Raw genomic sequence first — 72089 nt, 5'->3', positions numbered from 1 at the left:
ATCGTCCTATATCCCCTGACTAGCCCAAGGAGATGAAAACAAATTATTGGATGTCTGTAGCTAACGTTGCAGCTAACACTTTGCCTCCTCCACTTCTGGGGCCTTCCCTGTTCCCACATCTCCAACACAGCTGTCCAGAATTGGACACCTGAAATACTGTGGATTTAATAAAAATAGAAGTTAGCACAACTAAAAAACAACTAAAAAAGCTACCAAAGCAAATTACTTTTAAATATATATTTTGGATCTCATAATAAACTTCCCTTTATGTCAAATGCACACTTGACATTGTTTCATAATTTTGGTATTTACGATTAGCTTAAAAAAAATTAAAATATATATTTTTTTTTTTAATTATTATGATTCTAGATGACAGTACCGTATTTGCTCGATTATAAGACAAGGTTTTTTCCAGAGCAAATGCTCTGAAAAATACCCCTCGTCTTATAATCGGGGTTGTCTTATAATCAGACCTCCACTAGGTCTGACTATGAGACTAAGATCCAGAACCCCCGCAGCGATGCAGGGGACCTGGGTGCTCCTGTACCCCCCCCCACACAACGCAACGCAATTCACGTACACAACTTCCACTGTAGCCGGGAGGAGGTGCGTTCAGCAGCGGTGGTTGTCTGCGTCCATTGTAGACAACCCTTGCCGCTAACCGCACCTCCTCCTGGCTGCAGCGTAAGTTGTCTACGCGAATCGCATAGAGCTCTACGCGCTGCCCGGACTACGCACCAGGGACTCAGAAGCTCCGGTAAGTTTGGAGGAGGGAGGGGGAAGGAGTGTTAAATGGGGGGGCATAAGGCATTTCTGGAGGCAGAGTGCTCTGTGAAATGCCTTTTAACCCCCTTAATGCCAATCTGCCTCCAGAAATGCCTTTTAACCCTCTATACGCCAGTCTGCCTCCTGAAATGCCTTATACCTCCCTATATGCCACTCTGCCCCATAATATGCCTTTTAACCCCCTAAATGCCAGAGTGGCATATAGGGGTATAAGGCAATTCTGGAGGCAGAATGGCACATAGGGAGTCAAAAGGCATATCATGGGGCACAGTGGCATTTAGGGGGTTAAAAGGCATATCATGGGGCACAGTGGCATATAGGGGGTATAAGGCATTTCTGGGGCAGAGTGGCAAGCCAGGGGGCAGATGTGCATAACTGGGGGGGACAGGTGGAAAAAAAGGAAATAAAAATAAAATATTTTTCTCAATCATAGCTTTTATTAAAAAAAAAATTTTCACATAGTTTACATGAATTAACATTTACTGGTAAAACTTAGGTTCGTCTTATATTCAGGCTTTTTCTTTTTTTCATAAATTAATATTCAGGTTTTGGGGGGTTGTCTGATAATAGAGCAAATACAGTATTTGATTAGTTTCTGTGATTTATAATATTTCTGTAACAAACAAATTTTGCAGACAGTGAAAACTGCATACAATGTCCAGAAGATCAATGGCCAAACGAGAAGAAAGACAGATGCACTCCCAAGATGATCGAGTTTCTATCCTACAAGGAGGACCTGTTGACTTTCATCTCTGCATCAGCTTCACTTCTGTTATGTTTTGTGGCTGGTCTAATACTATTAGTGTTTACTTTATTTTGGGATACACCAATAGTCAGAGCTAATAACAGGAGCCTCAGCTTCATCCTCCTGTTCTTTATCATGTTGAGCTTCCTTTGTGTGTTTTTATTTCTTGGTCGTCCGGTGGATATAACATGCATGCTCCGTCAAACTTCTTTTGGAATCATCTTCTCGGTGGCTGTATCATGTGTGCTGGCCAAGACATTAATGGTCTGTATTGCTTTTAAAGCCACCAAGCCTGGCAGTGCATGGCACAAATGGGTTGGAGTCAAGCTGCCCAATTCCACCGTCATGTTTTGCTCATCTATTCAAGTTATAATTAATATCTGTTGGTTAGCTATTTCACCCCCATTTCAGGAGCAGGATCTGTACTCTCAAAAAGGAAAAATCATCATACAGTGTAATGAAGGTTCAGTCATTGCCTTTTACTCTGTCCTGGGTTATATGGGATTTCTGGCTGCTGTTTGTTTTATTATAGCTTTTTTAGCCAGGTCATTACCGGACAGTTTTAATGAGGCCAAGTACATCACCTTCAGCATGCTGGTGTTCTGCAGTGTTTGGATTGCAATGATCCCGGCATATCTGAGCACCAAAGGGAAATACATGGTGGCTGTAGAGATTTTTGCTATATTGATGTCAAGTTTTGGACTTTTAAGCTGTATTTTTTTTCCCAAATGCTACATAATTCTATTTAGACCTGAAACGAACACAAAGACATATGTGCTCAAGAATATGAATAAATAATTAGCGGCCACCTATCTACTTTTAAGTGTTCAACTTTAACTTTCAATGTATTAATCTGTTTTATAAAACCCTTTAATTACTGCTTGTATCTAGTTAGTTTTTCTTACATTGTCTTTCATTTTGATCTTTACTTCAGTTTTTATGAAATAAAAATATGAATAAAAATATTCTGTAACTTAACTAAGTGCAGATAAAATGATATCACACTATTCGGTGTACAAATTACTTGGGCTAACCAGAAGTACAGACTACATACAAAAAAAGAAAGAGGGAGCATTACTGTGTTTTAGGTGAATTGAGTGGACTTTTCTCCCCCTTTAACTTCCTCTATGTACATCAATTGTCCTCTTGTTGTAGGATGTTATATTCATGTTTATTATACCCCTTTGATAGAAGTAGCAGAGGTGGAGCTACTAGGTAAACAGGTAGGACAGCAGCATAGGCATACCTGGGAACCCTCCGGGTTTGACACGGAGAACTCTGGGATCTGCTCATCTTTGGTTCCCTTGCCTTGCTTCAGTTTCCTTGCCCTGCCTCTGTTCACATGTTCTTTAATCAGTTCCTGTATTTCTGTATGCTCTGTCCTGAACCTCTGATTCCTGGATTCCAGTCCTGCTCTTGGCTTCAGCTTATGTTTCCTTTATAAGTTGCTCCCCACCCATTATGTTTATCTCAGTCTGCAGTCTCAGGTATGGTTTGATCTCTGTTCTGTGTTTAGATTTCATGTTTAGTAATTCTGTAGGCAGGATTTAGTGCTAGGACCCACCGAATATTGGAGTACTTTGGCAGAGTGGTGGGCTGAGCATACTATGGCCATATGATGTGACGGAATCTCCAATTGTTATCTTATAGTCCTAGGCTAGGCCTGTGTTCATGTGTATTTTGTGTACCTTTGCCCTCCTACCCTGTATCATCTGAGGATTCTGGTTCCTCTCTCCTTTCCCCATGTCCCAGTTAAGATATCCTATCCTTGCTTAAGGAGAAGTGTCGGGGGATTCTGGCTCCTCACTCCATCCCCTGTATTCCTTGCCTTGTTCCCTGTCCTTTGTTGTGCCCTGTACCAGGTGTCTTCCTATTTTCCTTGCTCGGTTTCCCTGTTTCTTGCTATGTCCTCCTTGCTTGCTATGTTTCTGCTATATACTCTGCTCAGCTTTCATACTCTTAGCCTGCAGTATCCTGCACATGATTCTGGTGCTATGTCTCATGCCTGCTCCAGGGTGCTTGCAGTATATCTCCAAGTTCTGCTTTGTTCTGGACAACATCCGCTGCTATGTCATGGCACTGGTATGTGGCTGCACAACCCTAGATGCCATCCCGGGAGAGTGCAGTCGCCCACCACCAGGCCTTGTCCAACTCCGCTACTGCACTGTGACTCCTGCACACAATCTTTGGGCGCGCTGGGTTAGTGCAGTCATCTCTATGGACGTGGTCCGTGACACTTCTGTCAGTTGTTGTGTCCCAACACAGGGGAGAGGTTCTGCTTTAAATAGCGCCCACTACTGCGCAATAACTCCTGAACACCATCATTGGGCGCTCTGGGTCATTACAGTCGTCTGTATGGACCCAGATCATGACACAACCGCTCTCAAAACCTGGAGAGTTTGGGCTATCACCCAGAGAAGTGACACTTCACTCATAGTCTCTGGGCAAAACCTGGAGAATCCCCAGGTATGCCAATTGGTAGCTAGGCTTAATTTTTTTTACTTTTGTTTTGTAACAAGATTATTTTAGTTGGGAGACATAAATGTCACTTTTAAGAATCTTAAGCATGGTCCTCTATGGCCACAAGGCACAGGTACAGTTTTTTAAGATTTATATCACATAGAAAACACCATAATGAGTTTGTACTGAGGATGATGGGAGTTGGTTACTTGGTAATAAAGGTTGAACATATCTAAATTGGGAATTAACAAAATACCTTCTTCATGGTTAGTAGAGGGTATTTCCATTAAAAGCACCTCCTACATGAACAGTTATCTGATTGTTTTAGACAAATATAACCCGTGAGTCTATTGAAAGTCCAGAATCAGCCAGGGCTAATGAGACTTCAGGATGGATCATTTAACAGGAATGACAAAAAAGATCCAAAGCTCTCACTCAGGCCCAAAGCCAAGATGGCTACAGAGTATCCTGGTGCATTTCTGGTAATGGTTTGTTTGCTAATTAGCCATAATTGCAGTAGCAGAGGAGATATCAATAATCCCACAGGCTTCACTGCCATGGAAGATCTGAATTTTTCCAAAACAAAACAAAAAAATAATAACAATAATAAAGCACTGACTTAACACTGAAGTGGCTGCAGAGGTACTTCTCCTTCATGGCCTGGTTAATGTTGATGCAGCCAATCAGTGATTCCTTGAAAACAATATAGCAGTTTACTATACACACTAACCGGTAACATTTCCAGAGCCGGCAGTGGACCTAAATGAAGGTCAATATGTGATATGCCTTTAGCTGGGGGATGGATTTGGGAGTGTTCTCCAGAATGCATTTGGGAAACGGACAACACAAAAATGTAAGGAGACCATGCAGCTATCATAAGCATTAAAGTGCAGTGGAATACTCGAATGCTGGCTCCTCTATTACATTCAGAATTGCTAGCCACCAACACCCTGTGCTTCTGCTCAGTCTCAGTCTCTGCCAGAAAAATAACCATCGTCTTATATTTGAGGTCGTCGTTGCAGGGAACCTGGATCCTCCTCTCCTCTCTTCTGGCGGGGCTTCTGTGACGGAGCCCTGGCGTCACATGACCTTCCAGTGCTCATTCATAGAAGCCCCGGCGGAACTGCGGGCAGTAGCAGCGGACGTTGTCTGCACGCATTGCGCAGACCTCCACAGCTGCCACCACTACACATCAAGGAATCTGAAGCCCGGGGGGAAGTCTAGGTAAGCACTGGTAAGTCAGTGGAGGGGGAAGAGTGGCATTAGTCTAGCGCATACAGATCCTCTCTCTTCAGTGCAACACACACTTTCTGTGCATAACTGCAGAGCTACTACTATGGTTCCTGACCATAGGGCCCAGGGGAACCTTCAAGTTGAAAAAATGTAAAAAATAAAAATAAAATAAAATAAAATGTAAAAAAAGCCAAAAAAAAAATAAAATATATATATATATAAAAAATATATTTTTGTGAGCAAGTCCTAAAATTAGCACATTAGCTCGCATGGAAAGAGTTAAAATCAATTCTCGCATGGAAAGAGTTAAATAATACTAGCATTTAAAATACCCTGGGGTGTCTAGTTTTCAAAAATATATGAAATACTGAAATGGCCCGGCTCAAAGATGTACCAAATAGGGCGTGGGCAGTGGATCCCCAAATTCCAAAGATCAACATTGAAAATGTGCATGCCCCAAATGTGGCCCTTTTGCCCCCAAACAGCCAGCCACAATCATTCATGTGAGGTATCGCTGTTTTATGATAGTGACATATACCAGAACCTGTTTATTCATACCTGAAGTAAAATGTGTGTGAAAAAACGAATGCAAAAAAATGACTACCACAAAGTTTGACAAAGACTGTAGGTAGATATGGTGCATGGAAAGAGTTAAAATACTAGCAATTGAAATACCCTGGGGTGTCTAGTTTTCAAAAATATATGGCTTTATTGGGCATACTGAAATGGCCCGGCTAAAAGATGTACCAAATAGGGCATGGACAGTTGATCGCCAAACGCCAAAGTTAAACATTGAAAATGCGCATGCCCCAAATGTGGCCCTTTTGCCCCCAAACAGCCAGCCAAAATCATTCATGTGAGGTATCGCTATACTCAGGAGATGTTGCTGAACAAATATTGGGGTGTTTTATGACAGTGACATATACCAGAACCTGTTTATTCATACCTGAAGCAAAATGTGTGTGAAAAAAACAAATGCAAAAAAATGACTACCACAAAGTTTGACAAGAATGAATTGAAGTAGGGCTGCAACAACTAATCGATAAAATCTATAATAATCGATAATGAAATTCGTTGCCAACGAATTTCATTATCGATTAGTTGAATCGATTATTATCGATTATAAAATGAGGGTTTTTTCAGAGCAAACGCTCTGAAAAATACCCCTCATTATATAATCCGTTTAGTCTGACTCACAGCAGCAGCTCCTACTTACCAGTCCCTCCCTGTAATCACTGTGACAACTGGCCCCGCCCCCTTCCTTCTCCCAGAAGGCCAGAACCACATGGCTGTGACACTCATCTAACTGTAAGTCTAAAATTAATATTTGGGCTGCTGAAAGTTAGGGGAGGTGGGGGTTAATTTAGGGGCAGTTATGGTTAATGGGGTGTTTAGGGTTAATGGGGTGTTTAGGGGCAGCTATGGTTAATGGGGTGTTTAGGGTTAATTTAGGGGCAGCTATGGTTAATGGGGTGTTTAGGGGCAGTTATAGTTAATAGGGTGTTTTGGGTTAATTTAGGGGCAGCTATGGTTAATGGGGTGTTTAGGGTTAATTTAGGAGCAGCTGCGGTTAATGGGGTGTTTAGGGTTAATTTAGGAGCAGCTGCGGTTAATGGGGTGTTTGGGGTTAATTTGAGCCAGTTGTGGTTAATGGTGTGTTTAGGGTTAATTTAGGGGCTGTTGTGGTTGACAGGGTCTTAGGGTTAATTTAGGGGATGCTGTGGTTAATGGGGTGTTTAGGGTTAATTTAGGGGCAGTTATGGTTAATGGGGTGTTTAGGGTTAATTTAGGGGATGCTGTGGTTGATGGGGTGTTTAGGGTTAATTTAGGGGTAGTTATGGTTAATGGGGTGTTTAGGGTTAATTTTATAATGAGGACTGAGGGTTAATTTGATTAATTTAATAAAGTTAACTTAAGGTGCAGTTAGATATAAAGGGGGGCAAACTAAGGGGAATCTAAATCCTGGGGGCAGTGAAGATTAACCCAGTACTTATTTATTAAAGTATGGGGTCAGTGTGATGCGAACGGGTCTGTGACTCTATGAGGGGACTATGAGATATCTGGGGGGGTATAAGGCATATCTGGGGAGGATGGAGTGACATATCTGGGGGTATAAGGCATATACATTATATAAGGCATATGTGGGGAGGGCAGTGTGGCATGTCTGAGGAGGACGGAGTGGTGTATCAGGGTGTATAAGGCATATCTTGGGTAGAGTGGAGTGGCATATGTGGGGAGGGCAGCGTAGCATGTCTGGGGAGGATGGAGTGGTGTATCAGGGGGTATAAGGCGTATCAGGCACAGTGGCATATGTGGGGGTGGAGTGGCATATGTGGGAGGCAGCGTGGCGTGGCATATGTGGGGGTACAGTGGAGTGGCATATGTGGGAGGCAGCGTGGGGTGGCATATGTGGGAGGCAGCGTGGCATATGTGGGAGGCAGCGTGGAGTGGCAGTGTAGCATGTCTGGGGAGGACGGAGTGGTGTATCAGGGGGTATAAGGCGTATCAGGCACAGTGGCATATGTGGGGGTGGAGTGGCATATGTGGGAGGCAGCGTGGAGTGGCATATGTGGGAGGCAGCGTGGAGTGGCATATGTGGGAGGCAGCGTGGAGTGGCATATGTGGGAGGCAGCGTGGAGTGGTTTATGTGGGAGGCAGCGTGGAGTGGTTTATGTGGGAGGCAGTGTGGAGTGGTATATGTGGGAGGCAGCGTGGAGTGGTAAATGTGGGAGGCAGTGTGGAGTGGTATATGTGGGAGGCAGCGTGGTATATGTGGGAGGCAGCCAGCGTGGAGTGGTAAATGTGGGAGGCAGCGTGGAATGGTATATGTGGGAGGCAGCGTGGTTTATGTGGGAGGCAGCCAGCGTGGAGTGGTATATGTGGGAGGCAGCGTGGAGTGGTATATGTGGGAGGCAGCGTGGAGTGGTATATGTGGGAGGCAGCGTGGAGTGGTATATGTGGGAGGCAGCGTGGAGTGGTATATGTGGGAGGCAGCGTGGAGTGGTATATGTGGGAGGCAGAGTGGAGTGGTATATGTGGGAGGCAGAGTGGAGTGGTATATGTGGGAGGCAGCGTGGAGTGGTTTATGTGGGAGGCAGCCAGCGTGGAGTGGTATATGTGGGAGGCAGCGTGGAATGGTATATGTGGGAGGCAGCGTGGAATGGTATATGTGGGAGGCAGCCAGCGTGGAGTGGTATATGTGGGAGGCAGCCTGGAGTGGTATATGTGGGAGGCAGCGTGGAATGGTATATGTGGGAGGCAGCGTGGAGTGGTATATGTGGGAGGCAGCGTGGAGTGGCATATGTGGGAGGCAGCGTGGAGTGGTATATGTGGGAGGCAGCGTGGAGTGGTATATGTGGGAGGCAGCGTGGAGTGGCATATGTGGGAGGCAGCGTGGTACTGGCATATGTGGGAGGCAGCGTGGAGTGGCATATGTGGGAGGCAGCGTGGAGTGGCATATGTGGGAGGCAGCGTGGAGTGGCATATGTGGGGGCTGGTTGGGAAATAAAGACAAGAAATGCATTTTATCAGTTTTTTTTTTTCTGCTGTTTTGTATTTAACATCATTTGTTTATTAACTTATTTTAAATAAATGAAAAATTTACATTCATTTTTTTTATCCGACTAGTCGATTAATCGAAAAAATAATCGGCCAACTAATCGATTATGAAAATAATCGTTAGTTGCAGCCCTAAATTGAAGCCTGTTCCATTTTTGCCCCGAACAGGCTGCCTGTGCCATCTTTACCACCAAAAAAGATAAGGGTCATCTGGGTAGGGGGTGCAAAATTTCTGATAGTGGCCCTGCTCTCACACTCTCACTCACATTCTCTTATACTCTCACATTATCTCTATGTCTTTCTAACCTATCTTGTTTCTCTTTTCTTCTGTCTTCTGCTTCTCCATGAAAAAGAGGCGCAGAAAGAACATTCCTTGGGGTGACAAATTTTGCTCTTGTCATAGTGCCGCCTGGGTCCCATGAACCCACTAGAACCCACATAAGAGCTGGCTGTGCCTCACTATAATGTATTTGTAACACTTTTTACTTTGGGCCTGACATCCTTCATGGTGTGTACATCCTGGCTGGCGCCTACAGGAGATCCTGGCCTCTGCATAGTGGAGAGCTAGGGGTTAATATGATAGTTTGGCAGTGCCTCCACCTAGTAATTACGTCAGGGAATTAGAGTGTAGTGTACTAGGACACATATATAACTCAAACAAAGAAACAGCCACTATAATGTAAAGTTGTCCAACAAATGTTCTCGTGTATTAGTTAAGCTAAGGAACCAAGAGCTTTTCAATAATATCAACAGGTATATAGCAAACAAAACATAGCTAAATCAAGCCCAGTCCAAATCACCTGCCTCCCCAAATAATTAGGAACCCAAACTTGTGTATTTGTCAGTCCCCTGGGGTAACGTTGGTGCACATAGAGGTTGGAGCCCTTGATGGAGGTAATACTTCCCTTGAAATGGGTAGTGATGGTATCAGTACCTGTAACTAATTCTGGGTACCTTCCTCTGATATCTGCCTCTGGTGCCGTCCGGCAGCTTTAGCTTCTTATTCCATGGATGTAGGCCTTCTGCTGTATACTGGATTCAGTAATCCAACTGGAACCACATGGCAAGCTCACCCCTCCTTTCACACAGCTGCAGCCACCTTCAGTCTTTCTCCCCACACTCCCTAAGCAGCCTGGGGGAAGGGCTTCACTTCACTTCACTTCCTATTGGCCCCAAGTCATGCCCAGTGCTCCAGTGATCACTCTCTGCCCAGGGAGTCTGTATCTATGGTATTTGGAGGTATCTATAGATACCAGGGTTACATATAAATGAATGTAAGAGTTTAGAAAGTTCTGATGCGGATAACTGCACAGTGTATATTCTGCATTATATTTGTGTATGCTACATTATCAAAAGAAAGAATGTCTGGCTCTAGAGCTTTATCTAATATGTACAAAACCTTTCTGTAAAACATCTGTATATTAGAGAATTATTTGAGGACTATGAGTATTATCAAGATGGGGATGTTATAATCAGAGACATATTCACTGTACATTTGGCTGTATTTGGTTATTCGCCTTCCAAAAAGGTCTTTATCAAAAAAAGTATGGGATAAGTAAAATATTCTAAAAACTGCAGTCAATTAATAGGAAAATTCAAATAACAAGGTTCCAAAAATGCATTGTAAATAACCTTATTATTTTCATGACTGCATGTTTTCTTGTATACGTAGTAAATATTTTTATTTTTATAATATATATATATATATATTAGTAAATATTTTGGGGGCATTCTCTCTTTTTGGCCAAATGCTGGTATTTTCCTTTTCAAATGTACTTTGTCCTGATCCCCTCCCCCTCTGGCCTCCTACAGCCATAACTACTCCCCTCTAACTTTCTTTCTCTTATTCATCTCTCCCTTTCCCCTCCCACTCTATTGGTTGCCTGCAGGGACCTCACTTGCACGGCCATTTTAACTCCTGACAGCGAACCTACGGATTTCTGCTCCCATTAACCCCTGCGATGCTGCGTAGATAACGGCAGCGGAAATCCGTAGGTTCACCGTCAGGAGTTAAACTTGGAGTGGGGAGACAGGCCAAGTTCCCCGTCAGTACTTAAAGGGCCGTGCAAGTGATTCTATTGGTCACCTGCAGGGGCCTCCTCTGCCGTCAACCAATGAAGTACATCTGTACTTCATTGGTTGATGGCAGACGAGCCCCCTGCTGGTGACCAAAGAGTCGCTAGTACAGACTTTTAAAATCCTGCTACCCCAACTTGGCCGGCAAAAACCACTGGTCTCCAAGAGATAAAAGTCCATCCGAACGACCAATAAAGTCGCTTGTACAGACCTTTAACTGTTAGAGAAGGGAGACCAGTGATCTCTGCCGGCCAAGTTGGGGTAGCAGGATTTTACAAGTCTGTACAAGCTCATTCGCACGGCCCTTTAACTCCTGACGGGCAACTTGGCCGGCAGAGACCACTGGTCACCCCGCTGCAAGAGTTAAAAGTCCATATGAACGACCAATAAAGTCGGACATTTAAAATCCTGCCGCCAAAGCTGCTGCGTAGTCCGTACCGCATTAACACCGTATTAACCCCTTCTACCAAAAAAAGGCAAAAAAATAAGAAAAAAAACGAACACGAAAAATGTACACAAATATTCACCCGAACACAGGAACAAAGATTTTTTCCCCTCACGAAGACGAACACGAAGAGTTGGCTGGCGCCCAAGTCTAGTTAACCCCTTCAATCCCCTATGGACGTACCGGTACGTCCAAAAAACGCCTCTCAAGAATCCCCTATGGACGTACCGGTACGTCCAGCCCTTCTTGCAGCGTCAGGGACACATCCCTGCTGCTGCACGGGAGATCAGCTGCCTCGATTTGTTCATGAACTAGACATCACTACAGTTCACTACTACTGCTGCATTTGATTCTCCTTTTTCACATCCTTACTCTGGGGGAACCTTTTTGTTTTTTAAAAAAAAATGTATGATATTGGGGAAATTCAGTCCTGCTCCATGGGGCTGCATGTGCATTGTCTGCCAGCCTAGGTCCAAAGCTCGACTGCTGCTGCTGCTGAACCTTTTTGACTACCGTATTTGCTCGATTATAAGACGACCCTGATTATAAGACGACCCCCCAAACTCTGAATATTAACTTAGGAAAAAAAGAAAAAGCCTGAATATAAGACGACCCTAAAGGAAAAAAGTTTTACCAGTAAATGTTAATTCATGTAAACTATTTTTTTTAATAAAAGCTATGATTGAGAAAAATATTTTTTTTGTTTTTATTTCCTTGTATTTTCCAACCTGTCCCCCAGTTACGCACATCTGCCCCCAGGCTTGCCACACCAATATGGCACTGTGGCCCATGATATGCCTTTTAACCCTCTATATGCCACTGTGCCCCATGGTATGCCTTTTGACCCCCTATGTGCCACTCTGCCTCCAGAAATGCCTTATACCCCTATATCCTATTCTGGCATTTAGGGGGTTAAAATGCATATTATGGGGCAGAGTGGCATATAGGGAGGTATAAGGCATTCCAGGAGGCAGAGTGGCATTAAGGGAGTTAAAAGGCATTGTATAGAGCACTCTGCCTCCAGAAATGCCTTATACCCCTATATGCCACTCTGGCATTTAGGGGGTTAAAAGGCATATTATGGGGCAGAGAGGCATATAGGGAGGTATAAGGAATTTCAGGAGGCAGAGTGCTCTATTAAATGCCCCCTTAACGCCACTCTGCCTCCTGAAATGCCTTATACCTCCCTATATGCCACTCTGCCCCATAATATGCCTTTTAACCCCCTAAGTGCCAGAGTGGCATAAAGGGGTATAAGGCATTCCAGAAATGCCCTATGCCCCCATTTAACTCACACACACACACTTACCGGTGCTTCCAATTTCCTACTGTATTGCCGGGGCAGCCGGTTGACGTCTGCTTCCGCTGCAGCCGGAAGGAGGTGGAGTTGGCAGCGGGGGTTTGTCTGCGTCCGTCGTGCATACCTTCCCCGGCTGTCAGAGATCAGAGTTCCCCGCACCCTGATCTCTGACAGTCGGGGAAGGTATGCGCGAGGGACGCAGACAACCCCCGCTGCTAGCCACACCTCCTTCCGGCTGCAGCGGACGTTGTCTACGCGGATCGCGTAGACGTCAACCCGCTGCCCCTGCAATACAGCAGGAAGCACCGGTAAGTGTGTGTGGAGGGGGGGTGTTAAATGGGGGGGGGAGACAGGAGGATCCAGGTCCCCTGCAGCGGTGCGGGGGATCTGGATCTTAGTCTCATAATCAGACCTCTATTTGAGGTCTGATTAGAAGACGACCCTGATTAGAAGACGAGGGGTATTTTTCAGAGCATTTGCTCTGAAAAAAACCTCGTCTTATAATCGAGCAAATACGGTAATTACTCTGGGGTAAGGTTTTCTTTAAAAAAAAAATCTATAACGAAAGGTGATTCCAGGAGGTGCCAGGTCCCTGCTCAAATGAGCTTACAATCTAGAGTTATGCTGTACCACCGGTCGGGTTCTATGTGGGCAGTGTGGATGCCAGGGCTGGCTTTGGGGTTTGCAATCTGTGATTTATGCCTGTTATTTAGAGTTTTATCTATATCTTTTAATGCTAAGTTTTTAATGTGAATTACAATTGATCTATACCTGCAAAGCTGGGTTTGTGTGTTATTCTGTTGATCCATATCTGCTATGCTCTGTTTCCATATATTATTTATGTATACCTGCAAATACATGATTTGTATGTCTTATTCAGTTGATCAATACCTGCAATGCTGTTTCGTGTGTTGCTTATTTGATCTATACCTGAACTACAGGGAGTAAGTAAAAGAGAGGTATGGTTTAGTGAATGAGGGGACACTGGATGATTATGGGGAAGAGGACCTCTCAATGTCACGGTAGGGTCAGAAGACTGACTCTCACAGTCTTCCCCCTAATCTGCAGTCAGTGTGGCAAATATTTTGGTTCGGGAGCGGAGGGAGTGACTGGATGCTCGGAGCGTGGAGGGGGGCCCAAGGAAATGCTTGCGTAGGGTCCAATGTTTTCAATATAAAATGTGTTGGCAGCAGGGTCTAATATATATATATATATATATTTGTCAGCAGGATCTAATATTAATATATATCGGTAGCAGGGGCTAATATTTATATATATTGGCAGCAGGGGCTAATATTGAAGAATGAAAACTGCCCTCTCAGCTGTTATTTTGAAATCATATTTCAATCATAGTCTTTACTTCAAAGAGATAAGTACATATTATGTAGTGAAAAATGCATGTCCAACGCATATATATATATATATATATATACCATTATATATATATATATATATAGATAGATAGATATACACCTGTGTGTGTGATCTTGTGCGCTTCATAGTGTGTCCTTGAATGGCAGAAATAAAATGTGACAGTAGCCCATATGCTCCAGCAGCAAATGCTCCTCCATTAGAAGTCCTAGTGATTGTTAGGCAACCAAGCTGCAGCAGAACAGTTAGGAAAACAAGTGCTCAAGACTAAACGCTCCAAATAGTGACACAATGTAAGTAACAATACTGGTATGCAAAATACACCAAATAATGAAGCACAACTATAATTAGATCTAATTCATTGGAACACACAAGGTGCATATAAAATAAGTAAGCATGATAAACATGACATTGTGATATTATGAAAAATATGATAGGTGAAAATATTTTCGTTTTCATACTTATTTAGGCAAGTAGGCGTTCAAAGGCTCATTTACTGCATTTAGTATAATTGTAAGATGCAACATTGCGCACAAATATACACCATATTTGTATATCTCATATATAGAGATCGCGATGGAACTTTAGCAGGGTCACACCAGGTTAACATTCTTATTGCTATAAGAGACAATGCGGCAAGAGTTACAATTGGAGGATATATATATATATATATATATATATATATATATATATATATATATATAATGTTCTGATCAGATATAGTGGTTCTAGGACTTTTTTGTGTTATAGAATATAATGGATAATAGAAGTGATGAACTTACATTGGGTGATCCTCTTTGCCTCTCTTTAAGAAGTCCCCAAATAACATATTTATTTGAAAACTACTTTGTAAGCACAAACCGCTCCCTCCTCCACCCCCTGTCTGCTCTCTTTGGAGGGTATGATTAGTGCATAGAATCCCATCTGTGTAATAACAGGTGTCTGGCCATAGTTATCTAATTGCAGCCTATAGCAGACATAAAAGCACCAGCATAATTATATATTACACAGGGAGACACATACAATTCATAGAGGGCGATAAATGGACTAACAGGAAAAAAAACATACTAAAACAATATGTGAATATACACAACTAGTGTGATGAACTACAAATGAGAGTAGTACAACTCTTTATCGATTGCGAATAAATGATAATTACCCTGTTTGCTCAATTATAAGATGACCCTGATTATAAGATGACCCCCCAAAATTTAAATATTTAATTTAGGAATATAAAGACTACATAAGACAAGACCCTATTTTTCATATTAAATAAAAACTATGATTGAGAAAAATTATTTTTTTGTCTTCATTTCCCTATATTTGCCAACCTGCCCCCCAGTTATGCACATCTGCCCCACGGCTTGCTACTCTGCCCCCCCAGATATGCCTTATACACCCCTATGTGCCACTCTGCCTCCATTATATGCATTTTAACCTCTATTATGCCACTCTGCCCCCCCCAATGCATTTTAACCCCCTATATGCAACTCTGCCTCCCAGATATGCCTTTTAACCCCTTTTATGCCACTATGCCCCCCCAGAAGTGACCTTCCGGTGCTCAGTCATAGAAGCCCCGGCAGAAGTGCCGGCAGCAACGGAGGTTATCTATGTGTATCTGAGGTTTATTTTTCAGAGAAAAAACCTTGTAATTAATCTGAGGTTGAGTACAAATGTAATTCTAGCCTCAATCAGTGATACATTTTATTTTATGGGTTAAAAAAACCTCATAATAAATTCAACATAATGAAGATATTGTCAGGTGAGTTTGTTACAGGGAATTAGTTAAGAAGGATTTGCGAAGCACTCCAAAATGTATCTGGTAGTGCTAATCACAATAAAACAATGTGTTTTAAGTGAAATAAAATTCAGAAAAGCTGAGAAAGAAGAATAATTGTAATGAAGACGGCTTTGTTATAGTATTCCTATAACTAAGATTTTACTCCTTAGGTTTTAGCTCATTTTTCCACTTGGGAAGTTAGGGCAATTTTTGTATTTTTGCTTTAGTTGACATGTAAGCAACCTGTGGTTTCATTGCTCTGCACTAGGTTAGAGTCAGTGCTGCAAGGCCTGGGAACAAATGTAGTTTATGTCCCTCAAAGACAACTGCCCCTTTCCTCTTAACTTGGTTCAAAATCTTGTCTTTAATAATGTATTTTAAATATTGCACCCTTGGGGGCCAATTCAAAAAGCAGATGGCTGTGTTTCCCCGGAGACAATAATGTGGGGAATAAGCTTAGCAGCACCACCTGAACATTCACGATTAACAAAGTTTAAATAATAATATTTCTCTTCCTAAACACACTCATCCTTTTATTTTTCTCGGGTGTCAGCAGAATTATGTAACATTTAGGGAAAAATATACAGCCTAAAAGTCCAGCGGTGGAAGTCAATATGGCAAAGATCTCTACAGCCACCATGTATTTCCCTTTGGTGCTCAGATAGGCCGGGATCATTGCAATCCAAACACTGCAGAACACCAGCATGCTGAAGGTGATGTACTTGGCCTCATTAAAACTGTCAGGTAATGACCTGGCTAAAAAAGCTATAATAAAACTAACAGCTGCTAAAATCCCCAAGTAACCCAGGACAGAGTAAAAGGCAATAACTGAGCCTTCATTACACTGAATGATAATCTTTCCCTTATAAGAGTGCATGTCCTGCTCCTGAAACGGGGGAGAAATGGCTAACCAGCTTATACTAATTATAATTTGAACAGCTGAGCAGAACAAGACTATACAATTTGGTAATTTGATTCTAATCCATTTGTTCCAAACATTGCAAGGTTTAATGGATTTAAAAGCAAAGTAAACCATGGTGGTCTTGGCCAACACTGAAGAGACAGCTACGGAGAAGATGACTCCAAAAGAGGTTTGACGGAGCATGCAAGTTATATCCACCGGTCGTCCCAGGAAAAGGAACACACAGAGGAAGCTCAACATGATGGAGACTAGAAGGATGAAGCTGTGGTTCCTATTATTAGCTTTGACAATTGGTGAACCTCTGTATACAACAAAAAGAATTAATGTAAGAACGGTTATAATACAAAAAAGAGCAGCGGTGGAAGCAAACACAAGAGACAGCGCATCGTTTGTGTAGGAGAGAAATTCCACCACTCTAGGAATACACCGATCCTTCTTCATGTTGGGCCATTCATTTTCTGAACATTTTAGGCAGTTTTCACTGTCTGCAAAATGACATACGGATAAACACAATTTGAAAGATTTTCATCAAAGTAAACATATACTTATTGGGTACTATATTGCAATTAATAAAATTAAATATTTTACATTAGGACCACTTAAGAGCTTTCCTCAATTTGTTAACCTCTACAGCTTCTGATGTGAGGCTGTCGCACCGCATTGTCTTTAAACATAACATGACTTTTTTGCCATTTAACTAGAAATAAATCAGAATGGATACCAGTAAATGAAAAAGCCAGCAATGGGTGATAAATCAGAGACCAGACAATGTATGAATGTGATATTTCACCCTACCTTGAATCATATAACATATTTAGGAATGCCTAAACTGAAGGGGAAAAAAAAGGTGATGAACACGCGATGAGTTCTAAAAATTAAAATGTGCTCCAGAACCTTATGATCTATCGACAGAATGATTCGCTAGCAAATCATACAAAATCAATAAAATGCAAAGGCTTGGGGACTATTTATCAAGCTCAGACAGTCTCTGTATCTATACGTTTATTTGCAAAGTGTTTGCAAACAAGTGCTGGTTCGTTCATATTTAACCCCTTAATGACAAAGCCCGTACATGTACGGGCTCAAAATGCATTGTTTTCAATGGGTTTAGGGACCGCCCATTGTCCTTAAGGGGTTAAAATCTCCTTAACCTGAATTAGGCTCTAATGTGTCCCCTGTGCCTTGCACCCTATGAGACATCTCAAGCTTCACTGACATATACGGTAAGTCTATTCAAGCATGAGTGCTTGCGTACTGGCCAAATAAAAGAAGAATTAAAATAGATTTTAACTTAGCGCTCACACAATATATATATATATATATATATATATATTCAAAAATGGACCCCATTCACCCACTAGGATTCTTGGGAGTAGGTGTCTCCAAGCGTAAGGGGGCCCATTCCTCCCATAAGGTTTATATATATATATATATATATATATATATATATATATATATATATATATATATATATATATATATATATATATATATATATATATATTAGTTAACAGGGGATGGGGAGAGGGGCATAAAGGGGCAAGAATGTTTAATTACCCCCATTGCACATCAGATTAGCAAAAGGGGATAATTTTTAAGTCCCCTTTGTTAATAGGAGGTTTTGGGGAGCCCTATTTTATTTTCTTTATTTATAAAAAAATATCTTATTTCAATGTAGCGGGAAAGTTAATTTTCATGTTAAAGGTGAGGGCATGTGACTTCAATTTGAACTGGCAAGCCCTTGCTAACAACTCTAAAATTATTGACGTTACGAGGCGTTTAGTGATTGTTAACATGTGGGGACTGGCAACTGGAGTCGACCTCTGACTGCCTGACCTCTAGGCCCAAAACAGTCCAAATTAGCACAGTGTGCTCATCACCTTGACAAATCACTTTGCTTATTTCTCAACAGCAAATTTGGGAACAGTGGTTGTTTCACCGTGACAAGCAAGGCTTATTAAGCGGCTGTCAGTCTTCGAAGTCAAGAAACTGTGTTTATTGGACTGCAGCATGACATAAAAGTGACTTCATTTTGAAACTTCCGTGTCCTGTCCTGTACCAGTGGCACACTCTATCACCGTGACTTAACTTGTTCGATTGGAGCTTCTGCATATTATTATTATCACTATAAAGTGTGTATATTATACGTGGACACATTCAGTGTTCCAGGTCGGGATTACATACCTAACTTGTGAGATATTTCCCCTTCTGCGCATGGTACACAATCGTAACAACAGGCATGTATTGTAGAACGTGGTACCTTCCTAAAGCCAGGTAAACAATTTTTGGAGCATTGAGAAACCGGAACCTAATTAAGGTAAAATTATTGATGAAACGATTGATTGAAAAATGTATCACCTTAAAACTAGGCTCTAACATATGAGGTTAAAGAGTGCAAGTTTCATGTTTAAAAGCTTGGATCTTTTCATTAAATGTGTATGAAATTGGCTTTAAACTAGAATTTAAAGCTCTGCACCAAAGGCTGGCGCATGTATTGTGTATTGTCAGCCTTGTTTGCGCTCATTAATACGTTAATTTTATTTTATTTAATACACAAATAATACTTGTGAATTGGCATTCATATAAATTTGGAACATTTAAAATAAATGATCTCACTTGGTTGTCCTTAGTCTTCCATGTTATTGCTTGTGTATTGATACTTAGTTGCTGTCCAATTGGTGCCCACGGTGTATAGTTACCCACGTTGACATCAACCAAGATTTTTTTAGCAGAGCTTATCCAATTTAATATCATGTAATAATAGACAAATTCTCCATTTTTGTCAAAGTATGGAATGGGATCCATTGAATTAACTATATATTTAATTTTTTTAATATATTCATGAAGCTGGAAATGTGAAACAAAGCGAATTAGCAAAAAGCTTGTTAAAAAAACCCATATTTTTAATATTCATAATTAGACATGTGCAAGTGGGCCAAAAAGGATTTGGACTTTTTTCTCTGTTTGATTTTGGCAACAAATTTTGTTTGGGGGGGGGGCATTTTTAAATCAGAAATTAAATTTGTTGCCTGGTGACCACTCTCTCTCTCGCTCTCATTTTCGTTCACTCTCACTTTCTAAATATGTTCCTACCTTCTCTGCCATCCAGTTCCGCATCTTCCTCTTCAACTGCTATCTTTAATCTAATATCTTTGCCCGCATCTCCAAGGACATAATCGAGGAGAGGCCATCACTCCAAGAGCCGCCATTATGGCAAAGGTTCCTGTCCGATTATGTCCGCTGGAAATGTAGACAAAGATACCAGATTGAAGGTAGAAATGAAGACAAGGGAGATTAAAGGAAAAATAAAAGATAGAATATGAAGAAGAACAAGATGCGGAAGTGGTTGTCAGAGCAGGTAAAGAGAATTTAGAGAGCGTGAGAGAGTGCATGAACAAGAATGAGAGTGTGAGTGAATGTGGGCCCAGGATGAAAATCCTGAGCTTTTTGCTTTGTTTTCATCCAATTCATGGGGGTCTGGCCTTGTTTCGTGGGTTTGTACGAGTCAACGAATTTACCAGAATGCTGTGTGTGTATGTGTGTATATATATATATATATATATATATATATATATATATACACATACACACAAGGAATTGTGGTTGGGGGGTTCTATGTATCTCTCACATCTCTTATGCACTGGCACTCTGATAAAGAATCCTGCATTTATTTTGTGTGCGAGATCTTTGTTTTTTTTCTGTTTTTATCTCACCTGCAAATTAATTGTTTAGTTCTTCCCTGCCAAGAAAGAAGGCAGAGTTTCTTTTGTTTCCTGTGAAGAGTTAGGAAGCTGCTGAGAAAAAAACAACAGCTAAAAATGTTGTTGAGATGTGGATAAATGTCTAATTTGCCTAATTCTGGAGCAACAATAAAGCCAAGACTGTGTGTAAAACCCCTATCCCAGGACAAGGTACCAAAAGGAAGAAGTACTTTTGTCACTATATATATATATATATATATATATATATATATATTTTTTTATGTATTTGGATTTGTATAAATCGCAAATTTACTGAACTTTGGTGGTACCCCATCCCCAGTAAGGCAGAAAATGGACTTGACAAATAATAATTTTGTTATGAGAAGAAAATCGGACATCATTTAAAGATGACTCCAGTACTGAACAACTTTTTACTATGAGGTGTAGGTCTATACATAATATTTAATGCCAAACAAGTATATATATATATATATATATATATATATATATATATATATATATATATATATATATACACAAATTAATTAAAAAAAACTGAGCTACTAATAAATATATGAAAAAATCATTTTCTATAGTAGTGAGTAAAATGTATATATACCTGATGTCTGTAAGTATAGTTCTTTATGTTCTTTTTATGAACTTCTGTATTAAGAGATAAGTGCATATCATCCAGAGCAAGAGCCATGATTTCTACTGAGCGATAAACTCGAGGAGAGACTCCAATAAAAATATAACTTTTCAAATTCTCCAGACGTTCCTTCCCAGTACAATTACGCAGAGGATATTCCCATAAAAACATATAAAAAATATTCTTGTCTGTATTTGATAGTAGGCAGTGAAAATATGTTATCCATAAGTAATTTAGTATTGGGTCATTTGGGAAGTTTAAAGGCTGGACGTTGTCAAAGGAATCTTCAATTCCGGGGATTAAAATTGGGAAAAGGTCTACAGCCAAACTAAAGTGAAACATTTCTCTGCTAAAATCCAAGAGATAACTGTTGGAGGCCAAGGACGAAGGGAGAATAAACATTTTATCTTTGATCATATCATATTGTGTTGCTAATAAATGAAAAACTAGAACAGAGAATGACCCACAAAGTATGATAACTTGAGCAGAAGACTTTCTTGCTACTTCTAAATTTAGCGTTTTGAATCGTATTGAGTCTACGTTAACTTTTAGCGTATAGGCAGTACAAATGCCGTTTCTCTTCATATAATTTGACAGAATTAAACTTTCTTGCTCTCCGGCATCATCCTTGGAGATGATAATTCCAACCCAGGTCCAACCAAAAAATGTCAAAAGATCACATATAATTCTGTAATGAACATGATCATTCTGAATCATCCGGAAAAAGCTGGGATAGAGGCGTTTATTTGCAAGCATGTAATCTGTAGCCCCATAGCTGATCTACAGCATAAGAGAAAATGGAACGCTTAAAATACATTTTGTACATTGTATATGTTAAGAGTAGAAAACTCTTAATTGAACTTATTGTGTATATCATTGGATTTGATTGATTTCCATGCAAACAACTTGTACCCACATCACTGCCTTAATGAATTCTGGCTAAGGACCATATACCTTTGTGCGTGTTTTTCTTCTCGGCAGTTTATGGTATATAATGATAAAGCCTTCTGATGTACCCTTGCCTTTTGCTTAATAGATTACAAGCAGGGCCAGCCCTATAATGGAGCCGACTGGGGCAATTGCCCCAGGCGGCACTTTAGAAGGGGCGACACTTTGCCGCCCCAAGCGTTTTTTTTTTGTTTTTTTTGAAGCGGAGGAGAGAGAGAGGGGCACCGAGTGGTTTTCGCTTACCCGCTCGGCGCCCCTCTCTCTCTCCTCTGCGGCGAGTCTCCCTGTTCGGTCCCGGTGCCGGCTTGTAATGCAGAGCGCTGGAAGTGACGTGAATTTCCGGCGCTCACCATTACAAGCCGGCACCGTGGCAGCACAGGGAGACTCGCCACAGGACTGTTTAAAGGTAGATAATGGCGTCGGTGAAGTTTAAAATGCCGCCCCCCCCCCGGGCGTCGGCGGGGGGGGCGGCATTTTAAACTTCGCCCCAGGCGGCGTTAAGCCCTGATTACAAGCTTGCTAGACCAAGACCCTCTTTTACTTCTGTCTCAACCTGTGTTACTAAAATGAAATAATCTAAAAGTGCTAACTTTTCATATTTGGAATTAAAACCGTTTTTGAAGGGCATGCGTCATTGGCCAGTAGGTCCTTCTTTGTCTTAATATCTGAATGCTATTTTGTTTTCACTCACCTGAGTATAGCCGTACACGCTGAGTATCTGTGCAATTGGTACAGTGGTTATTGAATAGTGATCGCCAATAAAACCAACCAGCTTTCCTCGTTCTGAACAAGAAAAATTAGGAACCATTTTCGTTGGTCCAGAGAGAATTTGTAAAACGCTTTTTACCGCCTTTCTAGTATCCAAACATGAATCATGTATGTGATATCCAAGAGTAGTATTTGGTAAAATATTTGGATTATTGTTAATTATTTCGATGCCAACAAGAAACATTCGAACATTTACATAGTGACGTGCAGTAGGTCTGTAAGATAAAAAAGGTAAAGGTGAGGTGATGCTTATGAATTAAAACATATAAAGCACAATTTGAAAGTAAATATTCATGAATGTTTACCCGTGGAACTTCTCAAATGAGGATAATCACATTTCAGCTTAAATATTGTATGCTATAAATTACACATATCCAGTTGAACTATATAGTTTTATGTAATATATGGCATCCAAAGTGGAAATCAATATTTGACTATATACCAACAGAGTGTATAATATTGTTTTATCTTTTTTTGTAGACTTCCCACTGAATGTTTCATTTCTAAAAAATGCATATTGCAGCCTGACCAATGTGTCCAATTTGGGGGGAAAAAAAACTGAATGGTAGATGTTTACTAAAAAATCAATCAGTTAAATGTGAAACTTTACTATCCCCTTAAAGAATAAGGTACTTTTCACGTATTTCATGATTTAACAAATATTTTCTATGGGTTTATTTTAGAAATAAAAATAAAATAAAATTAAACATTTTTGTATCACTTACGAGAAGAAATCAATTATTACTTTACTTGGTTACTTTACAGTTTATCTTAATTTGATGGTGGAAAAAATTGATATACTGCAAACAAGTATATTTCAATATGTAGAAAATAGAGCACAGGTTATTTCACAAAAATATGATTTAAAAAAAAAAATTTATTTAGAAGCTTAACTTACTGCATACAAATGATCTTGGTTTTGAAAGGATTCTCTGTGAATGGGAAATCGAATCCTGCTGAATTTACAGTGAAAACTCCTCCGATGATAAGGTCTCCGTCTTTAAAATATTCATAATCCTCAAATGTTTCTTTTATTTGCAGATTACATGCTGTGGTAGAATTCTGAGTCTCAGCTTTGCTGAGCATCACGTTTAGCACTAACATGAGTAAGTACATTTCCAATGAAGGCACTTCCGATTTAAGCTTAGACATCGTTCTCAAGGATCTAACCATTTAATACACAGACTAAAATAAAAAATATTTTTGTGATTACAGAAAGCAGTAGCATGGCTCTCCGCGATGTGTCGTTGTCTTCTCTGTCTGCTTTTTTCTTTAAATAAAGCTCAGTTCGTGGCTTCCTCTTTTTATACACTAGCGCTCAATACACCCAACAGCTACCTAAATCTAGTGACATGCACCTGGGGGTTTGGGATCAGAAGTCCCGAAAATATATTAAATATTGTAACTTAATCATAAGGTAAAATTATACAACTTATAATTATGCATCTCGCAATTCCCAGCACAACTAAACAGCTTTGTTTAAAGGTCGAGGTAAAAAAGTCATTTCTTTCCAAATCTTTAATATATTTAGATAATGAAAATATACTTTTTATGTGATTTGAACAATATTTGATGCTAAATGCAGTAGACTATGAGAAATATATAATCGTATTTTGGGCACAATGTTTTGGCCAGACAAGCTGGCCTGATGTGGGCGGAGGAGAGCCACATTTCGTCACTGACTCGGAACAATGGTGTTCGCTCAAGGTTTTGTCCAATCCTCCAATCTAGTGAGAGGATGTCCACAAAAGCCCCACTATTTTGCCCTAAGGGGATGTCCTCCCCCTGACTGTAGGGGCAAGATGTCGTCACCGGAAGTGATGCCATTTTGGAGGAAGTTGGAGCCAGGTTATGTCTGCAGAGATGTGGACGAAGATAGAAGAGATTAGATAGAGGATGAAGAACAAAAAAGATAAAGAAGCAGAAGTGGTTGGCAGTAGCCGTCTGCAGAGAAGGTAGGGAGAGTGTGAGAGAGAGAAAGTGAACAAGAATGAGAATATGAGAGAGTGTGAGTTTTAAAGGGGCCTGGAAATTTCTAAGCTTTTTGCTTTGTTTTAGTCAGCTGAGTGGGGGGTCTGGCCATCTTTTCGTGTCATTGTATGAATTATCAAGATTTGGTAAATGTGCAAAGAATATGAATCCGAATGCACAAGTCCAATGCTGATGGACCTGTGTAGCTGATTATTATTATAGGCATATTTGGCTAGTGGTAGAATATGAAGCCAGTTGTCCTGCAACAACAACAAAGGTAGTGTCTGAGGATCTGGTTCACCCACTCTATTGGGGCCATTGGATTGCAGGTTAGATCACGTTGTGTTCATGTTGATGCTTTGTTACATGGCCATAAAGAACCCCAAATCATGAAGGTGCAAAGTGGTTCAAGTTGAGATTTAACTCAGTGGTGTACTTTATACTTCTGTAAGAGTATTATAAGCTTGTGGCTGCTAAACCGTCCCAAATGAGACAAAGGGTCTGCAAAACAAAATGTTCACATTTCACATTTAGAAACCATAATGGGCACATTGTCAGGACTCGGATAAGCAGGTCAGGTAGGAGCCCAGTTCCAGGGGATACCAGAGGCACAGTTTGTACCCCACAATACATTATAACCAGAAGGATTATACAGACATGCGAAAAGAAACACACCACAGGCTGAATAGTATGATATGGTCTGTATTGGAGAAGCTGGAAGACAGGCAAGTACAGGCTCTAAGTCTCTTAACAGGTTGCTGGACACGCGGCAGGAAGCCACTCTGAACTGGCATGGGCCCGCTCAGTGTAGCTGGGCTCAGAAAAGCCAGATACGTTATGCAGGAGAGTGGTCAATTTCAAGCTGGGTCAGAAGCCGAAGATAAGAAGCAGGATGCCAGGAACGATTCAGGACCTGGTACAGAGCCACAGCAATAGGTTGCTAAACTGCAATGCAAAGGCCTCGAATGCAGGAGTCAGCAGCTACTTAAGGGGTAGGGTTACACCGAGGTAAGCAGATGCAGCTGATCAGCTCGTTAGCCTACACAGTACTGTGTACAGACAGGCGACCTCCAGAGGCTGCCGCAGAGATGACACCTTGAAAATAAATACAGATTCCTGGCTATCTGGGTGGAATCCTGACATACATCATGACTTGTTCTCTGTAGTTTCCACAATGGCAAAAAACTATGTGTGCTGGTAAGTTCTGTGGATGCATTCTGTGTGAGCAGTCTGGGTGTAATGTGTGATCTATGCCTGTGATTTAGGGTTTCCAAACATTATTTATTTGATCTATACCTTCAGTGCTGAGTTTGCTTCTGATTTTTCAGTTGAGCTATACCCGCAAGGTTGGTTTTGTGTGTTATTCAGTTGATCTATATATATGCAATGCTATGTTTCCATGTGATGTTTATTTGATCCATACCTGAACTACATGGAGGAAGAAAAGAGTGCCGTGACACAGTGAAGTAGAGGACAAAAGTGATGCTGAGGGTGATGACGGGGAGGGGAGCACCACAGTGGTGGACGCACAGTGTGCCTGATAACCTAAGGCTGTCCCTTCTTGTCACGTTCTACCCAGGCTGCGGAGCTGCATATCTGTTTCTCTGTTTTGCTTTAATCCATTCCTGGATTTCCGTATGCTCTGTTCTGATCTTCCATTACTTGCTTTTAGTTCTGCTCTTTGCTTCAGCTCTGTTTCCTTTATAAGGTGTGCCCCACCTGTGTGTTCTGTTTGTCTCAGTCTGCAGTCTACAGGTATGTCTCTTATTGTTATATGTTTGGGTTTCATGTTTGGTTTGTTTCGTACCACTGTCAGCAGGGATTAGCGTTAGGACTCACCGTCATTGGAGTACCTTGGTGTAGTGGTGGGCTAAGCATACTATGGCCATAAGATGTGACGGAATCTCCAATAGTTATCATTCAGTCCTAGGCTAGTTCCTGTATTTATGTGCGTCAGTCTGATGTAACCTGTATCCCCGGCAGCGGGGTGTCCTGTTTTGTATCCCCGGCAGCTGGGTGTCCTGACTTGTATCCCCGGCAGCGGGGTGTCCTGTCTTGTTCCCTGTTGTGCCCTGTATTATGTATGTCTTGTCTGGTTATGTTTCTTGCTTGGTCTCTCTGTTCCTTGCTATGTCCCCCTTGCTCTCCCTGCCCTTTGCTCGCTCTGTCCCCCTTGCTTGTTATGTTTCTGCTATATCCTTTGCTTAGCTTCCATATATACTCCCAGCCTGCAGCATCCTGCACGTGATTCTAGTGATATGTTTCATGCTTTCTCCAGGGTGCCTGCAGGATATCACTTCGTTTCATTTTGGACTACATCTGCTGCTATGTCAGGGCGCTGGTATGTGGCTGCACAACCCTAGATGCTCAACACCCGGGAGAGTGCAGTCGCCCCGGCACCAGGCCCTGTCCAACTCCGCTACTGCACTGTGACTCCTGCACACAATCTTTGGGCGCGCTGGGTCAGTGCAGTCATCTCTATGGACCCGGTCGGTGACATTTCTGTCAGTTGCTGTGTCCCAACACAGGGGAGAGGTTCTGCTTTAAATAGCGCCCAGTAAGTGTCCTGCCGCCCCTAAATTGTGTGTCTTCCAAGGCTCCAGTTCTTCCATTTTGTTACGTAGGAGAACTGAAGGCTTATGTGCCATCAATGCAGAGGGAGTGGGTCTCGTGTATGATGTGCTCACATAGTTCTGTCCCCAAGGGTGAAAAATTAGGGGCGAAGCCAAGTCCAAATAAGGTTGAATACCTGTTCTACCTCCCGGGGCGTTTGGTTTCGGATGTTTGCGAGATATGCAGCGCCGCAGCCTGGATGGGGCATGACACAGTGGGTGGGATATATTAGGCAGCAAGTGAACATTCTGTACTTCATGTGTTAGAAGCAGGAAAAATGGGCAAGCAAAAGGATCTCAGCAACAAGGGTCAAATTGTGATGGCAACTCACTGCAGCTCTTGTGGGGTGTTCATGTCATGTGTGGTCAAATCCAACAAACGAGCTACTGTAGCTCAAATTGCTGAAAAAGTTAATGTTTGTTCTGATAGAAAGGTGTCAGAACACACACTGCATGGCAGTTTGTTGCGTATGGGGCTGCGTAGCAGCAAACCATTCAGGGTGCCCATGCTGACCCCTGTCCGCTGCGGAAAGCGCCTACGATGGGCACGTGAGCACAAGAAGTAGACCACGGAGAAATGGAAGAAGGTGGCCTGGTCTGATGTATCACGTAGATGGCAGGGTGCATCGCTTACCTGAAGAAGACACGGCAACAGGATGCATCAATGGATGCCCCACCTCGCAACAGCATACTTTCTCCTGGCTTCATTTAAACATTGTAGTGAAATACACTTTAGTCCCCCCACATACATTTTTTAAAGTAAATTTACAGATGTCAGTCTCAAAGTCATGCAAATAGATTAAATCTATCAGCATTTTGGTTTATCTCATCTATCTTCTTTTGGGCCCCCCAGTAATGAGTGGACTCAGGGGAGCTGCTGCTATTGTCCCACAATAAAGACAGCCCTGAACAGGTGCAATGGAGAAAAATGACTTTAATTATGCTCAATGCTGTGAAGTTGTTCTAGTCTCTCTACAATAAGGTTTCTATAAACTCAAACATTAAGACTGATCCGTGCTCCTGTGTATAATTTCATATTGATGTTTTCAAGAATAGCTCCATTAATCAGAAAATTAAGACATTGGATCGCAAAAGCAGCATATATGCTGCAGGAAACTGTTAATCAGTAATCTTTAACATACATGTCTTTCTATTCATTTCTGGCCTAAACAGGATTATGTAACATTTAGGAAAAAATATACAGCTCAAAAGTCCAGCATTTGAGGTTAATATGGCAAAGATCTCTACAGCCACCATGTTTTTCCCTTTGGTGCTCAGATACACCGGGATCATTGCAATCCAAGCACTGCAGAACACCAGCATGCTGAAGGTGATGTACTTGGCCTCATTAAAACTGTCCGGTAATGCCCTGGCTAAAAAAGCTATAATAAAGCTCACAGCTGCCAGGATCCCCAAATAGCCCAGGACAGAGTAAAAGGCAGTAACTGAGCCTTCGTTACACTGAATGATGATCTTTCCCTGATAAGAGTGCATGTCCTGCTCCTGAAAGGGAGGTGAAATAATCAACCAAATGATATTAATTAGAACTTGAATAAATGAGCAGAACAAGACTATAGAAATTGGCAGTTTCACTCCAATGCATTTATTCCACTTGCTGCCAGGTCTGGTGGCTTTAAAAGCGATACAGACCATGATAGTCTTGGCCAACACAGAAGACACAGCTACGGAGAAGATGATTCCAAAGGAGGTTTGGCGAAGTATGCAGGTTATATCCACTGGCCGTCCAAGGAACAGAAACACACAGAGGAAGCTCAGCATTATGGAAACAAGGAGGATGAAGCTGAGGTTCCTGTTATTAGCTTTAACAATATAGTTATTCCAGTGTAAAATAAACAATCTCAGTACTGCCAGAGTAATTATGCAAAAGAGAACTGAGACAGATGCCATTATTGCAGTCAAGGTATCATCTGTATAGGATAGAAATTCCACCACTTTGGGAATACATCGATCCTTTTTCTCATTTGGCCATTCATCTACTGGGCATTTTAAACAATTGTCACTGTCTGTAAAAAGTGATAAGTGATATATTGTTAGTAATAGAGATAATAGTCTTTTGTAGGTTAATATTTTAATATTCCAATGATTCAGTACTCAGTGCAGTTCTAACATACCAGTAACATTTGATATTTCTCCTTCTGAACAATAAACACAGTCGTAGCAGCAGGAGTGTATTCCAAATAGCTGGACTTTCCGCTGACCAGGTAAACAATTATTTGAGCATTGAGATCGTGGAATCTGACAAACAAATATGAATTAATTAACATCTAACATTGTTAGAGACCAAAATGTTCCAGTTTTGTTAAGACTGATTTAGATTGAAAAGAATAAACATTCTAGCAAAGGTTCACAATGAGGCTTACGGTGGAAAAAAAGTGATTCTGGTATCACGTTTGAAAACAAAATATATTTATTACAAAACAAGAAATGGTTTACCGGTTCTGATTCTTTAAAGCAGGGGTGGGGAATGGCCGTCTCGAGAGCCGTATAAGGCCAGCAAAATCATTTGGTCTGGCCCGCTGGGCAAAAGGGGCAGCACGAGAGAGCTGTCTGTGGGATAAATATACAATGTGGGGCCTTTTTTTAAGTTGATAATTTGTTATGGCCTGTGAATGATGTTATAAATATCCAAATTGCCCTTGGCAGAAAATAGGTTCCTTATCCCTGTTTTAAAGGGTGAGGAGCTTGGGGGACATTTTTATAGGGATCAGAATTCAACATAAGACAAATTTTAAAACAGAAGCCGGATGAAACAAGGTTATGGATGGAATGAGTATAATATTGAAATGGAATAAGACATACTACGTACACTACATATTAATTTCTAAATTTCTGACCTCGTTGTTGTTGGTCTTCCATGTTATCTCATGTGTGTTAATAGCAAGCCTCTGACCACTTGGATACCATGGCGTATACAGGCCTACAAAAGTGTCATTTCTTATTGAATCAGATGTGAATTTCAGATTTGTAAGCATGTAAGGGCGAACATATTCACCATTTTGATCAAAAACAGGCACTGGTTTGTTCGAGCCCCGTACATAATCTGTATTCTTGATAAAATGATGTATCTTTTAAGGAAAGTAAAACATTTATTTAGATAATTCATAATATAATAACTATATATACAAATGTATAAGAAATTAAATTGTAAAAAGCTGTGAGCATTTTTGTGAATGGGCTGCAGTCATTGGGAATTACAATGTTCAAGACAATTGGACAAGCAAAATTTTAACTTTGCCCATAACAGCACACCAACATTAATATTAATGCTACCATGCGCATCACTCTAAACATATTTGCAACATTTATTGATGTATGAAAAAATACACACAATTTTGTTTGTTAAATTGTGAGTGATTGCAAGTTGGCACGAATTTGAGCCAGAAGCATCAACACACAATCAACACGCATTTCACCGCTTGCATACATTCAGTAGGAAATATAAATTATGTGACACAGTGCAGTTTGAAAAAATCAGACAACTCACAGATTTAACCGGCAAAGTGTAATGAAGCTGATTTAAGTTTATGGAGGAAGTGATGCGGCTTTCAAACACTGGGGGTCACTGGTGTATGGGAATATATTTACACATTCCGGCACAACAAGCAACAATTTTTAATCTGTTAACACAGGTAAGGAATGATTAGTTTTATTTATTGTTGCTCTGTTTTTTTCCTTTTGCATCAGGCTTTTTTTTAATGTAAGGCAGTGAATGGGAGTGAATGCAGGGTATACTTGGACAATTTATGGGTGTATTTAATTAGCCCCCCCACACACACACACACACACCATCAGCACAAGGGGTATTATGGTAGGGGTAAAACATAAGCAAATGTCCAGTGGGTCTGAAATGTGCCTAGACCTTTAAAACACTCCCCTTTTGTAGGTAGGATAGGGGCCAAAGAAATGAATCAATGCTAAACATAGGAGTAGAGTAAGATGTATTAATAAAGGCTGTGTTATGACCTTTAAAGGCAGTTCTCAACACCTGTCCAGGGTAAGGGAAATCCTTATGTTGTATGTTCGCTGTGTATAATTTGATAGTGTTGGGAAGTTTGCGATTAGTGTGGCACTAATATTGACAGATATAAGATGTACAAGAGATCCCTAAAGGATTCTCTATCTAACTTGTGATAAAAGTGAAAAATAAATAAATTCATAAATACCGTATTTGCTCGATTATAAGACGACCCTGATTATAAGACGACCCCCCAAAATCTGATTATTAACTTAGAAAAAAAAGAAAAAGCCTGAATATAAGACGACCCCAAAGGAAAAAAGTTTTACCAGTAAATGTTAATTCATGTAAACTATTTTTTTAAATAAAAGCTATGATTGAGAAAAATATTTTTTTTGTTTTTATTTCTTGTATTTTCCAACCTGTCCCCCAGTTACGCACATCTGCCCCCAGGCTTGCCACTCCAATATGGCACTGTGGCCCATGATATGCCTTTTAACCCTCTATATGCCACTGTGCCCCATGGTATGCCTTTTGACCCCCTATGTGCCACTCTGCCTCCAGAAATGCCTTATCCCCCTATATCCCATTCTGGCATTTAGGGGGTTAAAATGCATATTATGGGGCAGAGTGGCATATAGGGAGGTATAAGGCATTTCAGGAGGCAGAGTGGCATTAAGGGAGTTAAAAGGCATTGTATAGAGCACTCTGCCTCCAGAAATGCCTTATACCCCTATATGCCACTCTGCCATTTAGGGGGTTAAAAGGCATATTATGGGGCAGAGTGGCATATAGGGAGGTATAAGGCATTTCAGGAGGCAGAGTGCTCTATTAAATGCCCCCTTAACGCCACTCTGCCTCCTGAAATGCCTTATACCTCCCTATATGCCACTCTGCCCCATAATATGCCTTTTAACCCCCTAAGTGCCAGAGTGGCATTTAGGGGTATAAGGCATTCCAGAAATGCCCTATGCCCCCATTTAACACACACACACCCTATACCCCCATTTAACTAACTAACACACTAACACACACACACACACACACAAACACACACACACACTCTCTCTCTCTCTCCCCCCCCTCTCACCCCCCTTCCCCCGCTCTCCCCCCTCTCTTACCGGTGCTTCCAGCCGGGGCAGCGGGTTGACGTCGCCTTCTGCTGCAGCCGGAAGGAGGTGTGGCTAGCAGCGGGGGTTTGTATGCGTCCGTCGCGTATACTTTCCCCGGCTGTCAGAGATCAGAGTTCCCCGCACCGGTGCGGAACCGGTGCGGCGAACTCCGATCTCTGACAGTCGGGGACGGTCTATGCGGCGGACGCAGACAACCCCCGCTGCTAGCCACACCTCCTTCCGGCTGCAGCGGACGTTGTCTACGCGGATCGCGTAGACATCAACCCGCTGCCCCGGCAACACAGCAGGAAGCACCGGTAAGTGTGTGTGTGATGGGGGGGGGGTCGGGTGAGACAGGAGGATCCAGGTCCCCTGCAGCGGTGCGGGGGATCTGGATCTTAGTCTCCTAATCAGACCTCTATTTGAGGTCTGATTAGAAGACGACCCCGATTAGAAGACGAGGGGTATTTTTCAGAGCATTTGCTCTGAAAAAAACCTCGTCTTATAATCGAGCAAATACGGTATATATTTAAAAAGCCCTTAATCCAATTGCCAAAGCACTACATCTAAATATTATAAACCCTCCCATTCACTACCCTTGTACTGAACCCTTAAGCCCGAAACATAAAAAATAGTACTAAATACTAAAAATTTATATGAAGGGAGTGTCTATATTCAGGGGGTGTTGCGGAACATAAATTGGGTCATTGTTCATCAGTGGCGCCTACCCTATAGGAGAAATTATATATATAGATTATATTATTATAGGGAGTTTTTTTTACATACTAGAAGTCACATTTATTATTTGTTCCATGTTTCTATTGTTTCAAAGAAAAGCCCTATTTTTTCTGCAAAAAATATAGGATGTATAACTTGTCTGGGTACATCAAACACGGAAAAGAGGAATCTTGATTAAACCAACATATGGTAAAAATGGCAAAAATAATGTACAATATGTATGGTGATAAAAAAAAACTTGGTAAGGAGAGGGTTAAACAGGCATGCGATAGAAGTAAGGCTATAAAGATTGCTTCTTACCTGCTGTCAAATTCTATGTAAGATTGTATGTTTCTATGTAAGATTGGGGGATATTACTTAGACCCTAATTACTTATCTATACCCCATCCTGACATGGTGTAAGTAATAGTTAATTGTAAAATCCCAACATATACTTGTTTTACAGGTGAGAGAGAAGTAACCCTACTGGTTTCATGTTCTCTAATTTTTCTTAATCAATCATGTGCATATTGTTGAATATTGCGATTGACGGCATCTTCATTAATGAGTCAAACAAATAGGTTCATTATTAGAACAAAAATTTCCTCATATAGTGTCTTTCTAATATTTACCTGGTGTTTGAAATTTGTTCTTTTTTCTGTTCTATGAGGCGCAGTATTTAAATTCATGCTTTCCACAGCATGAGCCATAAGATTTACCGCAAAATGTACTCGTGGTGAAACACCGGTAAATAACTCCATTCCAAGGTTACCCAAACGTTTTTTCTCAGTACAGTTCTGAAAAGATATTCTATAAAAAAAGTTAAATAGATTATTTTTTAATGAACTTAAAGACAAACATTTGAAATATAGGGAATAAATATCTGCAAGTAGTCCATCGTTCAGGAATTTAGAAGGTTTGATATCTTTGAAATAATTTTCGGTTCCAGAAAAAAATATAGGAGAGTGTTCAATACCCAAACTGCCATTAAATGTGCCGATATTAGTCAGAAACACTTCTGTCTTTGAAGCCGAAGAAGGGGGAAGAATTAGTGTCTTACTGTGAAAAATATCTTTTAAGACAAGCAGTGTGCTAATAGAAGCATATGTTAAGGGTCCACAAATCACAATAACTTGAGCAGAAGATTTTCTAACAGTTTCACTGATGTGATGTAAATCGTTTTTGATGCCCTTGTTGCTATGTATTGTGTAGGCAACACAAATACCCTGATCATTGAGATATTTGGTTAAAATAAGACTCTGTTGATTTCCACCGTCATCATCCGATGTAAATATTCCAACCCAGGTCCAGCCAAAGTGTTTCAGAAGGTCGGATATTATTAAGAAATGGACGCGTTCATTCTGAAGTGCCCTGAAAAAGTGCGGGTAGACACGTCGATCACTTAATGAATAATCTGTGGCTCCATAGCTGATCTACAAAATATGAAAACATTATATCATTTTTAACTTCAGATAATCATACAGTGCATTAAAAAATTGTTTTGCTACACTACATTTCGAATACGAATGGGTGATATTTATTTCTGCTAAACACAGCATGCCCTCTCTCTCACACAGGAATACATAGAAACAGGGCCTGCGTTGCCATGGAGCAGAGTGGGGCACATTGCCGCCCCAAGCGCATTTTTTTTTTTTTTTTTTTAAGTGGAGGAGAGAGAGAGGTGCCGAGTGGTTTTCGCTTATCAAGTTGTCAGTACCCGCTCGGCGCCCCCTCTCTCTCCTCTGCGAGCCCTCTAGCTCGGTCTCGGTGCCGGCTTGTAATGTTGAGCGCCGGGATATGATATCAGAGCCAAAGACACTATCGAGAACATCCCAGGGCTCCCCAACGCCACAGCCAGGACTGTTTGGGCTAACGTGGCATCGAACAGGCTAACCAACAGGCACAAAGACATTGCATGGATGGCCATTCAGGGAGGCCACCCCCTAAGGACATTTATGTATGCCAGGGGGCTGTGCAGATATAGACACTGCCCACAGTGCATTGTGGAGGAGGAGACTTCCCTTCACTTGTTCTGGCAGTGCCCGTTTGCACAGGCTTTGTTCAGAGCCCTGGAGCTGGATCTCAAGGACTCTATTGAGAGAAAGTACCTGCCCTACCACTCTGTACTTTACAGACTTTTTCCAGGAACACACACAGAGAGCGCCACTGACAATGCTTGGCGTCTCATGTGCTGTGCAAAGGACGCTCTATGGTTTGCCAGGAACCGCCTAGTGCTGAGGAGGGAGCAGATCACAGTCCATGACTGCCGCAGGCTTATCCACAGCCTGCTGAGAGACTTTTCTCTCAAGGACAGTCTAGAGGCTGAAGACTAGCCCCATTCTCCTCGGCCCCCTCACCCACCCTGACCACTCCATTCCCCCATTTCCCCAGGCTGTTTCCATTAATGTGCTAACGATATGTGCCATATCTGGAATTGTAATTGTACACTGCTTTTACTGTATATTACTGAGCTTTCCGTAACTGAACTTGTACTGTAACGTGTATTGGCCTGCGCTGTGTCGCAGTACTGCTTATTGACCGTCGGAACTAATGTAATTTTGTCAAAACAGGCACAAAATGTTTGTTTTACCATAAACAGTTTTGTATCAATAAACTTAAATATAAAACAAGGCCATATACAAGTTTGAATAAGAGGGAGGAAATTGTGCCCATAGTGGTCCCCCATATTTGGACATACTATACTCCCTCAAAAATGAAATAGTTACGAGTTAATAAAGAAATTAAAGGCCAGAATTAGAAATTCAATTGTAGATACTGTTTACTAAACCTATGCAAACACCGGGTGACTGCTTCTAAAACCTAAACCTAACCTTCTACACCTAGCATGTGGGATACATGAATATAAGGATTCAACATCCAAAGCAATAAAAAGATTGCCCCTTAAAAATTTGTTGTAAAACCTGTTCGTTGACTTATGTTACTCGAATAGACCAATTGAAGTTAGACCAAATGAAGTTTCCTGTTCTACTTACTGAGCTAGGCAGGTTGCACTGAAAACCCCAATTATACTCAACAATTTTTACAAGCATTTTGCTGCCGGGAAAACGAAATATCCAGCATCCATTGTAGTGCTCAGTCCTCTCAGATTAAGGGACACATTTTGTCGCTCTTTGGGACTTTTTCAAATATCTTGTAACTGCTGTACTCTCCCCTGTTGTAATAGTATTACTATTACCATCTTCAGGTGGTGTTGTTCTAAGACACATTGTAGATTCTATGGCCTTTTTTCTGGAAAGTTATCAATTGCTTTACTTTGGAAGGTGTCTTGCGTTCCTGTTTCACGTTTTTGTGACCTTGTCCTGAAATCCGCCCTAACTCTTTTTTGTGGAAGGACCACAAAATGTCATTGTACTTATCTCTGATTAAAATACCTTGATGAAAAACAGTTTGCTATGCTGGCTTAAAGGGGCTGCAATGTGTGGTCACCATGACGCCCCTTGGCCTACCCTTAAAAGCAGACCAGAGCCTGCATTTGCATTCCCATGTGATATCACCAGCAAAACAAATACTTTTCATTTCTAAAAGCTCTGTTTATAACTTTTACATCTGTTGATAAGGCAATGAATCTCTCTAATTTAGTGCCTCAGTAATTGCAATCTACAAGTCGGAACCACTAGAGAAAAATACCATTACGAAAAATTACTGCAGTTTTTTCTGAAGTAATACTGCAGTTTGTTTGTAGAAAACTGCAGTTTTGGACATGAAAAAACTGTACTAATGCACTTTTACTGCAGTATTACTGCACATTTACTGCACTTTTACTGCAGTATTACTGCACGTTTACTGCACTTTTACGTCATTATATTGCAAACCTACAGTTGTACTTCAATGTACTGCAGCTTTATTGCATTTGTACTTCCTTACAAAAATAACTGCAGTAAAACAGTGAAGTACAAATGCAGTAAAACATGTATTTCATGTCCAAAAAACTGCAGTATTACTTCAGAAAAAACTGCAGTCATTTTTCGTAAGGGGGTATTTAATTAGATTAGATTTGAATGGACTCACCTGTGTATGACCATATATCCCGAGTATTTGCGCTATGGGCACAGTGGTGACTGAATAGTGATCTCCAATAAAACCAGCCACCTTCCCACGTTCAGAACAGGAATAATTGGGGATAGTCTTCCCAGGTCCAGATAAAATTTGTAAAATGCTTTTTACAGCCTTCCTTGTATCTAAGCAAGAATCATAAAGATGGTATCCCAGCGTGATATTTGGTAAAATATTTGTATAGTTATTAATTTGTTCAATGGCAAAAAGAAAGATGCGGACATGCGCGTACCAAAGGTAGAAAGGCCTATGGAAATATACAGTTTGACATTTGTACTAAATTAGTCTAACAAATATATAATAATCATGAACATATTGTGACTGAATCCATTTAAGTAAATGAAAATGCCACTTGCGAAGAATAACAGTTTATAGGCATTATTTCTGTGTGTTAGAAATTGGTAGTAAAGTGAGAGGTACCGCTGCCACTCTGTAGATTAGTGTATTTTATAAATGACTTCTAAAACCTAGAATACAGCTTCTGTTTCTACGATGGGAAAGGGTGGCATAATTTGCATGCATGCTGGAGATACTGCATAAGGAATAATCATGCAGATCTTTGGAAAAAGTAGTTAAAATACCTTTGCCCATGATATACACACACAAGATGAAGCTTCGATACATATAATTTGCTTATTTTAATCCGTAAGCACACTTAACTATTTAAAAAATCCTTTCCAGTTTCCATTGAAAAAAACTATTAGTCTACTTTTATGTCATATGACAATTATACATTCCCTGGAAAATCTGAATAACTGTTTTTATGTAATTGAATAATTATTACTGGCAACATTTTGGGTATTTAAGAGTACTAGAAACTAGAAAGACCAGAATGCTCTTTTTTAGGTCTGTGCATCTGTCGGGACAAAACTCTGCAGTACAAGTTTCCTCCTGATATAGAAGTGCCAGCAAATATTCTCACTCCCTTGTAAAGTGAGTAAGGACAACTCTGACCTCCTAAATGATCACACACCTTGTGGTTCTCCTCTGCTTACAGCACATCTGGAAGGGTACCTATTTTCTGAAGCCAAACAATTAGGTGCCTAGGTATGGTGGCGCCATGTCTAGCCACCAAAATTTGGATACCTGAGGACAGAAAAAGAATACCACTTTTTTTAAATAATATCTAGTAAAGACAACTTACGCCATACAGATCATGTGCTCCAGAGGTGCTTTTGTAAATTGGTAATCCTGTACAGAAGAATGTACAGTGAACACTCCTCCGATGATAACATCTCCATCTTGATAATATTCATAGTCGTCGAATGCTTGCCTTATTCGTAATTTACAGGCCGATTCTGAGTGTTTTGTTGCAGATTTGCAAGGTGTCAAACACAGACCAAACATAATCAGTAACACACTAAATGAATACAATCCGGTCATAGATTTAAATATTATTATTCTTGACAATACAATATATCCCAGCATAATACAGAATATCATTATGTGTGCAGGGTTCAGCTGCATGTTTCAGTACATGGTGAGATGCAGTCTGTGTCTCCTGTAAATGAATTAAAAGCGACTCCGGTGCCCTTGTTTTATACACAAAGGCGTAATACATTTACCAGCATCTTGAATTTAGCTAATTCGTCTGTGTGTTGGGAATCACTAATTTGGCCTGTTCTCCAAATATCTAATGTGATCACTCACCAAGCGAATTCATAGCTAAATAACAAAGTGTACAATTATTCTGTACAGTTAAAAGTTCAGTACAATTATAATAGTCATTTATATTGCAAGTATTAACGATACAACTGTTTTTTGACCAATACATAAAAAAATGACCCAAAAATTAATTAAAAAACTTTCTATGCATTAGATTAATTCAAGATAAAAGTAAATAAATATTTAATGTGACACTCCTGCCATCATAGGCATTTGCCCCATAAGCTGCTGCCCCCATCGTCTGCTATTTGTTGTGTAAGAGTAAATGGCCCTGCCTGCTTATACTCATGGAATACTGCTTATGGAATTATGTGGCTTGAGTTGTTGGCACCAGGCCCGGACTGGCCATCGGGCACACCGGGCATTTGCCTGGTGGGCCAGGCCGGGGCAGAGCCAGCCCGGGCCGCGGCAGGGCCGGATTGACTTAGGGGCTAATGGAGCTGCAGCTCCAGGCCCCTATCTTAAAATAGGCCCAGTCAGGACCGGACTGACTGGGCCTATGTGGCCGTCCTTAACGCAGGGCAAAAGGGGCACCTGCCCCTTAAGCCCGCAGCAACTGCGACCGGGCCCGCAACTCTAGCAGCGGGTCCGCGCGAGCAGCGTCTCTTCTACCGACAGGGGGACGCAGGAATCCAACGGAGCCATGTGACGTACGTCACGTACGTCACATGACCCTGCTGCGCGTCTGCTTCCCCTGTGCAGATCCACGGAAGTCTGCGAGCGGCGCGTACATCATCAGTTCAGGTAAGGGGGTGAGGGAGGCTATATGGAGTATGTGAGATTTAATGGAAGAGTGAATTAATGAGTATCTGTGAAGGAGTGAGTGAATGAAAGTTTGTGAATGAGTATATGTAAATGAGTATCTGAATGAGGGAATGATTATCTGTGAATTAGTGAATGATTATCTGTGAATCAGTGAATAAATATTTGTGAACGAGTGAATGAATATGTGTGTGTGATAGCATGGATGTGTAAGGGAGGGCAAAGATGCAACAGGCAGGCTGTTTTGGTGGCAAAGATGCCACAGGCAGGCTGTTTTGGTGGCAAAGATCCCACAGGCAGGCAGTTTTGGTGGCAAAGATGCCACAGGCAGGCTGTTTTGGTGGCAAAGTTGCCACAGGCAAGCTGTTATGGGGGCAAAGGCAGGCTGAGTGAAACCGTCCGTGGAAACCCTCCGGATGCGGGTGTCAGTGTGGCAAAGCTTGTCCTGGTGTTTGCGATTGGGTGTCAGTGTGGCAGAGCCTGTCCTGTTGTGTGTGTGTTTGGGTGTCAGTGTGGCAGAGCCTGTCCTGGTGTGTGTGTGTGTATGTGTGTGTTTGGGTGTGGGTGTGGCAGAGCCTGTCCTGGTGTGTGTGTGTGGGTGTCGGTGTGGCAGAGCCTGTCCTGGTGTGTGTATTGGTGTCAGTGTAGCAGAGCCTGTCCTGGTGTGTGTTTGTGTATGGGTGTTGATGTGACAGAGCCTGTCCTGGTATGTGTTTGGGTGTCGGTGTGACAGAGCCTGTCTTGGTGTGTGTGTTTGGGTGTCGGTGTGCCTGTCCTGGTGTGTGTGTCTGGGTGTCGGTGTGGCAGAGCATGTCCTGATGTGTGTGTTTGGGTGTCAGTGTGGAAGAGCCTGTCCTAGTGTGTGTGTTCGGGTGTCAGTGTGGCAGAGCCTGTCCTGGGGTGTGTGTTTGGGTGTTGGTGTGGCAGAGCCTGTCCTGGTGTGTGTACGAACACAGAAAAGAACCCCATCACTCCAATCAGCTTCCAATCCTTAGGTTACTTTATTCAAAGAAAGCAAAACAAAAAAACAATGTTTCGGCCAAACAGGGCCTTTGTCAAGCTCAAAAGGCCCTGTTTGGCCGAAACGTTGCTATTTTTGCTATGCTTTCTGGGGGTTTTTTCCGGCTAGCTCCCAGCTTCCTGGGAGTTGAGTGCTGAACCATTTCTTCTTTTTTTAACTGTCCTGGTGTGTGTGTGTGTTTGGATGTCGGTGTGGCAGAGCCTGTCCTGGTGTGTGTGTGTTTGCATGTCGGTGTGGCAGAGCCTGTCCTGGTGTGTGTTTGGGTGTCGGTGTGGCAGAGCCTGTCCTGGTGTGTGTGTCTGGGTGTCGGTGTGGAAAAGCCTGTCCTGGTGTGTGTGTTTGGTTATCTGTTTTCTTAATTTACATTAGGAACTATTTCATTTTTAATTATCCAGAGATAAAACGCCCTCCTGAATTTGTAGTGACTTCAGGGGACAAAACATTCAAGGCCCTGAAATCATTTAGTGGAAAATATAAGGTATTGTATACATATATGTTGTTTCATAAAAATGGGCTGCTCAGTCTGAAATGCCCGGGTCTATTTTTTGTCCCAGTCCGGGCCTGGTTGGCACTCAAGTATACAGACCGTAAGTATGTCTGTATATTGTCCACGATAACAAATTGACAAATTGCACAGCAGACTACAAAGCACACACAGTAGATAGTGTTGGCATGACTGAGCAATGTTTCAAACCATATTTGTTTAACAGCAAAGCCAACACTGATATGAGAAATTTGCCATTTATCGGATACAAATGTCAGCGTCCAACTACTTTGTATTGTATAAAAGAGCAGGCATCAGGAAGACGTATAGCTTCCTTTAGTTCCAGCAGAAGGTTAGTCAAAATATCCTTTTTGAACAGCCTCTTAACCCTGCAGCCTGAACATATTTCCAGACTCTGTGTCAAACAGGACTGAGGTACCGTCAATCCTGGCACCCTCCCTTTTCACCCCAAAAATACACATCATTTTAAAATAATCTTCATTATAAGTCAACTTTGGATACTTTTTGGGCCACGGTGCAGTCACCACACAAAAGAAAACTAAAAAAAGAGGATGGGAGGGAGGCAATGCTATCCCAAGCTTGAAATTAAAAATGTCCCTGGACAATATTTTTCCCTCCGGGGCTGTTCTTGACTGAGGTACTGTCAATGCTGGCACCCTCCCTTTTTCCTCAAAAACATACACATGAAACACAAGATTTGCCTTCCGCACCATAACACTAACAAAAACATAAATTCTTTATTTAAAGTCATAACACTTAATAGCACGTGATAAACATGTGCTCCAAACATGACAAACACATGACCATATTTTGAGCCAACCCCTCTCAGCCAACATAATTGTTCGTAAACAGATATCACCAATGTTTACTTAACTTCTTATTTACCATTATCTAATCCCTGTTGTGACCACCGGCGTCCCATGCACGGCAGCCCTTTTCAACACTGGATTCACCAGGGCACAGGCCCAAGGAGTACCCTGCACCTAACACCCTGATCTTAACCCGAACAATGTCAGCCTCCAATGCCACATCGGAAAACTGGAGCACCCCCATGGACATGCTTGTTGGGACTAACCAATTCCCCTACCCTAGAAGAAACCCACCGTACCCAAAGAAAGCAAAAACAAAAGCCAAGCCAAGCAAGTAAAATTCCTTCATCTTCACGCAGACGCCCCAAAGAAAACACCTCTAAGAGGTGGGAGTAAGAAATCGGCATACAAGTATCCTGAACCACTGCTTCTTTCCAACAACCACGGTGTGTAAAGGTAGTGTATGTGGGTAGACATGTGTCTATATGTGTGTTTATGGGCAGGTGTGTGTAAAGGCAGCGTGTATGGGCAGTCGTGTAAGGGCAGTGTATGTGTATATCTGTGTTTATGGGCAGGCGTGTGTAAAGCCAGTAGTGTGTAAGGGCAGTGTGTGTGTTTATGGGCAGGCGTGTGTAAAGGCAGAGTAAATAAAATAACCTCTGTAAAAAAAAAACTGAGGGGGCACAATTTTACATTCTCGCAATACTATGGTACTTTAACATCTAATTTATTTATATTTGTTTAGTATTTTTAGTGTTATGATTTAGTGGTGGAACTTATTAGTGCCCCCCTTTCACTTTATTTCATCTCTCTTTTTTACTTTATATCTCTTCTTTCTCCATCTCTCCTACTCTTTATCTATATTTTTCTTCTTTCTTTTTGTCTGTCCCATTTGTCGCCAAATATAAGACTACCCTATGAGTCTTGTACTTCCAAAAGGATAATCTCTAAGATATTGAAATTCTTTAAAGATAATAAAATCCTTAAGAAAAGTAACGCTCAGAAACAGTGGGAGAAAGAGTTTTCGATCTCTCTACAAACTTGGAATATGGGTTGGACGGTTGGACGGTTACTAGAATGACCCATTGTTTAAATCTTCAAGAACATTTCTTTAAACTTATATATAGATGGTACATGGTCCCGGTCCGGATAGCTAAATTCCAACCAGTAAAGGGAGCCCTTTGTTGGCGTTGTCATTTGGATATAGGCACACATAAACACATTTGGTGGGACTGTGTATATCTATCTCAACTAAAATTACAAATAACTGATTTATTTCTAAAATTATTTGGATTTAATACAAACCTATCGCCGCAGAATTTTCTTTTTCATATTGATCTTCCTAGAATTAATAGGAATGAACAAATTCTTTGGATCAATGTCTTACTAGCTTTTAAAATCTGTTTGGCAAGGAACTGGATGAGTCAGAATCTCCCAACGTGGTTAGAGATTGAAAACCAAATAAAACAACAATGTAGTGCTGAAAAGTACTTTTTTAAAGAGGCCGATATAATAGAGAAATATGAATTGATCTGGTATCGTTGGCTTTATATAGCTATTTAAATGATAAAGTATACCTATGCATTGATATAATTCTTTATATATTGAACTCCGTGGCAACCATTTTTGAATCCCTCCTTTGTTCTATCCAAGAACCCTCTACCAGGAAGCAGAATGTGTGCATGAGAATATATATGAAGAGTATTACAGGATTGAATTTTATTGATTATCAGTTAACCAATTGATATATTGGACTTTCCGTATACTCTATTATATTTTATACATGAAATTGAAGTTTCTCTTGGTCTGTTAATGTTTGTTCATTGAAATATTTAATAAAGAATGAATTTAAAAACAAAAAAGACTACCCTATGAGAAAAGGGTTTTACTAGTAAATACTAATTCTCATGTAAACTATTTGTTTCATATTTAATAAAAACTGATTAAGAAAAATGCATTTTTTTGGTTTTATTTCCTTTTATTTGCCAATCTGCCCTCCAGAAATGCCTTATATCCCCTTATATGCCACTCTGCCCCTAAAAATGCCTTATACCCCCCTATATGCCACTCTGCCTCCCTGATATGCCTCTTGACCCCTATATGCCACTCTGCCCCCCAGATATGCCTTATACACCTCTTTATGCCACTCTGCCTCCCTGATTTGCCTTTCCCACCCAAGGTAACCATTCCGACCATCTGCCTGGTGCCCTTCCCCCAGCACAGCACTGTGAAGTGTCCTGAAAACAGGGTTCCCCCCAATGGTGTGACCTCAAACCCTGTATATCCCCGAATGTCTCTCACAATTTCCTCTCTCTTCTCAAAATAGCCTACTGGTTCAAGGCTTTATGGGGGAGCGGCAACCGCTTGAAGTTGCGGCATCCCACAATTCCCAACACCGCCAGCAGGTGAAGGATGAGTTGGAGGCAGTGAGACATACCGACAGGGCAGTAAAAATACACTTGTGGGGAGAATTAACGAACATAAAGAAGCAATCATATGTATACAACGTCCACACTTTCTGGGAAAACTGGGAGCTTGGTCTGGCCGAGAGTTTATGAGGCAGGGTCAGGGTGAGAAGTTGAAGAGGAGTGCAGATGATATCATCACAGGGCCATCCAAAACATAAACGAAAAAAAAAGTCAGATGAAAAAAAGAAAAAAAAAAAAAATGACACAAGGAAATAACTCATAATCAGAAACAGGCACAACTAATGGACAAACAGCACACACAGGGCCAGACTAGGGATGAATAGGTGGCCATGACGCTTGGCCAGTCGATGCCAAGCCTGCCAGTTGGATACGCACAGCCATATTTCACATTTTTATACTCACGCAGTGTGTGGACGTGCATGCATGGAGAACCCAATCTGCTGGAGCAGATTGAATTTCTATACTAATATATTAATTAGGAAAAATGTACATCAAAAAATAATTTAACTACTTTATTCAAGCTCTTTTGCTTTAAGTTTCCCATGCAATGTCTTATGTATTTTTTTAGGTTCTTAACGTTTGTGCCATTAAGAGAAGCAATCTCCCAGGCTGATCAGTTAAACACAGGTTCAGTGCTTGTGTCAGTGCCCCTTCCCTCCTCTTTATGTCCCAGGTGATTACACACTTTTGCCTTTCGATAAACACGTCCATTAGAATGTAAGCTGGGTAGCAGCAGTTCAGGAGCAGTGGGATTTAGCTCAGCTAAATAAAACATTTAGAAATAACTTATCAGATAAGAGATTCTGCAGGTTTATATTTTAGGAAATGAAGATAACATAATTAAGTTTCTTTTCACTATGGCCAAAGCGTAGCCAGTCCATGTTACTGGAAAAACATCTAACCCCTTCATTACCTGGGATTTTCCCACCCTAATGACAGAAGCTTTATTTTGCCAATTCTACTATATGTTTGTTCAATCACAATCACAGGTCCTAGGAGAGCCTGGATAGACTGTAGTACTGACTGGTCAGCCAATTTAGCCACCAACTCAAATAAGAACTAATTAAATAGACCTAAATGTAACAATGGTGTGGCTAGGTGTTCAGTGTACTGGGCTACACCAGAGCCATAGCTAGCACATTTACACACACTGCCCATTAACACGCATATACTACCCTTATACAGGACTGCCCATAAACACACATATACACACACTGTCCTTACACTCAACTGACCTTACACATTGCCTTTACACACACCTGCCCATTAACACGCATATAGACATACACTGCCCTTACACAACCCTGCTTTTACACACACCAGCTTACAAATATACAAATACCTACACTGCTCTTACACACCAACTGCGCATACACACTGCCTTTACACACACACGCACATAAACACTGCCCTTACACAAGCTTGTCCATACACACATGTATACACATACACCGCCCTCACACTCCCCTGCCTTTACACACACACATAAACACACACACACACACTACAACCACACTTACAACCACACAAATACCTATACTGATCTTACACACACACACACTGCCCATACACACACACTGTCCATACACACACACTAAGGTGACCACATTTTATTTCTGCCATTCAGAGAAGCGCATGAGAATACACACACATATATATATATATATATATATATATATATATATATATATATATATATACACACACACACGTTAGACCTGCACTTATCTCTTTGAAGTTAAAACTATGATTGAAATATGATTTAAAAATAACAGCTGAACTGGCAGTTAGTTTTCGTTCTTTAATATTAGATCGTGTTGCCGATGTATATTAACCCCTTCATGACATAGGAGTGCATTCTTTGTAATGGGTTTAAGGACAATTTTAACCCCTGCTGACAATATATACCGTATTTGCCCGAATATAGGCCGCAAAGTGGAGGTTGTTTACGCGCATCGCCGCAGCTGGTGAACGTCTGTGCGGCCTATATTCGGGGTCTAGCGCCCGAAGCCCGAGACATGCAGTTCCGGGCACCGGGCAGGCAGCAGGGTTAGGCTAAAGATCCCCCGCAGCGGTGCAGGGGACCTGTATCCTACTCTCCGATACGCTGAGACAGCCTCCCCTGCCAGCACTTTCCACGGGGGAGTGCCGGCACGGGAGATTGTCTAAGCGCATCGCACAGACGTTCACCGGCTGCGGCGATGCGCGTAAACAACCTCCACTTTGCAATCAAGTGCCTAGTGCCTAAGTTTATCTTTATTATCATTACCTCAAAACCCCCTGAGATCACATGATCAAAGTTATTTTCTCATCTTAAGATCAAAAAATGCTTTTTTATATTCATTCTTTTAATTATATTTTCCTATGTTCACAGATTTCATGTATATACGTATATACAGATATATATATACCGTATTGGCTCGAATATAGACCGCACCCGAATATAGGCTGCACCCTAAAAGCTAGGTGCTTTTTTAAAGAAAAAAAATTCTGTCCCCCCCTCCGAGATATGCTGCCACTCTGTCCCGAAGATGTGCCCCCCCAAGATATGCTGCCACTCTATCCCCCCCCGAGATATGCTGCCACTCTGCCCCCAAGATGTGCCCCCTGAGATATGCTGCCACTCTACCCCCCCCCCGAGATATGCTGCCACTCTGCCTCCAAGATGTCCCCCTCCCCGCCAGACTTACCAGTGCAGACTCCACGGGGTCTTGCGGGGCCGGCGGGGAACATCTACGCATAACACGTATCCAACCGCCGTTGGAAGTACCGGCAAGGAAGATTGTTAACGTACATCGCGCAGACGTTTACCGGCTGCGGCGATGCGAGCATAAACAACCTCCGCTGCCGGCACGTCTACACGATGTGCTTTAACAATCTCCCTTGCCGGCACTCCCCCTGTGGGAAGTGCTGGCAGGGGAGGCTGTCTGAGCTTATCGGAAAGTAGGATGCAGGTCCCTTGCACCGCTGCGGGGGATCTGTATCCTAACCCTGTTGCCTGCCCAGCGCCCGGAACTGCATGTCCCGGGTGTCAGGCCCTAGGCCCCGAATATAGGCCGCAGTCCCACTTTAAAGACTTGGGGGGGGGGAGTGCGGCCTATATTCAGGCAAATACGGTATATGTATTTCTTAATGTTGTTCTATTAATTAGTGTGTGTAACCATGTGACTATGATGTCATTTAGGTGGCAAATTTGAAAGCTTCCCACACTATTTATATGGAGGTCTTTAGAATGCCTATTACACTTTGAAAAAGCAATTTTTGAGCGAAACACAGTGTGTTTTATCTATTTTTGCTTTTATTTTCTAATAAAGCTTTGGATTATTCTTAATTTTGGACCTCCATTTTTATTTTATTTTTAACTTGACTTTTATCCTGATTTTTATCTCACTGGAGCTATTTCCTTGGTGGGGAAAATACCACCCATGCTGATAAAGGACAACCTTTATTTGCTCTCACAAATGTAAGTACTTTTTCATTTATTTAAAGCCTATCCCATTACCACAGTGTACACTAGGTCTTGCATAATTTTATGTTTCTACATATCCACTCTGAAAACCTGTGTGACCTAAGTATACCATCAGAAGAAGCCGCACCCACAAGAACATCCACAGGCGGGGATTATACTGCCCATGCTGTTACAATATATTTATGTAAGTACGGGGTACTTACCTTCCGTCCGCCCGAACCGCTGTTCTACTGAAGTCCCTCAACGCCTGTAGCCACTGGCAGGTTTCCTGAACACAGACTGCATGGTCTCTGGCTCTGTACACACGCACCAACGTGTGGCCTCTTATAGGGAACACACTTACGCGTTCCAAGCCTCCGTTTCATGTGGGGCGGGAAATACAATTAGTATGTCTATTTAAACCTGGCTGTTGCACTTGATCAGTGCCTGTGATAGTGTTTTGTGCATGTTGGCTGTGCTTATTAAATTCCCTTCATTGTGATTTTGGCTTTTGACCTTGGCTTACCTTTTGAAGTTCCTGTCTATCTCCTGCGTTTCCCCCGGCTTGTTTTGATTATCCTGTCCTCGGCTCCGTGTAATGACTACTCTTTTGCCTTTTGCTACCTGTATCCTGCTCGGCTCCTGTAACCGGTGGATGTTACCAAGTTCCTGCATTGCTGGTCCTCTAGCCGTGACAATTTAGCTCTATATAGTGTAAGTGTAAGTTACAAACAACTGCCTTTACACACACAAATACACGTGCATTGTCCTTACACACACATATACATACGCTGCCCTTACACACAGCTTACATACACCTATACTGCTCTTACACATACCTGTCCATACACACACACAAGCTTACAAACACATACCCGTATTGGCTCGGATATAGGCCGCCCCCATATATAGGCCGCACCCTAAAGGTTTGGTGCTTTTTTAAAGAAAAAGTTTTTTTCTTTAAAAAAGCACCAAAAAAACATGCTGCCACTCTGTCCCCCCCCCGAGATATGCTACCACTGTCCTCCCTTTCCGAGATATGCTGCCACTGTCCTCCCTCCCCGAGATATGCTACCACTGTCCTCCCTTTCCGAGATATGCTACCACTGTCCTCCCTCCCCGAGATATGCTACCACTGTCCTCCCTCCCCGAGATATGCTACCACTGTTCTCCTCTGCCCCCCCCCCGACTTACCGGAGCAGACTCCCGGGTGTCTTGCGGGGCCGGCGGGGGACATCTACACAATACAACTTCCGGTGCCGGCACCTGAAGTTGTATACGCGTATTGCGTAGATGTCCCCCGCCGGCCCCGCAAGACACCCGGGAGTCTGCTCCGGTAAGTCCGGGGGGGGGGCAGAGGTAAAACGCATCGTGCGGACGGTCCGCACGATGCGCTTAGACAACCTCCCGTGCCGGCACCCCCCCGTGGGAAGTGCTGGCAGGGGAGGCTGTCTGAGCGTATCGGGGAGTAGGATGCAGGTCTCCTGCACCGCTGCGGGGGATCTGTATCCTAACCCCGCTGTCTGCCCGGCGCTAGACCCCGAATATAGGCCGCAACCCCACTTTAAAGACTTAAAGTGGGGGAAAAAAGTGCAGCCTATATTCGAGCCAATACGGTACATACATATACACTGCCATTACACCCCTTTCTCCCCATCTCTCACCTCTTCCTCCCTCCTTCATCCTGTATCCTGCGGTAGGAGTTTACTGCTCCCTCATTACTACGCGCCGGCTATCGCTGAAGAGTGCAGGGATGACGTCATATCCCCGCGCTCAGCATTATTTGCCGGCGCGTAGCGATGAGGGAGCAGTAAAGCGAGGTCTAAAGTGACAGACCTTGCGCTCCCTAATGTTGAGCCGACTAGAGGGAGATTATGATCTCCCAACTAGTCCTGCAGGATGCAGCTGCTGATCGGGCGGCTCTGCGCCTCCTCACAGCTCGCCTCAACCTTCCTATGGCCCTGTCCAACATCCTGCCAGCTCCCTCCAGAAGCGGACTGAACTGCCAGCCTCTGGAGGAGCAGGGCTGGTTGGGGAGATCATGGATTTCTCTTTAACTGATGCAAAATAAAGGGAGCACGTCAGTCCCCTACTTCACTGCTCCCTCACAAAACTTGCTGGCTATATCATGAGTGCCGGGATATGATGTCAAATCTCAGCAGTGAAGCCACATGCACAGCGATGGTACACTGAAACAGAGGTCAGTAGGAATAGACTTCATGCTTCCACGACAGGACTTAAAAAAGGTGGGGAGAAAGGTTCACTCAATGTGAGGCACAGCAGTTACTGCTTCTCAGTCCCTCCCTGCAGTCACACTAGCGATTGGACCCACCCCTTTCATTATAGTCAATGAATCCTCCTACTCAGCAACTAAAGTCCACACTACTCAGCAACTAAACTCACAGTAAGGATAAGATTAATATTTTGGGTGCTGAAAATTAGGGGAGGTGGGGGTTAATTTAGGGGCAGTTATGGTTAACGGGGTCTTTAGGTTTAATTTCATGGTGAGGATTGAGGAGTTAATTTAATTAATTAATTTCATATTTAATATATGCAGGTGCAGTTAGAGGTAAAGGGGTGCAAACTAAGGGGAATCTAAATCCTGGGGGCAGTGAAGATTAATCCTGTATTTAGTTATAAAAGTCTAATTGTGTTCGATTCAGAGTTGCTCTGAACGATTCAGTGAGTCAGTGAATTGATGACTCATAGTTCATTTCTGTGTCTCGACCATCTTTTAATATAAAGGCCAATAAACAGACAACCGAAACATATTTATCCCCTTAAGGACAATGGGCGGTCCCTAAACCTATTGAAAACAATGCATTTTGAGCCCGTACATGTACGGGCTTTGTCATTAAGGGGTTATTTTAATTCTTATTATTCATTTGTATTTTTTGCTTTTTGGAAAATAAATGACTATTATAATTAACTGTACAGAATAATTGTGCATTTTTTATTTAGCTGTGAATTCGCTTGGTGATTGATCTCATGTGCACATTAGATATTTGGAGAAGAGGCCAGAATTGTGATTCCCAACAGACAGACCTATGAGCTAAATTCAGAATGCTGGTAAATGTATTACGCCTTAGTGTATAAAACAGGGGGACCGGAGTCGCTTGTAATTCATTTACAGGAGACACAGACTGCATCTCACCATGTACTGAAACATGCAGCTGAACCCTGCACACATCATGATATTCTGTATTATTATGGGATATGTTGCATTGTCCAGAATAATAATATTTAAAACTATGACTGGATTATATTCATTTAGTGTGTTACTGATTATTTTTGGTCTGTGTTTGACACCTTGCAAATCTGCAACAAAAAACTCAGAATCGGCTTGTAAATTACAAATAAGGCAAGCATTCGACGACTATGAATATTATCAAGATGGAGATGTTATAATCGGAGGAGTGTTCACTGTACATTCGGCTGTGGAGGATTTTCAGTTTACAAAAGCACCTCTGGAGCACATGATCTGTATGGCGTAAGTTATCTTTACTTTATTTTTTCTTTTTTTATTCAGTTATACAGATTTTGGTGGCTAGACATGGCACCACCATCCCTAGGCAGCCTATTACGACACCTAATTGTTTGGCTTCAGACAATAGGTACCCTTCCAGACCTGCTGTAAGCAGAGGAAAGGCACAAGGTGCGTGATCAGTTAGGAGGTCAGAGATGTCCTTACTCACTTTACAAGGGAGCGAGAAGTTCTGTTGGCACTTCAGGAGGAAACGTGTAATAGAGATTTTTTCCCTGAAAGAAAAAAAAAAAAGGGCATTGAAAATTCTGATCTTTCAGCTCTGCCAGATGCTTCACATGTATGACTAAATGCAGTTAGAAACATTATTCCTAGTACTGTAATAATTATTCAATTACATATAAAAAGGTATTCATACTTTTAAGGGAATGTTTCATTGTCATATGACTTAAAAGTAGACTAATAGTTTTTTCAATGGAAACTGGAAAGGTTTTTTAATGTGGAAGTGTGTTTACAGATTAAAATAAGCAAGTTATATGTATTGAAGCCTCAGCTTGTGTCGATATCAAGGGCAAGGGTATTGTAACTACTTTTTCTCAAGATCTGCATTTATTCCTCATCTCTCCCCTTTTGCTAAGTTGCTATTTGTTGTTGATTGACGTTTATGACTTTAGAAGGGGGACATTATAAGATAATGCTGGCCCTTTCACTCTGATCCTAGTTTCCATTAGGTGAAATTTTTATAACAGTAATATTTCGAAATTAATTAAACAGCTTGCCAAACAAAAGGTAATTTTAATTAATTAATTTTGACACAGTTGGAGACAGTTTCCTGCAACAGCACAGAGGTGAAGGGGTTTACAAATTACAAACATTTACAACATTTCTATTCTTTACCATATTTTCCTGTTTCTCCCTGTGCACCCACACATATTAAGGATTGTTCTATAAGGATGGGTAGGACTTTTGTTATATTTCTGTATATTACCCATCATTTAGTATGAATAAAACTATTTTAACAGATTGTGAAATTCCAGGTTATTGTGCCTCTCATCCCTTTTTATCTTGTATCTCAGTTACTGGGAAATTTAATTTATGACCTTTCTTATAGCCAACAAATTGAGAAGTCTTCTTAATAAGTCTTTATATGAGATGACTAATATTGGCAAGGTACGTAAGAGACTAGACAGGAGGTCCGCATTGTCCAAATCTACTTTTGTTTATTTATAAGGCCAAGGACTGACTAAGGTCTGAAGTCTCTACATCAGAGGCAGACTAGATGTGCCGAATGGTCCTTATCTGCCATCATATTCTATTTATTTGTCTCCCTGTAAAGTGCTTTTGTGCCATATCTCCAGCATGAATTTAAATTATGCCTCATTTTTCCATCATACAAAAGAGGTTGTATTATAAAAAAAACATCCACAGAGTGGCAGCAGTACCTCTTTACTACCAATTTCTAATCTTACACACTGTAATAATGCCTATAAACTGTTTGCTTCTCATTCTTCGCCAGTGCATTTTCATTTACTTACATGTAATTTGTGAGACTAATTTAGTACAAATGTCAAACCTTACATTTCCATAGGCCTTTCTACCTTTTGTACGCGCATGTCCGCATCTTTCTTTTTGCCATTGAACAAATTAACAAAGACACAGATATTTTACCAAATATCACGCTGGGATACCATTTTTATGATTCTTGCTTAGATACAAGGAAGGCGGTAAAAAGTGTTTTACAAATTTTGTCTGGACCTGGGAAGACTATCCCTAATTATTCCTGTTCTGAACGTGGGAAGGTGGCTGGTTTTATTGGAGATCACTATTCAGTCACCACTGTGCCCATAGCGCAAATACTCGGGATATACGGTCATACACAGGTGAGTCCATTCAAATCTAATTAATTAAATACCAGTCTTTTTCTCTACTAGTGGCTGTGACTTGTAGATTGGAATTACCGAGATTAGAGAAATTCTTTGTCTGTCCAACCGGTGAAAAAATACAGCACAGACTTAACCTCTAGAACCGAAAAGTATTTGCTTTGCCAGGGATATCACATGGAAGTGCTAATGCAGGCTCCGGTCTGCTTTCAAGGAAAGGTCTCAGGGGGTCATGGAGTTAGACCCTCTTTGAGCTAGCATAGTAGACCTTGTAAGGTGAGAACTGCGTGGTAGTGAGTGATGTTAATGTAGGTCGAAATAAGGGTTTTAAGTGGGTGAGAGAGAAGTTTTGATGTTTATGTCAGTGGTAGGCTTCCCTGAAGAGAAAAGTTTTTAGGGAGCGTTTGAAGGAGGGTATAGTTGGTGAGAGTTGGACATCACGGGGAAGAGGGTTCCAGAGGGTTGGTGCCGTCCTGGGCATGGGAGGAGGTGATAAGTGCAGATGCGAGGAGCAGGTAATTGTTGGATCTTAGAGGGTGGGCTGAAGTATATTTAATGATGGAGGATAGGTAGAGTGGCATTAGTGAGAGCTTTGTAGGATAGAGTTAGTATTTTGAATTTAATTCTGCTATGGAGAGGTGCGGCCAATGCAGAGCGTCGGGTGAGATAGATTAGTCTGGCAGATGCATTGAGGACAGACTGGAGGGGGGATAGTCAGAAGAGAGGGAGGCCAGTAAGTAGGTTGTTGCAGTACTCTAGACGGGAGATTACAAGGGAGTTGATTAGTTGTTTTGCCGTGCTGGCAGTCAGGAATGGACAAATTTTGGAAATGTTGCGTAAATAATGGAAAATAATGGTGGCCACACAAATTAATGACACTTTGGGCCCAATTTGGATAGACTGTACACTCTTTACAATGTAGCAGAGTGTAATTTCTTCAGTGTTGTCACATGAAAAGATATAATAGGGGTGTAGTCACGTTTGTGAGATACTGTATGTCCCAGGGCAGGCAAAATAAATATTCTTTCAAAAGCACTATCCAAAACCTGGTGGGAAGGTGGGGTTGTGAAGCAACGTATTTAGGGAATGTATTTAGTATTAATGCAAAGGCTCTGAAGGGCAGGGTAGGTTTATATAGACAGGCTTAATCCAGGTAACAAGGCCCAGGTGCTTGCAATAACGAGGCCTGGGTGCTCCAGAGAGAGAAGGGTGTCCACTAGTGTTTGTAGAATAACATGAGCATCACAAAGTTTTGAATACTCCAGGCTGAGTAGGGTAGAACCTGACAGAAAGAGGCACAACAGTCTAGATAAGATGTTTATCTTCATAATGTTAATATAGCCTGTATATATAGTGGTGGAGGGGCTGGTCTGGCTTGGAGGGCCTGTACTTGTGCTTGCAACGATTTGGTGGCTCAAAGCTTGGATCGCCTCCGCCATTCCCGCTGACTCCATGATGGCTTGAATGTTATGTGAGGGTTCAAGAGCACTAGGCAGGGAGATGGTATTCACCAATGACATGGTACAGCAAGGGATAAGGCAGATATCGTAATCAAAAAGAGTCAAAAAAGGTTTAGGGCAGGAGGCAGAACCTTTAAAATCCTGGCGCCAAAGCTGTTGCGTATTGTTACCGTATTAACACCTTTTAAAAAAAAAAAACAAAGAAAAAAAATGACCCCGAATAATGTACACAAATATTCGCCGGAAAGAACACAGGTGAATATTCATGGAATACGAAGGTTTTTTCATGAAGACTTGGCCAGCAAGTCTAGTTGCTATATATTTTTGTACAAGAAAGAAAATCCTGTGTTTTACGGAGATAAATATCGCCTGGTCCTTGTTCAAATGTAATCTCTCTAGTACAAATTGTGATTACAAATGATATAACGTTTTCACATTTTGCAGATCAGCTATGGAGCCACAGATTATTCATTAAGTGATCGACGTGTCTACCCGCACTTTTTCAGGGCACTACAGAATGAACATGTCCATTTCTTTATAATATCCGACCTGCTGAAACACTTTGGCTGGACCTGGGTTGGAATATTTACATCGAATGATGATGGTGGAAATCAACAAAGTCTTATTTTAACGAAATATCTCAATGATCAGGGTATTTGTGTTGCCTACACAATACATAGGGGTATCAAAAACAATTTACATCACATCAGTGAAATTGTTAGAAAATCTTCTGCTCAAGTTATTGTGATTTGTGGCGCCTTAACATATGCTTCTATTAGCACACTGCTTGTCTTAAAAGATGTTTTTCACAGTAAGACACTAATTCTTCCCCCTTCCTGGGCTTCAAAGGATGAAATGTTTATGACTAATATCAAAATATTTAATGGCAGTTTGGGTATTGAACTTTTTCCTATATTTTTTCCTGGAACCGAAAATTATTTCAATGATATCAAACCCTCCAAATTCCCAAATGATGAACTACTTGCAGACATTTATTCCCTATATCTCCAATGTTTATCTTTAAATTCATTAAAAATTAAAATATTTAAATTTTTTTATGGAATCTCTTTTCATAACTGTACTGGAAAAGAAAGCTTGGGTAACCTTGGAACAGATTTATTTACCGGTGTTTCACCACGAGTGCATTTTGCAGTAAATCTTATGGCCCATGCTGTGGAAAGCATAAATTTAAATACTGCACCTCATAGAACAGAAAAAAGAACAAATTTCAAACACCAGGTAAATATTAGATAGACACTATATGAGGAATTGTTTGTTATTCTTATAATGAACATATTGAAGACGTCATCAAGCGCAATATTCAACAATATGCACTTAATTGATTACAAATATTAGAGAACATAGAACATTCATGAAAACAGTAGGGTTACTTCTCTCTCAGCTGTAAAACATGTACATGTTGGGATTTTTCAATTGACTAAATAGTGAACTATTACTGACAACGTACACCATGTAACAATGGAGATAGATAAGTAAGTAGAGTCTAAGTATCATCCCCCAATCTTACATAGAAACATAGAATTTGGAAGATAAGAACCAATCAATATAACGTTATGCCTATCGCATGCCTGTCTCCTCCTGTCATTTAAAATAGCTCAGAAAGGTCCCTTCTAACTGGAATCGGTGCAGCTCAGGTCAGAAGGTACCTTTCAGGAATCAGCCAGAACCCTACAGACCCCTTTAAGTTACCTGTCCGGACTTGAACTCATAACTCCAGCTTTCCAGTCAGGCTCTCTAGCCTGTGGTCTGCTGTGGTTCTATACCTGCAACTCTGATTCTGCTGTGTTGTCACAATAGTTCTGTTATGGACTAACCCCACCTCCCTCACCTGGCCTCATCAACAGCTTCACCTGCTGCCCCTCTGAGCAGTGTTATTTTGCATGCCATCTCCTGTGTGTACATGGGTGTGTAATTGTGTACTGTGTGTGAACATGGATGTGTGATTGTGTAGTGTGTGTGAACATGGATGTGTGATTGTGTGTGTGCATGGATGCGTAATTGTGTGTGTATGGATGCGTAATTGTGTGTGTGTGTGAGCATGGATGCGTAATTGTGTGTGTGAGCATGAATGTGTAAGTTGGGTGAGATGAAATGTGTGTTGGTGAGTACGAGTAAGTGTGTGTAATTTGTGTTTACATATGTTTTATGTTGAAAGGAGGGGGGCAAGGGGCAATGATGGTACAGACTAGCTATTGAAGTTGGGGGGCCCCGAGGGAATGTACATCTTATGTATGTCAGTGATGTCACAATTACATCACTGAGCTTGCTGTATTGTTTTTTTTATTATTTTTTTTATATATAGTTAATTTTCCCCTGTCACTCCCGGTAGCACAGGAAATGGCTCCGCCTATCCGAATGGGGCAGGAAAGATTTAAACCCCCAGAACCTCCCCCTTACTCACAGTTCTTTCTTGTCCTTTCCTGCTTACTCTGCTGTTGGTTTGCAGTTGGATTCTGATGAAGAGTCCTGACATCCTGGTTTTCTGCTCTGGTGTATTTCTTCTTCTTAGCCCAAGTAAGGTTATCAGTCCATGGGAGTTTCTCTGCTTCTGTCTTATTTTTATATTTTAACCGTCTCCTGTCCTTTGTTATCAGGATGTCGTTAGATATGCCAGGCCTCCCTGAAGAATCTCCAGCTCCTAAAAAGGCTACATCCAAGACAAAGCATTTTGCCTTTAAAAATTGCAAAGTTATTATGTCTGACGACACTAGGAAATTTTGTTCATCATGCCTGAAAGCCAGAGAGGAGTCCATTTCTGGTTTCAAGGAGCAGATGAAGAATGAGCTCCAGTCCACTTCTCAGCAGATCCGATCATCGGTTTTGGATTCTTTGCCCCAGCCTGAGACATCCTGTCTTGATCCTCTGCCTGGGTTCCGGTCTTTGGGTCAGGATCATGGTTCTTCGGGCTTCAAAATGACTGGCACCTGGAGGAACCCAAATCTCCAGAAGAGGGGGAGCTCTCTGAAGAAACCTTTTTCTTTCCAGCAGAAGAGGTGGACAAGCTGGTTACTGCTGTGAGGGCCGCTCTAGACGTGGAGGGAGAACAGTCTGTTTTTTTCTAGGTTCTTGTAAAAAGCCCAAGGCTTTTCCAGTCCCTGAAGCCTTGAAGTCTATTATTATTGACCAGTGGAAGGCTCCTGAAAGAAAACTAACCATCTCCAAAAGAGTCTCAAGGCTGTTCCCTTTTCCAGAAGATTTCTCTGAGCTGCGTTCATCTCCCAAGATAGATGCTCCAGTGGCCAGGGCCACTAGAAGATCCGCTATTCCCTTGGAGGATTCCTCTCATTTCCTGGATCCCATTGACAGGAAGGCAGAGGGAGCAGCTAAGATATCTTTTGAAGCTTCAGCGAAAGATCTGTTCAGGAAGGAGTTAAAAGTTCTGTTGGAGTATTTTTTGCCAAACGCTCACCAAACTGCTGTCAGGGATTGTTGCTTCCCACCAGAATGATTCCTTTCCTGGGGTTTATCCTGGATACTTCCTGTCAAAAGATCTTCCTGCTAGGGGACAAGATCCAGACGTCTCTCCAGCCTGAGGCTGCTCATGCGCCTTCTGGGAATGATGGTGTCTACGAGGCCTGCCCGGGCATAGGCTCTTCTTCATATTTGTCCAGTACAGTATTTCATCCTGAGGACATGGGGTCGGTACATTCCAGCTCTCTCAAGAAAGGTTGCCATTCCAGCCAGTGTTCGTCTTTCCCTCAGATGGTGGCTTCAGGTGAAAAGACTGAGTTCAGGTCTGGTTTGGACCGAGCCTGTTTGACAAGGTTTTTCGTCAAACCAGGAACGTCGTCTTCATATCAATGTGCTGGAACTTCTGGCAGTCTAGAAGGCGCTCCTTTCTTGGCAGGTTACGGGGAAAGGCAGTGAGAGTACTGTCGGACAATCGCATTATTCAAGGATAATGGAGCTTGAACACTGCAACATTTCTGCAAGTCACGAGAGACTGGGGTATTCCACAGATCGACCTCATGGCGACGGCAGCCAACAGGAAACTGCCTCTGTTTTATTCCCTGTCATCGGCGGGCCGTCCATTAGCTCTGGATGCCTTTTCCCAAGCTTGGGACTTTGATTTGGGTTACATCTTTCCCCCTCCTCCTCTCATCACCAGGGGTTCTCCGAAAGATCAAAAGAGACAGATGCCGGGTGATCCTAATAGCTGCCGACTGGCACAAAAAGATTTGGTACCCAGAGTTAATCCTTCTGTCCATAAAGCCTCCAAAGAGGTTGTGGAAAAAGCCAGACCTGCTCCATCAAGGGCCTGTACTCAACCCGAATCCCGCTTACTTCAAGTTGTCAGCGTGGCTCCCGAGAGGGAGAGATTCATTCAGGCTGGTCTCTACGAAGAGGTGGCTGAAACAATGATGAAGAGCCGGTAGCAAGTTACCAGCCTCCGCAAGTCCTTCTACTCCTGGTGTGCTAACAGACAGCTCCAGCGGGATAATGTCTCTATCAGCAACGTTCTAGATTTCCTCCAAGCTGGTTTTTATAAAAGTCTGTCTCCAGCCACCCTGAAGGTCCATGTGGCAGTTCTTAGCGCTCTATCAAGTAAACAGTTAGCTGTTCATCCTTGGATCTCTCGTTTCATGTAAGCCATCTCTAGACTTTGTCCATTCAAGAGGCCCCTGGTGCCCTCCTGGGACCCGAATTTGGTCTTATCTAGCCTAACTTCTCCTCCTTTTGAGCCCCTCAAAGACATCCTGATCAAGTGTCTCACATGGAAGTTGGTTCTGTCATTAGCTTTAACATCAGCTTGCCTTTCTTAGCCCACATCCCGAACCTGGAACAGGAGTTGAGAAGAACCTTTAAAGGTTGAAACACAGCCTTTGTTTAAAAATCCTACTCTACCTATACATTCACTATTAATTTCTTTGGCACCTATCCTATCCTCCATAAACTTGAATCAGCTTCATACACTTCAATACTTGCGGGTTAAATCTGTGAGTTGTCTCCTTTTTAAAACGGAATAGCATCACATACATTTATCTCTCCTACAGCTGAATGTATGCAAGTCATGAAATGCGTTTTGACTTTAGTTGATGTTGCAGGCTCAAATTTTTGCCATTAATTAAACTAAATCATTACCACTAGTATTCAGACACACAATGTCTTCTGGTGACTGAAAGTGTGCCTTTTTGTGTATTTTTTTCATACAATAAGATTAAGTATATGTGAACGTCAATAAATGTTGCTAATATGTTTAGAGTGATGCGCATGGTAGCATTCATATTAATGTTGGTGTGCTGTTATGGGTAAACAAAGTTAAAAGTTTGCTTGTTTCCGAGAGCCCAGTTGTCTTGAACGTTGCAATTCCCAATGACTGCAGCCCATTCACAAAAATGGTCACAGCTGTTTGCAATTTCATTTATTATACATTTTTACTTAGAATTATTGTATTATTATGACTTATCTAAATAAATGTTTTACTTTCTTTAAAAGATACATCATTATATCAAGAATACAGATTATGTACGGGGCTCGGAAAAACCAGTGCCTGTTTTTGATCAAAATGGTGAATATGTTCGCCCTTACGTAATTACAAATCTGAAATTCTCGTATGATTTATTAAGAAATGACAGTCATGTAGGCCTGTATACGCCATGGTATCCAAGTGGTCAGAGGCTTGCTATTAACACACATGAGATAACATGGAAGACCAACAACAACGAGGTCAGACATTTTGAAATTATTAATAACCTTGTTGCATTTTGAAAAATTTGCATCCTGCTTCTGTTTTAAAAATTGTCTTAGTCTCATGTTGACTTTTGATCCCTATAAAAATGTCCTCCGTGCTCCTCACCCTTTAAAGCAGGGACGGGTAACCTTTTTGAATATTTATAACATAATTTGTGTGCCAAACAAAATTATCAACTTAACAATTAGCCCCACATTGTGTATTTATCCCACAGACAGCCCTCCCTTTAGTAATGATTTATGTGATGCCCCATTGCCCCCCACACCCTTGTGTATTGCCACAATCCAGCTCCACATTGTATATTTATTCCACCATAAAGTCCCCCTTTTAGTACTGATTCATGTGATGGCCCCAGCCAGCACCCCCTTGGGAACTAATGGCCCCACACCCTTGCATATTGTCCCTAACCAGCCCGACATTGTGTATTTATGCCATCCAGCAAACCCAGACCTGCCTAGCACCCAGACTGGAAGCATAGTACTTGACATATTTGCCCCCAAACATCCCTACCTCAACCAGCATCCCTGTGCCCTGCCCCCCCACTTACACATCCATGCTATCAAACACATACTCACACATTCACAAATATTAGTTCACCCATTCACAGATACTAATTCATTCCCTCATCCATTGGTACTCATTCACATATACTCAGTCACAAATATACCCTCATTTAGATACTCATTCATTCACTCAATCAATTACGCATACTCATTCATACACCCTCCTCTATGCTCTTACCTGAACTGCAGATCTCTCGGTGCTGCTCGCAGACTTCTGCAGGGGCCTGCTGCTTCCCTCTGTGTTTCTCACACTCTGTACCAGCAGTGTCTCTTGTACCGCCCAGGGGAAACAGAAACACAGTAGAGTTATGTGACGCAACTCCACTGGGTTCCAGCATCCCCTTGGTGGCACAATAGACGTTCCACGCACACAGGTAAGCAGCAGGCCCCTTCGGAAGTGATTGCGGGCAAGCCAATGATTTTGTAGACTTTACATGGCCTGCGGGCCAGACGTCCCCACCTCTGCTTTAAAGAATCAGAACCAGTAAACCATTTCTTGTTTTGTAGTAAATATATATATTTTTTAAATGTGATACCAGATTCACTTTTTTCCCATAAGCCTCATTGTTTCTTCTTCTCAAGCTGAATGAATCTTAACAATATTGGAACATTGTGGTCTCTAACAAAGACCCAAAGATGTACATGATAATTATTTCATATTTGTTTGTTCAGATTCCACGATCTCAATGCTCAAATAATTGTTTACCTGGTCAGAGGAAAGTCCAGCTATTTGGAATACACTCTTGCTGCTACGACTGTGTTTATTGTTCAGAAGGAGAAATATCAAATGTTACTGGTATGTTAGACCTGCACTGAGTACTGAATCATTGGAATATTAAAATATTAACCTGTAAACAGACTATTATCTCTATCGCTAACAATATATCACTTATCACTTTTTACAGACAGTGACAATTGTTTAAAATGCCCAGCAGATGAATGGCCAAATGAGAAAAAGGATCGATGTATTCCCAAAGTGGTGGAATTTCTATCCTATACAGACGATACCTTGACTGCAATAATGGCATCTGTCTCAGTTCTCTTTTGCTTAATTACACTGGCAGTACTGAGATTTTTTATTTTACACTGGAATAAATATATTGTTAAAGCTAATAACAGGAACCTCAGCTTCATCCTCCTTGTTTCCATAATGCTGAGCTTCCTCTGTGTGTTTCTGTTCCTTGGACGGCCAGTGGATATAACCTGCATACTTCGCCAAACCTCATTTGGAATCATCTTCTCCGTAGCTGTGTCTTCTGTGTTGGCCAAGACTATCATGGTCTGTATCGCTTTTAAAGCCACCAGACCTGGCAGCGAGTGGAATAAATGCATTGGAGTCAAACTGCCAATTTCTATAGTCCTGTTCTGCTCATTTATTCAAGTTCTAATTAATATCTGTTGGTTGACTATTTCACCTCCCTTTAAGGAGCAGGACATGAACTCTTATCAGGGAAAGATCATCATTCAGTGTAACGAAGGCTCAGTTATTGCCTTTTACTCTGTCCTGGGCTATTTGGGGATCCTGGCAGCTGTTAGTTTTATTATAGCTTTTTTAGCCAGGAAATTACCTGACAGTTTTAATGAGGCCAAGTACATCACCTTCAGCATGCTGGTGTTCTGCAGTGTTTGGATTGCAATGATCCCGGTGTATCTGAGCACCAAAGGGAAATACATGGTGGCTGTGGAGATCTTTGCCATATTAACCTCAAATGCGGGACTTTTGAGCTGTATATTTTTCCCTAAATGTTACATAATCCTTTTTAGGCCAGAAATGAATAGTAAAACATGTATGTTAAAGATTACTGATTAACAGTTTCCTGCCAACATATATGCTGCTTCTGGAATCCCATGTTATAATTTTCTGATTAATGGAGCTATTCTTGAAAACATCAATATGAATTGGAAAAAATACACTAAATGAAATTATACACAGACGCATGCATCAATCTAAATGTTTATAGATACCTTATTGTATAGAGACTAGAACTACTTCACAGCATTCAGCATAATTAAAGTCATTTTTCTCCATTGCCCCTGTTCAGGGATGTCTTTAACGTGGGGGCAATAGCGGCAGCTCCCCTGAGTCCATTCCTTACGGGGGTCGCAATCAGAGCCGTTCCGTACATGGGTCTGCTAGGTCAGTGGGACCCAGGCGGTATTTTGATAGGGGCGGCAATCACAGGTTTGTTCAGATTCCACGATCTCAATGCTCAAATAATTGTTTACCTGGTCAGAGGAAAGTCCAGCTATTTGGAATACACTCCTGCTGCTACGACTGTGTTTATTGTTCAGAAGGATGTTACATAATCCTTTTTAGGGGTCGCAATCAGAGCCGTTCCATACATGGGTCTGCTAGGTCAGTGGGACCCAGGCGGTATTTTGATAGGGGCGGCAATCACAGGTATCACCCTGCCTCTCCCTAGAAGTGGACTGAACTGCCAGCCTCTGGAGGAGCAGGGCTAGTTGGGGAGATCATGGATCTCTCTTTAATCAGCCCAAAATAAAGGGAGCATGTCACTCCTCCCTCACAAAACTTGCTGGCTATTGATGCTGAGTGCCGGGATATGATGTCAAATCTCAGCACTGAAGCCGCACACACAGCGATGGAACACTGAAACAGAGGTCTGTAGGAATTGATCTCACACGTCCACCACAAAACTTAAGAAAGGTAAAATATGGGGAGAAAGGAGAGATAATGAATAAGGGGAGAGAAGGGAAAAAACTGAGGAGATAATGAGAAGGAGGAGAGATGGGGGAAAGGTAAAGATAAAAAGAAAGACGATAGATGTAGATTAAAAAGTATATTTACAAAGCAACACAGGGATAAAGAGATGTGATCTGCATCGTGTTGTGCTCCTCCCATGCCCTGTGCATGTGTCATGTGGACGTATCGCAAAAAGTCAGGTTACAGTCAGAAGAAGGGAAGATTGCACTAACTCTGACAGTCTGCTCCTAATCTGCAAGGGCAGTGCAGCAAGTATACGTGACCCATGCATTGAGCAACCCCCAGCCGCATTTACAGTGCCCCCACCAGATATCTGTGTTTGTGGCTGTCAGTGGGTAAATGTGTGTATGGATTTAAGTGGAGATACCTCACTGGCCACTTTATTAGGTACACCTTACTAGTACTGGGTTGGACCCCCTTTTGTCTTCAAAACTGCCTTCATTCTTCGTGGCATACCATTCCTCAGAGATTTTGGTCCATATGGACATGATGGCATCACGCAGTTGCTACAGATTTGTCAGCTGCATATCCATGATGCGAATCTCCTGTTCCACCACATCCCAAAGGTGCTCTATTGGATTGAGATCTGGTGACTGAGATGATGTGAGCTTTGTGACATGGTGCATTATCTTGCTGGATGTAGCCAGTGGGGGTGCGACCTATAATCAGGCTTTAGTGCAGTGATGTGCGGGTAGGTGTTTTTTTTTTCTTTCATTTGTAGGCGCTGCAGGGGATCTGGATCCTCCTCTCTGGCAACCGGTGAATGTATGCGTGATGCAGACAACCCCCGCTGCTGACTGCACTGCCGCCTGGGCTTCTACAACTGAGTGCCCGTGTGACATGACCTTCCAGTGCTCCACCATAGAAGCCCCAGCGTACATTCACGGCTGCCATAGAGTAGGATCTCCCGCAGTGCTGCAGGGGACTTGGATCCTCCTCTCTTGCAGCCGGTGAACGTCTGCACGATGCGTCTATGGTAGAGCGTCGGCGGAAGTGGTGGGCAGGAGCAGAGGTTGTCTACGCGCATCATGCAGACGGCTGCCCCCACTAGACACCAGGGAGTCTGGAGCACGGGGGACAAGTCTGCGCGATGCGTGCAGACAACCTCCGCTGCTCCCGGCACTTTAGCGTCGGCGGAAGTGGCGGGCAGCAGCAAAGGTTGTCTATGCGCACCACGCAGAAGTCCACCGGCTGCCCCCACTAGACACCAGGGAGTCTAGAGCACGGTGGACAAGTCTGGGGAAACATTGGTAAGCAGGACTGTATAACTGTATAATAACTACAAATTTTTTTAAAATACATTTATTCTTGTTCATTAGATAAAATACTATTTTACCATTCCACTATGTGATCTTTTTCTTGAAAAATAAAATTTTCTTTAAAATAGCACCAACTATAAGGGTGTGGCCTATAATCGGGCCAATACGATATATATATACACACACATATACAAAAGATAAATAATGTAACGCACTCACTTGACTGGAAGCAGTTGCAATATGCCCGGGTGCTAACAATCCAAAAAGTATATACATATATACAGCAAGTCAATAAATTTTATAAAAAGAAGACCCGCGGAGTGCATCAACTTTATTTGATATATATATATGTGTATGTATATATATGTGCTAATAGTAATTATAATAGTGATCAGGCGCCAAAAAATGGTGTAAAAAATATATATGGTTATAAATGATGCTGCAAACACTTGTAGTATAACCCCAAAATACCCTTAATAATCATAAAAAGATAATAAAGTGTTGCGCCTGAAATTAATATATATACAAGTGACTATTAATTAATTATTGGACACCAATATTTATTATATTATATATTAATAATAATATTTTCATTGCACATGTTTTGGTGTCCAATAATTAATTAATAGTCACTTGTATATATATTAATTTCAGGCGCAACACTTTATTATTATTATATATATACATATATATATATATGTAGCTCCACAGGATTTTCCGGCACCTCAGGGACTTTTGAACTTTGGCACCTGAGTCATTGGCTGAGTGGTCATGTGACCAATTAAGCCTAAGGGGAGACGCCAGAGCTGCAGCAGTGTGGGACACAGAAGGACACGCTGCAGCAGTTAAGTTCCTTCACAGTATCCCTCTATGCTGTGAATTCAGTGTGGAGCAGTGTTGAACCAGTGTGAATCCAGTGTGGATCCAGTGTGTGCTGCCGGCTGCACCCTCAGAGTGAAAGCTGAGGGAGCAGGAACCAGACACAGAAAATGTCTGACAGACCCTTGAGGTTACCTTAGGCCTATGCAGCTAAAAAGTGGTAAGGAGTATACTCTGCCCTGTCACGCTGTTAGGGCATTCTGTCTATTACAGACAGTAATACAGAGTTACACATCCTTCTCTCTGCAGTAATATGTGTTTTAAACACGTGGATTACCTTAAACTCATCTGTGCACCAGCTGGCACCCATCAGCCATTAGGGTGAAGTCTGAGCGTGGGTCTGCAGGTGGTTTGGGAGGGTGTTGGGCCTGGATAGACATATCTTGGTGTGTTTCTCACTCTTCTCACATCCTGAAATACAAATCAAAAGAAAAAAAAAAGTTAGTGAATTTTTTTTTCAACTATAAAAAATCTCTAAAATAATACAATAAATAATTAAAAAAACAAAGTGAGATAAGTGATGTAATTGTGACATCACTGGCATTAATAAGATGTTCAAGAGGTCCCTAACCATACTGCACTGATAAAAAAAAAATACAAAAACCAAAATCAAAAAAATGTATAAAAAAAAAAAACTTACATCCCATTGCCCTAAAATCTAAAAGGTATAAACCCCCTGCCCCCATTCACAACCCCCAAACCCGTTAAGCCATAAGTATAAAAAAATACTACCATATAGGGTACTACATGTAAATTCCTCCAGGACTTGAGGTACCAAAAACCCCTGGGACTGAAGGGGTTAAAGGCCTGAAATATAACTTGGTGGGGTGAAGCTTTTGATTAGCCTGGCAGCTAGTATTTGTTAAGTTAACTCTTTCACACCCTCCCTCCAGTCACAAGCTGACTCGGAGACTGGCAACAGAAACATATTTCATGTACGAAGGTAGTAGGGCCCGTGCTCTAAGTACTTTCCATCCCACCAAAAACCAAACCCCGCCTATCCCAAATAACCACAAACACAGTTTTATGATAACAGGTCACAGCTTTATTAACTCAAACATCATACTGTATTAACCTATTACCAAACATAACTTTAATATACTATCTACACAAACCATTAATTGCTAAATAACTTAACACAACCTAACAGAAACCTTGCCAGCCCCCTTTCCAGGCTTTTACCACCAATGGTAATTACCTCCCCCCATTAAGTATGAAAGTTCCATACCAACTATTACTAATCACCAGCCAGCCTTAAACTCAGTGGTCATAACCAACCTTACCACATAAGAGGTGAGGGGAGGATTGAGACCCGACATACCAACTGCAACACTAACTGCCGCCTGCCCCGACCTCGGACTTCCATATTTTGCCTTTGGCTTTTGGATTGCTTGTTCTTCACCACCTTGTGAGTCCTATTTACCGTCTCTGCTACGTGGGTCCAGCTCTCCTGCGTTCCCCAGGGCCCTGCCTAACATACAGTCCCTGACCGGCAAGGACATGCCACCCGTCATGACCAGGTTGTTGGTCAACAGGTCACCAAAAGGGCGCCAATTATCCCATGAGGACACTCCACCCCCACCGCACCGACAAGCAATCAAACAGCACGCTGCTCTCATGTTAGTGTACTCACAGTTTTATCCCCCAAATTGTTTCCTGCACCTCTGGGAATTTTGAACTTTGGCACCTGATGACAATCATTGGCTGAGTGGACCAATTAACTCTAGGGGGATACCCCAGATACCCCAGAGTTGGAACTCCCCAGAACAGTAGTGATTGGAAGTTCAGATCAGTAAAGTGAATCGGTTCATTTTGAGTGATTCAAATGAATGAATGCATTCATGAGCCAATTCATCGGTTCACTCGATGTGAGGCACAGCAGTTACTGCTTCTCAGTCCCTCCTTGCGGTCACACTAACGATTGGACCCACCCCTTTCATTATAGTCAATGAATCCCCCTACTCAGCAACTAAAGTCCACACTACTCAGCAACTAATCTCACAGTAAGGATAAGATTAATATTTTGGGTGCTGAAAATTAGGGGAGGTGGGGGTTAATTTAGGGGCACTTATGGTTAATAGCGTCTTTAGGGTTAATTTCATGGTGAGGACTGAGGAGTTAATTTAATTAATTTAATATGGTTAACTTAAGGTGCAGTTAGAGGTAAAGGGGTGCAAACTAAGGGGAATCTAAATCCTGGGGGCAGTGAAGAGTAATCCTGTATTTAGTTATAAAAGTCTAATTGTGTTCGATTCAGAGTTGCTCTGAACGATTCAGTGAGTCAGTGAATTGATGACTCATAGTTAATTTCTGTGTCTCGACCATCTTTTAATATAAAGGCCAATAAACAGACAACCGAAACATATTTATTTGAATTCTTATTATTCATTTGTACTTTTTGCTATTTGGAATATAAATGACTATTATAATTGTACTGAACTTTTAACTGTACAGAATAATTGTACACTTTGTTATTTAGCTGTGAATTCGCTTGGTGATTGATCTCATGTGCACATTAGATATTTGGAGAACAGGCCAGAATAGCGATTCCCAACACACAGACGAATGAGCTAAATTCAGAATGCTGGTAAATGTATTACGCTTTAGTGTATAAAACAAGGACACCGGAGTTGCTTTTAATTCATTTACAGGAGACACAGACTGCATCACCATGTACTGAAACATGCAGCTGAACCCCGTACACATCATGATATTCTGTATTATGCTGGGATATGTTGCATTGTCCAGAATAATAATATTTAAATCTATGACTGGATTGTATTCATTTAGTCTGTTACTGATTATGTTTGGTCTGTGTTTGACACCTTGCAAATCTGCAACAAAAAACTCAGAATCGGCCTGTAAATTACAAATAAGGCAAGCATTCGACGACTATGAATATTATCAAGATGGAGATGTTATAATCGGAGGAGTGTTCACTGTACATTCGGCTGTGGAGCATTACCAATTTACAAAAGCACCTCTGGAGCACATGATCTGTATGGCGTAAGTTATCTTTACTATCTTTTTTTTATTATTCAGTTATACAGATTTTGGTGGCTAGACATGGCACCACCATCCCTTGGCAGCCTATTACGACACCTAATTGTTTGGCTTCAGACAATAGGTACCCCTACAGACCTGCTGTAAAAAAAGGAAAGGCACAAGGTGCGTGATCAGTTAGGAGGTCAGAGATGTCCTTACTCACTTTACAAGGGAGTGAGAAGTTCTGTTGGCACTTCAGGAGGAAACGTGTAATACAGAGTTTTGCCCAGAAAGGGGGAAAAAAAAAGGGCATTGAAAATTCTGATCTTTCAGCTCTGCCAGATGCTTCACATGTATGACTAAATGCAGTTAGAAACATTATTCCTAGTACTGTAATAGTTATTCAATTACATATAAAAAGGTATTCATAATTATCAGGGAATGTTTAATTGTCATATGACTTAAAAGTAGACTAATAGTTTTTTTAATGGAAACTGGAAAAGTTTTTTTAATGTTGAGGTGTGTTTACAGATTAAAATAAGCAAATTGTAAAAAAAAAAAAAGTATTGAAGCCTCAGCTTGTGTCTATATCAAGGACACATGTATCTTAACTACTTTATCTCAAGATCTGCATTATTATTCCTCATCTCTCCCCTTTTGTTAAGTTGCTATTTGTTGTTGATTGACGTTTATGACTTTAGAAGGGGTACATTATAAGATAATGCTGGCCCTTTCACTCTGATCCTAGTTTCCATTAGGTGAAAATTTTATAACAATAATATTTCGAAATTAATTAAACAGCTTGCCAAACAAAAGGTAATTTTAATTAATTAAGTTAATTTTGACACAGTTGGAGACAGTTTCCTGCAACAGCACAGAGGTGAAGGGGTTTACAACATTTCTATTCTTTACCATATTTTCCTATTTCTCTCTGTGCACCCACACATATTAAGGATTGTTCTATAAGGATGGGTAGGAATTTCGTTTATATGGCTAAATTTCTATATATTACCCACCATTTTGTATGAATAAAACTATTTTAACAGATTTGTATTGCGAAATGCCAGGTTATTATGCCTCTCATCCCTTTTTATCTCGTATCTGAGTTACTGGGAAATTTAATTTATGACCTTTCTTATAGCCAACAGATTGAGAAATCTTCTTAATAAGTCTTTATATGATATGACTATGATATCAGAGGCAGACTTGATGGGACGAATTGTCATTATCTGCCATCATATTCTATTTATTTGTCTCCCTGTAAAATGCTTTTGTGCCATATCTCCAGCATGAATTTAAATTATGCCTCATTTTTCCATCCTACAAAAGAGGTCGTATTATAGGTCTTACAAGTTATTTATAAAAAATAAAAAAAAACATCCACAGAGTGGCAGCAGTACCTCTTTACTACCAATTTCTAATCTTACACACTGTAATAATGCCTATAAACTGTTTGCTTCTCATTCTTCGCCAGTGGCATTTTCATTTACTTACATGTGATTTGTGAGACTAATTTAGTACAAATGTCAAACCTTACATTTCCATAGGCCTTTCTACCTTTTGTACGCGCATGTCCGCATCTTTCTTTTTGCCATCGAACAAATTAACAAAGGCACAGATATTTTACCAAATATCACGCTGGGATACCATTTTTATGATTCTTGCTTAGATAAAAGGAAGGCGGTAAAAAGTGTTTTACAAATTTTATCTGGACCTGGGAAGACCATCCCCAATTATTCCTGTTCTGAACGTGGGAAGGTGGCTGGTTTTATTGGAGATCACTATTCAGTCACCACTGTGCCCATAGCGCAAATACTCGGGATATATGGTCATACACAGGTGAGTCCATTCAAATCTAATCTAATTAAATACCAGTCTTTTTTCTCTACTAGTGGCTGTAACTTGTAGATTGGAATTACCGAGATTAGAGAAGTATTTGCTTTGCCAGGGATCTCACATGGAAGTGCTAATGCAGGCTCCGGTCTGCTTTAAAGGAAAGGCCTCAGGGGGCCATGGTGTTAGAGCCTCTTTGAGTTAGCATGGTAGACCTTGCTATTTCATCAAGCTACTTTCATCGGAGGTAGGTACAACAATATAAAATGTATTGGTCATTTTCACAAAAAAAGAGGGCTGGCAGAATTCAGAATATACAGTTGTTATGTATATACAGTATGTAGTGTATTCAAGGCTGATGAACTCTTACACCAAGGAGTAACAATGTTACCAATAATAATATTTTAAGTGCAAACAGTGTAATATAGTGTTTAAATAAAGGTGCAACAAGTGATGACAAAATTTGTGAAAATACGATAACACAAAAACATTTCATTTGAAAGTAATTTGTGTCTAGTAGTCCTTACAATGGTCTTGTAATGCAGCCAATATTAGTACATGGGAAAATAAAGAAAAAGGTAAATACTTAGTGTAGGTTGTTTAAGAATAATTTCAAGTTGACGTATATTAAAAATTAGACCCTCGCCTTCTTTAGGAGCAACCCACTATGCCTATGTATGTGTGTTAGTGGGACCTATGTTATGTTTTTTTGAGGGGGTGAATACCCCTATCATCCAGTACCTCATAGATACAGTATCTCACAAAAGTGAGTACACCCCTGACATTTTTGTAAATATTTTATTATATCTTTTCATGTGACAACACTGCAGAAATGACACTCTGCTACAATGTAAAGTAGTGAGTGTACAGCCTCTGTAAGTTTGTTGTCTCTAACATCCACCACCTACGTGATGTTGCCATGGAGTAGTGAAAGAGGACTCCAGTGGCAACCTGTGAAACTCTGGTGAACTCTATTATTATTATTATACTTTATTTATAAAGCACCAACAGATGCTGCAGCGCTGTACAAAGATGAAAATGTTACAGACAACGACAAGTACAATAAAGCAATTGGCATACAGATACAAGAGGAATGAAGTGCCCTGTTCTCCCGGGAACTTACAATCTAGGTGGATAAGGGGTGAGAAACAGGAGGTAAGGACTGGATGGTAGTGAGTGATGTAGGTAGAAATAAGGGTTTTAAGTGGGTGAGAGAGAAGTTTTGATGTTTATGTCAGTGGTAGGCTTCCATGAAGAGAAAAGTTTTAAGGGAGCGTTTGAAGGAGGGTAGAGTCGGTGCGAGTCGGACAGCACGGGGAAGAGCGTTCCAGAGGGTTGGTGCTGTGCGAGAGAAGTCCTGTAGGCGGGCATGGGAGGAGGTGATAAGTGAAGATGCAAGGAGCAGGTCATTGTTGGTTCTTAGAGGGTGGGCTGGAGTATATTTACTGATGAGGGAGGATAGGTA

At 41.5% G+C, this 72089-nt stretch overlaps 4 protein-coding genes across 4 annotated transcripts; 2 read left to right on the top strand and 2 right to left on the bottom strand.

Annotated features, from left to right (window-relative positions):
• Nucleotides 1-1405: 1405 nt before the first annotated feature.
• On the top strand, nt 1406-2385 carry LOC128474323 (vomeronasal type-2 receptor 26-like). The gene has a single exon (XM_053456632.1). The coding sequence runs from the start codon at nt 1493-1495 to the stop codon at nt 2327-2329; it is 837 nt and encodes a 278-aa protein (XP_053312607.1). The 5' UTR covers nt 1406-1492; the 3' UTR covers nt 2330-2385.
• Nucleotides 2386-16247: 13862 nt separating this feature from the next.
• LOC128473908 (vomeronasal type-2 receptor 26-like) lies at nt 16248-23894 on the bottom strand. Its single transcript, XM_053456131.1, has 5 exons — nt 23641-23894; nt 22666-22957; nt 21348-21806; nt 18861-18984; nt 16248-17161 (listed from the first exon to the last, which is right to left on the bottom strand). The coding sequence occupies exons 1-5, from the start codon at nt 23892-23894 to the stop codon at nt 16248-16250; spliced, it is 2043 nt and encodes a 680-aa protein (XP_053312106.1).
• A 9751-nt stretch (nt 23895-33645) lies between these two features.
• On the bottom strand, nt 33646-48518 carry LOC128473907 (vomeronasal type-2 receptor 1-like). Its single transcript, XM_053456130.1, has 5 exons — nt 48370-48518; nt 48068-48160; nt 37160-37451; nt 33990-34563; nt 33646-33686 (listed from the first exon to the last, which is right to left on the bottom strand). The coding sequence occupies exons 1-5, from the start codon at nt 48516-48518 to the stop codon at nt 33646-33648; spliced, it is 1149 nt and encodes a 382-aa protein (XP_053312105.1).
• A 1280-nt stretch (nt 48519-49798) lies between these two features.
• On the top strand, nt 49799-62971 carry LOC128473906 (G-protein coupled receptor family C group 6 member A-like). Its single transcript, XM_053456129.1, has 10 exons — nt 49799-49872; nt 52916-53207; nt 55112-55327; nt 57198-57202; nt 57283-57702; nt 58132-58551; nt 58797-59060; nt 60256-60355; nt 61616-61739; nt 61849-62971. Exons 1-10 carry the CDS (start codon nt 49799-49801, stop codon nt 62751-62753), a joined length of 2820 nt encoding a protein of 939 aa, XP_053312104.1. The 3' UTR covers nt 62754-62971.
• Nucleotides 62972-72089: the final 9118 nt, after the last annotated feature.

Source organism: Spea bombifrons, chromosome 2, assembly GCF_027358695.1.
Source record: "Spea bombifrons isolate aSpeBom1 chromosome 2, aSpeBom1.2.pri, whole genome shotgun sequence".
NCBI lineage: Eukaryota > Metazoa > Chordata > Amphibia > Anura > Pelobatidae > Spea > Spea bombifrons.
The sequence above is the reverse complement of the archived record's forward strand: the minus strand, read 5'-3'. Positions and strand labels throughout refer to the sequence as shown.

Bases quoted from the DNA above. Each gene is read 5' to 3' on its own strand.
- LOC128474323 (XM_053456632.1), top strand. From the start codon at position 1,493: ATGATCGAGTTTCTATCCTACAAGGAGGACCTGTTGACTTTCATCTCT.
- LOC128473908 (XM_053456131.1), bottom strand. From the start codon at position 23,894: ATGTCTAAGCTTAAATCGGAAGTGCCTTCATTGGAAATGTACTTACTC. The intron at 22,958-23,640 runs GTAAGTTAAGCT...TTTATCTTACAG, and splicing joins ACCAAGATCATTTGTATGCA to ACCTACTGCACGTCACTATG. The intron at 17,162-18,860 runs GTATGTAATCCC...GTCATTTTGCAG, and splicing joins GGAAATATCTCACAAGTTAG to ACAGTGAAAACTGCCTAAAA.
- LOC128473907 (XM_053456130.1), bottom strand. From the start codon at position 48,518: ATGCAGGAACTTGGTAACATCCACCGGTTACAGGAGCCGAGCAGGATA. The intron at 48,161-48,369 runs GTAAGCCAAGGT...GCGTGTGTACAG, and splicing joins ATAGACAGGAACTTCAAAAG to AGCCAGAGACCATGCAGTCT. The intron at 37,452-48,067 runs GTAAGTACCCCG...ATATTTCCATAG, and splicing joins GCGGTTCGGGCGGACGGAAG to GCCTTTCTACCTTTGGTACG.
- LOC128473906 (XM_053456129.1), top strand. From the start codon at position 49,799: ATGGCCCTGTCCAACATCCTGCCAGCTCCCTCCAGAAGCGGACTGAAC. The intron at 49,873-52,915 runs GTTGGGGAGATC...ACATTTCCATAG, and splicing joins CCTCTGGAGGAGCAGGGCTG to GCCTTTCTACCTTTTGTACG. The intron at 53,208-55,111 runs GTGAGTCCATTC...CACATTTTGCAG, and splicing joins GGATATACGGTCATACACAG to ATCAGCTATGGAGCCACAGA.